Source organism: Nuphar pumila, chromosome 3 (assembly GCF_984573655.1).
Source record: "Nuphar pumila chromosome 3, dmNupPumi1.hap1.1, whole genome shotgun sequence".
Lineage (NCBI taxonomy): Eukaryota > Viridiplantae > Streptophyta > Magnoliopsida > Nymphaeales > Nymphaeaceae > Nuphar > Nuphar pumila.
In genome coordinates, this window is record NC_143251.1 from 111,452,457 (window position 1) to 111,519,838 (window position 67,382).

Here is a 67,382-nt window from a genome sequence, read left to right on the forward strand (position 1 = left end):
AGGCTCTTTGTTTGCCTAGGTTTCACTTTCTTCTTGTCTAACTTGCAGTCATCACACCGTAAGTTTGATGGGGGGTGTTAAAATGTAACTCCAAATTTCATTACATGTATATATATATATAGAGGGAGAGAGATACATATACATACATACCATGTATGTATGTATATGTCTCTCTCTATATATAAATATATATATATATATATATATATATATATCTTTTTTATTATAATACCCAAAAAGGGTATTTCTGTAATTTTCCCTTTTACGCATATTCCCTTTGGAATTATGCTTGTAATTTTCTCTTAACTTTTTCTTTTTCTTTTATTATTTTTATCTTTTATTTTTTGTTTTTTGAACCACATTGGGGGCCTCCCTATAGAGTCGTTGGGGGCTCCCAACGACTCCTTTGGGAGCCCCCATGTTGGCTCCTCTTGTGTGGATGTGTATATATAGGGGTGCTCCCCCTTTGTAAAAATAAGCTTGAGAGTCTCAAGCATTTCCTTTTTGATTAATGCATTCATCGCATGCCTTTGTGCATGTTTGATTATTTTATGCTTGTATGCGTATTTGTTCAAGTGTTGTTTGAGTGCATTTGAGCACATCTTTTATAAAGTATTAGTGCTTGGATGTGGATTGTCTCTTCGTGAACATTTTTACAGTCTTCAAGTGTCTTCATTGAGAGTCCATCTTTATGACACATCAGAGAAATTTACAAATATAAGTTTTTGAATGTCTTCATTGGTGATCATCCCCAAACACCTTCATCGGCTATCTCCATTTTCATGATATGATATATCAAAGATATTTTTTTCTCAATTCATCGCATCTTTAAGAACCTGCAGAGAGAACAAAACACAGATTCCGACTACACAAAAAAATATAAACTAACTAAATAGTTATATAGTTTAAAAAAAAACTAGTATCTATATTTTGAATAAGAATAACACTCAAGTAGAACGAAGTAATAATTTTAAGATTTTTAGAAACAATAGTAGCAATTCAAGCAAGATAAGAGGATCATACCTTAGATATAAAATTTATAAAAACAATTTTAGACAAGCATAAGCCCATAATCAACATATTTTTCAAGAAAACATAAATATTGATCACAAAAGAATTTAATCACTTAAAGAACATTTAAATTATCAAGAAGAGATAAAACAATCACATATTAATAATACACCAAATTTTTAGAAAAACACTTTAAATAGAACATATCATCAATTTATACTAAAAGCAACATGCATATAAAGTATAACACTTCAAAAAAGAACCCTCAAGAAAAGAGGAGTTCATTAAATTTATGCATACAACAATGTTGACGAGATAATCATTTAGAAACATATATATATTCGCAATATATTTAATGCACATAATAATGAATGAGAGCAATCTCATAAATCACAACCCATTAAAATTCACTCACACATCCTGGAATGAGTTTAAGTACAAAGGACCAAATAACAATTTTAAAACATATATATGTTATTAATAAAATGCATGAAATTTTATTAATAAGCATTTTTCCATACAAGGAAAAACTAGTAAAAGTTTAAAAATTTCATGGAAAGATTTTAAAAAATCTCACATAACAAAGGAAATAATACATGCAAATCAACACCAATTTGCGAAAGATATGAAGAGATTTAAAAATCCCATAAATATTAAGAAATGATCTTTTGCAAATCTCAACAATAGTTCGACCAGCATAAGAAATCACCTCACTAGACCTCCAAACCTCAAAAATCAAGTGTAGCAATGACTAGAATAAGAGTGTGGACATAATGTCACTAAAGGACTAAAGACACACACGAAGATACATATAAACATCTTTTGTCTACATATAATGACACTCAAAACAAATGTATCAACGACTAGAACAAGAGCATACATTCTATCTTACCAGAGTTTCTGTAGGGAGAGGCATTAAAGAATGCAGTTTATATATTGAACAATGTACCATCTAAAGCAGTAACCAAGACCCCATATGAATTGTCGACAGACAAAAGGCCTAGTATGAATCATTTTCGTATTTGGGGATGTTCAGCTGAGGCTAGGCCCTACAGACCACATGAAATAAAACTAGATTCTACAACGGTTAGCTGCTACTTTGTTGGGTATTCTAAAAGATCTAGGGGCTATAAGTTTTATGACCCTGTGAATAAGTTCTTTTTTTAAAGAAAAATGCTTATTTCTTTAAAGATGCTGAGTTGGGGAGAGTAATAAAGTAAAAGACATTGCTTTTAAAGAAGAGTTTTTTTCTCTTTCTACAATTGTGGTTGACAATGATTAGATTTTTATTCCTGACATTGTTCCCATAAATCCAGATCAAGGCAATGTTTTAGATCTCCCTATCCAAAATCAAGTTTTTACTCTTGGAGTACAAACTTAACAACCTCAAGAAATACCTCAAGAACAAGTGTCACTAAGAAAATCCACTAGAGAGAAAAGAAGGGTAATTTAAAATGATTATATTGTCTTTCTACAAGAACATGAGGGTGATACTGACCTAAGGGAAGATGATTCAATCAACTTTCATCAAGTCACACAAAGTTTTAACTCTCAAAAGTGGATTGATGCAATTTATGAGGATATTAAATCTATGAGGGACAATGACATGTGAGATCTTATCTCATTACCTAAATGTATGAAACTCATTGGTTGCAAATGGATATTTAAAACCAAAAAAGATTCAAAGGATAATGTGAAAAAATATAAGGCCCATCTTGTTGCAAAAGGGTTTACTCAAAGGGAAAGCATTGATTACACAAAAACTCTCTTCGGTTTTTACGAAAGACTCTTTTAGGATTATGATGGCACTTGTGACTCTTTATGATTTGGAGTTGTATCATATGGATGTAAAGACTGCATTTCTTAATGATGACATTAATGAAACAGTATATAGTTCAACCAGAATATTTTATCTTAGGTGATGTCAAGAAAATGATTTGCAAATTAAAGAAATTCATTTATGAACTTAAGCAGGCTTCCTGTCAGTGGTATCATAAATTCATCAAGTTATCCTCTCATTTGGTTTTGAGATGAACATGCTTGATGAATGCATATACCATAAGTTCAATGAGAGTAAATATATTTTCCTGGTTTTATAAGTTAATGACATATTGCTTGTCGATAATGATATAGGTATACTGCACAAAACCAATAGATTTCTGACAAAGAAATTTGAAATGAACCATCTCGGTGACACCTTTTTTGTATTAGGGATCAAAATACATCGTGACTGTTCTCGGGGTATTATTGGATTATCACAAAAAAACTATATCGAAAGAATTCTAGATAGATTTGGCATGAAGGATTGCAAACCAGGTGATACTCATGTTGCTAAGGGAGACAAGTTTAGTCTCGCTCAGTGCCTCAAACAACAATCTGAAATTAAGGATATGGAACATATTCCTTATGCATCTGTTGTAGGGAGTCTTATGTATGTTCAAGTGTATATGCATTCAGATTTAGCGTACATTATTAGGATATTAATCAGATATCTTAGTAACCCAGGTATGAATCATTAGAAAATAATCAAACGGGTTATGCAGTATTTGCATAGAACAAAAGGTTAACGCTCACTTACAGAAAGTCAGATCAGTTGGAGATCATTGAGTACTCTGATTCTGACTTTGCTTGATGCCAAGACAGTCGCAGATCCACATCAGGTTATATTTTTCTGTTGACTGGGGAAGCTATTTCCTGGAGGAGTGCCAAGCAGATACTCATTGTTTCTTCCACCATGGCAGCAAAATTCGTAGCCTATTATGAGACATCCAATCATGAAACTAAAACTTTAACTTTATTGTGAAGTGGTAAAAGAAACTTTATTATATCATAAAACGTTCAAATACAAACTTTCACTAAACCTGCATATAGTAAAATGATAAAACACTCATTCGAGCAGTATGCTCGTAAAAGACCTTGGGTGTCAAACCTAAGCGGATCCGCAATCATGAAGTTTGTTCCAATATGTTTTATAGATATCTGACCATTTTGCACTATTTCTTTAACAACAAGGAACTTAATGTTAATATGCTTTGACTTCGATGAACTCATGTTGTTATTGAAATATAGTATGTACTCATATGTTGTGATCTCACTAAAGTTTAAGGAAGAATCAGTTGAAAATATGCATGTTTGGATCATATTATATGTAATTTTCATGCTTCACATCCATACTTGATCCATGTCATTTGGTTATGTCAATATACGTGATCATTGATGGGTTTAATTACATTATTTGTAATGAAGATCGCTTTGATTATATGTTGACATGATCAATGAACCGAATTGGTAAAGATATCAATTGATATGACAATATTTTTTACCTTATAAGGTTATAATGTGTGATTATAAGGTTACATATGTGGCTCAAGTGAGAGATTGTTGAAAAAAATTGTGTGGGCCTACATATGATAAGTCACACGTTATATGATGTTTATGGTTTAGGCTCTCTTTATGTGATCTAATTCGGTTGGGCCATGTGATATCTCGTATGGTGTGGTGTTATTATGTGAAGAGACCTCTTATGTCTTTTTCTGTCAATTTTTAAATTTATAATGGGCTGAATTGGAAATAGACTCTCACGTGGTTACAATTAGATTATGGTCCCCAAACCTTAGATAGTGGTCCTCTCTTCAGACTCTCCATCGTCAACAAGAGAAATCAGTCCATCTCTCATAAGATTTAGAGAGAGGCAAGGGCCACATATGCAGGTTTTGGAAGATCATACCTGTCAAATATCTGTCGAAGCACCAATGAATTTAGGTACGCTTCTGTATTAAGATTTGGTTTCAGTCTTGCTTGCAACGATTTAGCGTGAACATGTTTGATGATCCTTTTAGTTTTTCGGTGAATTTAAAATCCAACTGGCAGCCGTCATCATCAAGCCTTTTAATTACTTTTAGAAGACTGAGCATAAAACATATTCGAAACAAACAAGGTTCCTAGAATTTGAACACATTGTAGTGCGCATGGATGCAACAGGCATATATTTGTAGACATGCATAGATTTTGAAATTTATGTTAGTCTTGTGACAAAATGTGCTGATATTTTCAAAATATGACAACAATGTGATATCTGGAGTGTGTGTGTGTAAGGAAAAGTAATTCCATAATCTTTCACAAAATTCATGGTCCACTGCAACTCTTGAACTTTTATCATTGTGCAATCATTTTGCAGTACTGACGCCTTTGCAACATGCTGTAAAACTATTGATGACATTCGGCACTAACTTATAAAAGACAAAATGAAAAGAAGCCAGAAGCCAAAGACAATGAAAAAGCGAATAGATTCTCACAATAAGAGATGCTATTAAAGCGTGGTTCCCTACAACATATTTAAAGGTGGAAGCCAATAGAAAATGTCAAAATAAACAAAATCAAAGAAAAACTGTTATATCAAAACAGCTACGTGATACCTTAAACTATTTGGATTTTCTGATAAAAAAAGAGGGATGATAGCAGTTTAAAACATTTCTCACTGCTTCAGAATAAATATGTTTTTAATTCCGAAATTTCTGAACATTTAGCTTTTGAGGTTTCATCCATGGAACATGACGAAGTTTGAAATGAAAGAGATTCACACACTCCACAATTTCAAGCGAATTAAAATAGATTCTTAAGTGCTCTACTATTTTCATGTGAATAAAAAACATTTTAGCAAAGCTAGAAGAGATGAGACATTTTGACAATTTAAAGACGTGCAACTAGAGAGAGGGCACAATAGAGATGCATTATCACATAAAGATTCCAAACTTCTACAATTTAGGGCATGTTTGGTTGCTTCTCATGTGATTTGGGATCACGAGATTTCAAATCACATATTCCACCTTGTGATTTGAAGTCACATGAGATCCACTCTAAATGTGATTTCAAATCAATTCAGTTTCTCTTTTTCATTTTCTGATGTTTGTTAGTTGTGCAAATGAGATTCATTCTCTAATTTGCATGAGATTCTGAATCTAAGCAAAAACAAGATTCAGTTTGTACTATGCTATTTTACGTGGCAGGTAAATAACCACAATGCAAGATTGACTGGCATAATATTCCAATGGATTTGGATATAGTTGGATATCTTATCTAAATCTGGCATACTATGCAAGAGTCAGATCCTTAGAACAAGATTGAAATGTGCATTCAGACCTGATTTAAATTTCTTAAAGTTTATTTTTAGATTTGGATTGGACTTCTATGTCACATCTATGCCGGATTAATAGTATTCTGGGCTGGTTGGATTCAGAGTGGAAAATTTATCTGATTGCACTTTGTAGATGCAAAAAGTCCTTACTTTTAATCTTTTCTACTGGATCTAATTTTAATACATGTATTTGAGATTCAGACAGCCTGTATCCAGTCCATTTGTATTAAACAAAAGTGTAGCACTGCTTGAAAGATGGCTGACCAGAACTAGAAGAGAAACCGAAAGTTGGATCTACCCTCCAAGTTTAGCAGTTGTAACCATTAGATCAAATTCCCTAGATTGAATTTCCAAGTGGTGGATAGTGGGCATTCATTAAGTAATTTAAATCACTTCCAATATGAGTAGCACAATAACCAATATCGGAGATATTTTGGAAAAAATCACTATTTTTTATGGTATTTTTAGAACCTGATATAATCCAGAAAAATTGTGACATTTTAAAAATACCACGTATTTTGAAAAATGATGACTATCATGAAATCATTGCGTTATTCATGCAATATTAACATTTTTATATATATTTCTATTTAAATGAATTTCAATTTATTTTTATAAAATTTCTTATAAATTTTTAAAATGTAAACATACAATTTTTTGTTGAGATTTTCTAGGGGAAAAACATTTTTTTTAAAATATTGTGAGATTATCCCTTGCCAATAAAATCCAGAAACCTGGATTCGTGAGTCGTGACTATGATGATTAGCACAAGCCTGCAATTGGTGAAGTCCTATAGATTGATGGAAGCAACAATAAGATAAACTGGGTGCCTAATAAGAAGAGAAAGAAGAAAGAAAAGCACCCTCCCCACAATGTGCAAGAGAGACTTAGAATGAGGAAGAAATTTAGCATATTAAATCTTGCTGGCCTTTCCGGCAGGAACATCCACAATAGAGCCAGTGCGCTTTGACAAGATTAGGGGTGGCAATTTCTGACACGACCCGCCAACCCGACCCGCCAACCCGCCTCTTAGGCGGGTTCGGGTTGGGCTTAAGCCAACCCGTTTAATAAACGGGTCGACCCGCGTAACCCGTTTATTAAACAGGTCGGGTTCGGGTTGGGGGTATGCCAACCCGCCAACCCGGCTGACCCGTTTAATAAACGGGTTAGGCGGGTGGGTCAACCCGCCAACCCGTCTGCCAACCCGCCAACCCGACCCGCCAACCCGCCAACCCGACCCGTCAACCCGACCCGCCAACCTGCCTACCTGCCAACCCGATCCGTCGACCCGCGAACCTGAAAACCCGTTTACCCGACCCAACCCATTTATTAAATGGGTTGGCGGGTCGTGTCGGGTTACCCGTTTATTAAACGGGTCGGGTTCGGGTTGAGGTATGCTGACACGCCAACCCGCCAAACCGACCCGATTGCCACCCCTAGACAAGATCTCCTTTAATAACGGTATCACTACCAAAGACAATAATACCTACATTCTCATTCTCAAGATTCAACGCTATTCCTTTCACACCAATGGCAAATTCAACCATTTCCCCACTTGAATCTCGTTCGATCCATAAACACATGCAATCCCATATATCTACAATGCATTGCCACCAGAAATCTAGATATTGGGATCGGACTTGTTGATCGATTCATGACCTCTTGGGTGCAGCCAATATATATTCGAACTCCTTGAGACCCACGAAACATTAATTTTTTTTTTCTTCTAATATCATTCTATGACATCCATACAAGCTTCTCTAACAAGGTAGATAGAATTCTATCATCAATTTGTGACAATTTTGGATGGGCCTGTATTTGAATGAGCGTGTGGAGAATGCAAAAACAACACAGTTTGGCACAGGTTTGCACCTGGACAGTGACTGTAAGTACAGCAGGCATAGCCAGCACGGCTAGGTCTATGATCCCAGGGATGGTTTCTCCATTCCTCAGAGAAAAAAAAAACATGGTTTGGCATGCGGAGGCCTCATATGATAAACTACTGAAAGTCCCGTCAAAAAAATGAAACATATGCTCACAGAGTGACAGAAGCACTGAAGTTTGGCTGTTAAGTTCAACATTGATTACTACGATTACGCGAATGTAGTTCAGGGATCTCAGAAAGAGAATGACCGCGTTTCTTTTTTATATTCAGATGAGTGAATTCAGGATAATGGCTCTGATGGAGGATGGAGAACCAAAGACCATGTGTGCGCTCATGCACACACACACACACACACACACACACACACACACACACACACACACACACACACACACACACGTGCGCACGTGTAAATGCACATATGCATGTAATCTTACACACACATCATACTGTATGAGAAAAAGAAATTGAGATCAGAAGCATATGAGCTTGCACATTCAATGAGTGAATTCAAGTTGGCAACAATCTAGTCAAGAGAACAAACTTTTAGAGAGGGCCAGATCCCTCTCTCATGAACAAACTGGGCCAACTACAAGGTGGAGAAGTTGAGATTAGAGAACATACGCACTTAAATGAGTAAAAAATTGCTGTCATCTGTAGAATCCATCTATAGGTAGAGCTAGATATACAGACCAAAGTTCACATATACTGTTTGTAATTATTTGATTCAGCGTAATTGGTTCCGTATTTTGTTTTATTTTTCATTTGAAATCTGGTCAGGGCCTGCCCAACAAAAGCTTGCTAATTAAAAAAAAAAAAGACTGAATACCTTGTTATAAACTTTCTATCAGATGAAGGCCCTGTTTCGATCTGTTTTTATTTATTGCTTACAAAAATAAATTAAAGCACATTTTATAAAGAAGATACTTGCCCTTAATTTTAATTGAGTGAATGCTTGGATCAGCAACTATTTAAATTTTAATGAACAAGAAAAGAAGATTAGTTAGTAGTGGTGATGATGGATGGTGGCAGCGGCGGTGGTGGTGGTATAAATGGTGATGGTGGACAGTAGTGGTGCTGTGGTGGTAGTGGTAATGATGGTGATGACATAGTGATGGTGGCAATGGTGAGGGTGGTGGACCAGTGGCGGTGGTAGTGGTGATAACGGTGATTGTGGTAGTAGCAATTGTGATGATGGTAATGGTGGTGATGACAATGGTGATGGTGCTAGTGGTGACAGTGGTGGTGGTCATAATTGCAATAGTGATGATGGTAGTGGTGGTGGTGGTAGCAATGATGGTAGCAGTGGTGATGAGGGGTGGAATGGAAGAAAATAAGTAATTACAAATATATAAGTAGGTCCCCTTATTTTTGAAAAGGGGTAAAATTTATAAAATGTCGTTAGCAAAAAAGCAAATGATCTAAACACCAAAACTTGCTATTTAAAATAAGTACAAATAGCAAGGAACAGTTTAGAAGAGATGGAGGTAATTGAATTTATGAAAAATTGCGTGGAACAGTGACATGGAGCTTGAATGAAACATGGATTCATTAACATTTGGACCATATTGTTTGTCATTTCAGATTTTGAAAAATGATGTGACGTTCAGATATTGATCACCTTGTGGAGCTTCTGTGAGACGTGGGGGAGATCTGATGTTAAATTTGTTTCTTTTGACATTATCCATCTAATAGTAGTTTATATTAAACATACCTAGATTTCAAATTTAAGTTTTAAGTTGAACATTGATTTATTTTTTATTTTTCCTATGATATCACGGTGGGTTTGTATAATAGGAGTTTGGTATATGTTTGATGCTATTCCATATGCTGGTGTGTAGTATGTGTCGTGAAAAGTTTCCCATTTTTCATGTTTTAATCTTGGAGAGTTCCTGAAATAGATTAAGTACCCTCCTAGGGATGCGCAGAAGATAAAAATTGATATGCATTAGAGAAACTGATGGCAAACAGACATCCATCATGAAAATTAGGATCTGCTGTTGATTTTGATGGCCCCCCTCGTGGTTAAAGAATTGAAAAATTCCTACACTGTTTAGGATCAAAAGTGAATAGAAACGTGATTCAGATAGGATGATCTCATGTGTAGGATAGCCACACACACATGCATGCATAAGGATTTTCCTCTTGTACAACATACAAACATAAATATTTTTTCTATTGCATCATGAACATTGTCTTCTCATCTCATGATACAAAGAAATGTAAGAAATCTGCCCAGAGAAAGGTAAACATGTAATCATATAACATAGTAACCAGAATATCCTGATCTGTGATCAGCAAGGATACCAGAGATTTGATAAAATCTTCTGAAAGAAAGAAACAATGTCCACACTTAAGTAGAAGATCATACCAAATCTCTATTCAACAACAGCTCAACAAAAACATAAAACAACAAACAGTAGATACCAGGTACCAGTAAATGCTGGAAACTGGGAGCCAGAAGCAAGTTATTCTTTGCCTAGACAAAAGAAAAATAAAAGATAAATATACAGGATTCGACTACTCCTGGGGGCATGACTAATCCAGAGTCATGGGTTGCATCATGCAGCATCTAAAACGTGCTTTCCTGACGGTCGTTAAGATTTCCCGCTGCGCATTTTCAAGCATCCTGACAACCTCAGTGAACGGTGGACGCACATCAGGATTCACATCCCAGCATCGAGTCATGATTTCGCTAAGCACTGGAAGGCAATCATGGGGAATGGCTGGCCTCACCCCTTTGTTAACAACAGCGAATGCTGCCTGAACTGCCGTCATGTTCTGAAAGGGAAGAGATCCTGTTATGAGCTCCCACAAGACTATACCAAAGCTGTAGACATCAACTTTCTGAGTGTAAGGCCTGTGCTGGATCATCTCTCTGAAAACATTCAGAACATTCCTTTTTTAATTCAAAAACACATTATTAGCAGAAAGATGACAAATATGACAGCAAACAATGAAAACAATGCACTCAAACTGAAAACAAGGTCATTAATTAATAATATATTTAAAAAAAGTACCAGGATAAAGAATTGGGAGGCAGTCTTAATTCTACGCATGGAAAATATATTATGAATTATTACTAGAACCCAGTAAGTCAAACCTCCATTACAAGGATAATTTCAAACAAGTGAATGCAATGAAGATCATCTTTTTGTTTGCTTTTTTACATACAGAAGCTTGAACTTGAAAAGCAGTTTAGACTCAAATCAACCTGTCCTCAATATATTGCAAGCTCACCCAGTTCTTGATTCCAAGAGGTTGTGTTGATTCAGACTCCAGAGTTCCCACGTCACTCAAGCTATCATAGTTTTGACTTGTGCCAAAAAGGTAAGCCGTTTTGATGACTGGGAGACGGTGGTCATCTCAAATATCAGCCATTTGTTGCAATCGACACCATCCCTATCACTGAGAATAATATGATAATAGCCAACTTTGAAAGCCACACATTTCTAAAATGGTTAGTATGTCAACAGGCTCATAATGTCCTAGAGAAACAGCTACACAGCCAAAGGGTTAACCTACAATCTAATCCAAAATTCCAATTCCACAGCCCCATATAGCAACCATCCACAAAGTCATCTAGGCCTATGGAAAAGAATGGACAGCCAACCTTCGCATCAGGGATATTAAAGTGGCCAACTATGATACCGATCAGGAATGGTAGAAACAGTAAACTGGGGAGCTCCACTACAGACCCCTTTTGTCAATTTAAATAGTATATAAAGACATCGGAACCCAACTATGAACTAAAAGTGTGTTCTGGAAGCTCAAGCACAGTTAGATCACCTCGAACAAGCCAGTCATAAGTGACTTCATGCAGTATCCGAACCTCATGGTTAGGTACTACAGAGGGCTTGAGCAGATAAATTCTTACTGATTGCATGAGGGTGACCCACTCACGGACAACATAAAGAACAAACAAATGAAAAGAACAAAGTCATGTTACTAAACAGTTATAGTGGAAGGCACAGTCCCATGATGATCATGTTCCCATACCACATTCTCCAAGAACAAAATATTACTTTATTATAAATAAACCTGGGAAAAACTTCAATCATGAGTTGGAAATTCATATTAACCACTTTGGCAATTGGCAATTGGCAATTAATTGTGTTAATCCTAGTAACTTCTTCACTGTTCTTTTTCCTAGAAAAAAAGAATGTAATAACATAAATATGACACACTATAGAATTATTGGCTTTTCACAAAATGAAGGATCACTTTGAAGCAACATAATAGATGCAGGACCACAAGGGCTCCCACATCTGGTAGGGGTGACTCGTGAATGTCACCAAGTTGACGGGACATCACAAGCTCGAAACTCATGGGTGGCGTCTCTTGCCGCAAGGTCGAAGCTGGGTGTAGGACCTTAAGGGTTTTACCAACCAGAGTGAAATGAAATGGGGATCTTCGAAACACGAGCTTAGATTAACAAGAGCAAGTGTCAAGAATGACACTAAAGCATAACCCTTAAAAAGGGTATAACTGGAAACAAAATAAAAATAAAAATGTATTCTTTATTGATATGTAAAAATAAAAATGTATTCTTTATTGCTTAAGAAGCATTGGAGAGAAATACAAGAGGGGCTGCACCCCTTTATATACACAGCTGAAAGAGGACTCAATAGAGCTGTTGGGCACAGTCCAACAGCTCTATTAAGAGCTGTTGGACTGTGTCAGTCCAACAGCTCTATTGCTAGTCAAGTCTGGACAGGACTTGACTAGCAACAGTCATTCTAGTTCAAACTGAACTAGATGACATAAACACAAAAAATAAAAATAAAGAAAAAAAATTACAGAAATGAAAGAAATGAAAAATGTATTTATATATATATATATATATAATAATATAATATTATTATATATACATATATGTACAGTTTTACATTTTAACACTCCCCCTCAAACTTACGGTACAATGAGCGAAAGTTTGTCTAAGAGAAAGTGAAATCGGGGAGCAGCAAGAGGCTTTGTAAAGAAGTCTGCTAACTGATATTCTGAAGTGACATATGGCAGATCAATTATCCCGTGTAGATATTCCTCTCTGACGTAGTGACAATCCATTTCGATGTGTTTGGTGCGTTCGTGGAATGTTCTGTTACTGGCAATATAGATCGCACTTTTTGTTGTCACAACACATTTGTGAAGCCTTTGTTGCTTCAACTCCCATGTCAGCAAGCAGTCGTCGGAGCCAAACTACTTCAATGGTCGTGGTTGCCATGGCTCTGTATTCAGCTTCGGTGGATGAGAGAGATAACTTCTGCTGCTTTTTACACCTCCACGAGATTAATGATTCCCCTAAAAAGACACAAAAGCCAGTGGTTGAGTGTCTGTTATTGGATCACCTCCCCAATCAGCATCAGTATATGCAATTAAATCAAGAGAAGAGGAGGAAGATAAGAAAAGTCCTCGTGAAAGAGAGGACTTGATGTATCTGATAATACGCATGACTGCTCCCATATGAACAGAAGTAGGAGCATGTTGAAATTGACTTGCTGTATGAACAACATGTGCTATATCTGGTCTGGTAATGGATAGATAGGAAAGTGCCCCGACAAGCTGTCTGTAAGGAGTAGGGTCTATAAGAAGTTCTCCATCATCAATCTTCATTTTAACATTAATAACTTCTGGAGTGTCGACTTTCTTATCATCAGTAATACCAGACCTGAAAACAATATCAAAAGCAAATTTAGTCTGAGATAATAAATATCCTCTAGGAGAATAAGCAACTTCAATGCCTAAAAAATATCTCAACAAACCCAAATCAGTCATTTCAAAATGAGATTTAAGAAGTGTTTTGATTGTTTCAACTCTCTGTTTATCGCTTCCGGTGATGATCATATCATCCACATAGAGAAGAAGCACAATGATCCCTGCATCAGAATTCTTAATAAACAAAGCAGTGTCAGTTAAACAGAATTGAAAACCAATATCAATCATAACACGACTAAACCTATCATACCAAGCTTTTGGTGCTTGTTTAAGTCCATAAAGAGCTTTTTCTAAGCGAAGGACTTTACCCTTAGGAATACTTAGACCAGGAGGGGGTTCCATATATACTTCTTCAACTAGCTTTCCATTTAAAAAAGCATTTTTGACATCCATTTGAAAAATAGACCATTTTTTGATAGAAGCTAAGGCAATTAAGGTTCGGACAGTAGTCATACGAGCCACCGGAGCAAAGATTTCTTCATAATCAATCCCATATTCTTGGGCATAACCTTTGGCTACTAAACGGACTTTATATCTTTCAAGAGTACCATCACTCTTGGTTTTAATTTTATAAACCCATCGACATCCTATAGTTTTCTTCCCTGGAGGAAGATCTTGAATATTCCATGTAGAAGCCTTTTCAAGTGCATCTAATTCAGCTTTCATGGCTTCTATCCATTTGATATCATTTTTTGCTTGAAAATATGTGGATGGTTCTTCATATGAGTGAATTAATGCAATAACTGCCCTATATGTGGGTGAGAAAGACTCGTATGATACAAACTTTCCTGGAGGCCTTGAGATTCGGGTTGATTGTCTAGTTGGAATGTTAGAATATTTCTCAAGTGCACATGGAGGATTAGACTCTTGTCGCCTGGAATATTGAATACTAGTATCTCTATGAACTTCTTCATTTTCAACATTAAGATCAATAATTCTTTGATCATCATCAAAGTTACAGTCAAGGTCATATTCATCAGATGTTGATGTTAGATCTAGCAAAAATGAGTACTCAGTGACATCTTTTAATTTTCTAAAATCAAAGAAGCTCTCCTTTTCAAGAAAGGAAACATTTCTAGACACATATAGTTTATTATTTTTGAAGTCAAAACATCTATAACCTTTCTGGTTTTCAGCATATCCTAAAAAGGCACAGAGAATCGCACGAGGGAAAAGTTTATCATTTTTGTCAGTAAATATGAAACATTTGCACCCAAATATTCTTAGTCTAGAGTAGTCTGGAGAAATGTTCATAAGTTTTTTAATGGGAGTGATATTTTGTAACGAAGAAGATGGCATCCTATTAATGAGATAGGTGGCAGTTAAGGCAGCTTCTGCCCAAAAGTCTTTCGGGACTTGATTTGCTATTAATAAAGTCCTAGTGGTTTCTATAATATGGCGATGTTTTCGTTCTGCCAGTCCATTTTGTTGAGGTGTATAAGGACAAGATCTTTGATGTGTGATGCTATGCAATTTAAGATAATTTTGAAAATCTGTGGATAAAAACTCTCCCCCTGAATCTGTGCGAAAAATAGTAATATCATTTTGAAACTTGTTTTTAACCATATTATGAAAAGTTTGAAAGTATGAAAATACTTCAGACTTATGTTTGAGAAAGTACATCCACGTATGTCGGGTGAAATCATCGACAAAAATAACATAGTAAACAAATCCTCCTTTAGAAATTACTGGTGCAGGACCCCAAACATCCGAGTGTATTAATTCAAGTGGTCTTGAAGAGAAAAAGGTTCTGTTTTGAAATGGTAATCTTTTCATTTTGCCGAGAATACAATCTTTACAATCAAATGATTCAGAGTTACAAAATTTCCCTAGATTTGGAAAATGTTGGATTTTGGCTATACGTGGGTGACCAAGTCTCTTATGCCACAGTTCCAACTCTATTTTTTGAATATTATAACAAAAAGCTTTCTTCGGCATTTCCAAAAAATCCATGTAATAGAGTCCTCCTTCTCTATGGCCTTCCCCAATCAGCTTGCCTGACTGGCGATCCTGTACCCAACAACCATGAGAAGAAAAAGAAATATTACACCCATAATCAGAAATTTGAGATACAGATAAAAGATTTAAATTTAATTTGGGAACATGTCTAATTTCTGGAATAAAAAATTTTTTGTTTTAGAAATTTTTTCAAAATTTCCTATTCCTTCTATTTCAAGAGAAGTCCCATCAGCAGTAAAGACCTTTGACACACTTGTTTTATTTTTAACACATTTGGATAGACTTTGATTATTTGGGGTCATATGAAAAGATGCACCAGAGTCAAGAAGCCAAGAAATTTTACCTAGATCAAAAAAAGATGAGGTTGCTGCGCCGGTTGAAGCTTCAGATGAGGAAGAGGCACCTTTGATGAGAGGCTGAAGAATCTCCATTAGTTGGGCCAGGGAAACTGGTGCATCCTGATCTTTAGGCTCCGATCCAGCAGTTGCAGCTCTTTTTTCTCTCAGCTCCTTAAGTTTGGGACATTGTGGCCTGTAGTGTCCCGGTTCATGACAGTGATGACAAATAACTTTCTTCTTATCATAGTCACCATTTTGTCGGTTAAAGTGAGGAGGCCTATATGATCGAACATGATTCCCTGGTCTAGACACGGCTAAAACGGAATCATCTTCAATTTTTAAAGAACCTTTCCGGAGACGATTTTCTTCCATTGTTAACTCTTCAATAGTTTCAACAATAGAAGGAATTTTTCCCCGGTGAAGTAGGGCCGATTTAGTAGTTTCAAATTCCGGCCTTAATCCAGTGATAAACTGGTAAAAATGTTCAGCATCGAGTTGTTTCTGACGAAGCTCGATGTCTTCGGCACAATGCCACTTTGGTTCTAAAAGGGAAAGTTCTTCCCAAAGTTCGGACAACCCATTGTAATATTCACGAATAGTTTTGTCTCCTTGTGTCATCATTCGAACTTTTTCTTGGAGGTTGCACACGTGTGCAATATCTTTAAGGGAATACATATTCTTAAGGTATTCCCATGCCTTATCAGCATGATCAAATTTGGCAAGACTTGAGCATTTTTTAATGTCAACGCTATTGATAAGCCATGACATTATCTTCGCATGAGATATTCTCCATTCTTTCCATTTCTTCTCGTATGAGGCAATAGCCTTGATTTTCTCTTCTTCCGATAGAGGGACCTCTTTATCTCCCTCCTTTTTAGTAAGAGATAGCTTAGGTTCCGAATCGGAACCATCCACAATCCCCCATAAGCCTTTTCCCCATATATGGTGCTTCATGATTGAAGCCCATGTTACATAGTTCGTATCACTTAGTTTCATAGGCATGATGGTGACTTTATCATTGTCATCCATCGATTACAAGGAGAGAAAGAATAGGGATAGAAGAGAAGCAAGAAGGAAAATGAAAAAGAAAGGGAAAAAAAAAACAATACAACAAGATGTGAAATCCTCTCCAATGAAGTGATAAAACACTTCTCTTCAAGTGGCGAACACTTTTGCAAACGGGCACGGAAACCGAGGCAGCTTTTCCTCAAGATTTAGTACTTCTGCGGCTCTGATACCATGAAATGAAATGGGGATCTTCGAAACACGAGCTTAGATTAACAAGAGCAAGTGTCAAGAATGACACTAAAGCATAACCCTTAAAAAGGGTATAACTGGAAACAAAATAAAAATAAAAATGTATTCTTTATTGATATGAAAAACCAATTGCTTAAGAAGCATTGGAGAGAAATACAAGAGGGGCTGCACCCCTTTATATACACAGCTGAAAGAGGACTCAATAGAGCTGTTGGGCACAGTCCAACAGCTCTATTTAGAGCTGTTGGAATGTGTCAGCTGTTGGACTGTGTCAGTCCAACAGCTCTATTGCTAGTCAAGTCTGGACAGGACTTGACTAGCAACAGTCATTCTAGTTCAAACTGAACTAGATGACATAAACACAAAAAATAAAAATAAAGAAAAAAAATTACAGAAATGAAAGAAATGAAAAATGTATTTATATATATATATATATAATAATATAATATTATTATATATACATATATGTACAGTTTTACATTTTAACACAGAGGTCAGCCAATGTGCGGTTGGTGATGGGGTGAGGGGTTTTCCTTGGATTATCCAAAAAGAAAAATATAATAGATGCATCATCTTAGTTCTTACTCAAACTGGAAATAATGCATGTACTGGTGCCCCTTGGTCAGAATTCCAGATGGAGTCTACACATAGCAACTGGGCTCCTAGAATTAGCGATTAGTAGGTTATTGCTATTTTCTACGTTTACTCATTTGTATACTATGGGATTAAGTGGTTAAAGATATGCCCCACACAACTCAAGCAATGTAGCATAGAAGTTGCATGTACTCATCATCGATATACTATAAATTTGCTTGCTAATGACCTAGAAAAAGCATTTTCGTTTACCAAGCACAATGCACAAATGCGACGTCCTTCAAGAAAAGGAAAACAGGTACTCGAGGTATTAAAGAGAGATTTAGGGTGATGAAGAATCAAACAGAGAGACACCCCATGGCTCTTTTAGCTTCTCCATTAATAGAATGATACCCCTTGTGCAATATTCTTATTTGTATTTTGTAGTATTCCTAATGGAAACTGCATGCATGTGTTTGCACAGGCATGCGTGTGTAGGAATGCACACTCGCATGTGTGTGTGCATGTGTGCATATACTTGAAAACTAGTAGCCTTTAGTTTTCATGGTTACAAAATTTTAAGAACATGGAAACTTGAAAATTTTGCAATATTTGGTGTTGGCAATAAACCAGAAATTTCAAGAAATCCCATCATTTGCAGAGATTATCATGAGCAAGAAGAGGTCTTCACCCAATAGCAATGAAACAAGCTTCAGTATCATAAGCAAGAAAATCTTCACTCGGGTAGAGACACGTTATGGGGAGGGTGGGCATGTGCCCACCTTGACCACCAGTGCCTGACCCAAAGGGGGCTGGGGACCTCGTTTCCCTTCTTGAACCAAGCCATCTTATAGGGTTGGGACAGTTTCTCGGTTTTGAGGTTCAAGGTAGACACTACACTCTCGGACACCATATTCCTGCATGCTCCGATATCAATGATAATGTCACACGCGTGACGCTCACAGTTGCATCGGGTTCTAAAAATATTATTCCTCAACCATTGTGATGGGGCCGACTCCTGGGATACGGTCAATACATGACGGATGAACAACAAATTTTCGACGTTACCGTCAAACTCTACAATTTTCCTCTTGTCATCCCCCTCAATAAACGACTCACCCTCACTCTTATTATCGGATGTTGACTCCACAATACCCTCGACGAGATGGGTGTTTTTGCTTACAGTAGGACACTTAGACGCGACATGTCCTAACTCCTGACACCTAAAACAACGGATGGTAGACTCACTAGGTTTGGCTTTGGACCTGGTATTGTATGCGAGTCCGAACTGGTCAGGTCTGCTCTAGGGGTGGATTTTCAGTCCTCCTTCTTAGGAGAGCTTGCTCCCTTGGTTGGGAAACTCGACTTAGGCCGACTGAACTGTTCACCACGGGAGGTCCTATATTCCTGCCTCCTTTTCAACTTTTCCTCAACGTTCATGGCGTAACTGCTTGCCTGATTTAATGTCTCAATTGTGACACAACTAAAATCATCAGAGATAACAGGACGGAGACCAGAAATATACCTCGTGACCTACTAGCGGGCAGTCTCCTCGATCTGCACTCGTAGGGAAAGACGATGGAACTCAACAGTGTAGTCTGCCACAGTTCGGGTGCCTTGACGCAGGGTCAGGTACTCCTTGTAAGCTCGCTCGGCGTGGTCTGAAGGCACGAACTTTGACTGCATCAACCTCTGCATCTCCTCCCATGTTTGTATGTGCCCTAGTCCTTGCTGCTGCCTCGACCTCTGCAGCTCAACCCACCATGTCTGCGCTAGGCCTCTTAACCAAGTGGACGCTAGAGAGACACGACGGTGCTCAGCAACAGTGTGGTAGTCAAAGAAAAAGTGTACGGCATAGAACCAGTCCAAGAACTGCTCTGCGTTGAATCGTCCTACGAATTCCAGAAGGTCCAGCTTTACCCCGTAAGTGGAGGGGTGCTCTGGTGCTCACTGCTGACGAGTCTCCACCATTCCTGCAGGATACTCATTCCAGAAAGCGTCGTCGTCCCACACTGCTTCATCACCCTCTGCGCGGTACTGCTTGCCTGGATGCTGGTGCTGACGAACTCCCACGATGTGTGGTCGGCACTCAGGTCACGCCGGTCCCTGCTGGTTCTGTCGTGGTCTGGCCTGCCGGTGGGTGGGAGCCACCTGTGGCCGGCGTTGTGGCACCGGTATGAAAGGGGGTCCTACTAAAGGTGGACGGACTTGCCAGGTCTCGGGCTCTAGGTGGGTAGGAATGAGATAATACGGGTTTGGGTTATGATGGTGGTGTTGGTTCGGGTGTGGTATTGGGTTTTGGATCCAGGATGGGTTAATTGGTTGGTTCGGGTTCGGGTATTGAGTCTGGTTGGTATAATATTGGGATGATTCGCCCGACTGGATATGGATCGGGTCTAATCCTAAGCTACTCGTCGGACCCAGATTTGGATAGGTTGGATCGGGGGTCAAGTTGTGGGGATAAAAGGCTTGGTTTCAACTCGATCCACGATCCATATGATTATGGGTCTGGTTTTGACCCGGGTCAAAATCAAACTGGAGCTCCGTCCGGGTCTGATACAAGTTTGGGTCGACATTGGATCCATTTTGGGGTTCAAACATAATGGGTTGGGCCTGATTCGGGGCGAACCGCGAACCAAACCCAACGGGGTAGGTCGGGTAAGGGGGTTCGAAACTCGGGCCTGCTCTCGGGGACCCAAAGGATGGTCCCCGAGACTCGGGCCTGGGTCCCGTGAAAAAAAAAATTGAGGCCCGGACCCATCCACACGGGTCCCCCTGCTCCCGCCCGCTGGTTTGTTGCCATAAGGCCTCCACGCGCGGGATCAGGGGGAAGGACAAGCTCCTTCTCGAGTCGGGTCGCTGCGTTGGGGCCTGTAGCAGGGCCCAGCGTGCTGTTGGGGTCCTGCAGACCAGACCCGGTCTGCAGCAATCCCACGGGGACTCGCAGTCTGGGCTGGGGCGCACCCGAGTGCAGTGGGGTGCTAGCCAGGAGTGTCGGGTTCACCTAGAGGATGCCACCGGTTATCGGATCGGGGTGAAAAGGAGGTGCCAGGCTCGGGGCAGGGGTGCAATCATCAGAAGCCGATCAGCCTAGGTCGACTGCAACAACAGTTGTTTGACGGTCGACGTTGTCACCCGATCCTACTCCCGTATTCAGCACAGCCACCGCACGCGCCTCCCCGGTCGACTCGATGGCCACAAGCCGATTCTCAACCCCATCTAGGCGTCTTGACATGCTAGCCACATCCCTGCTAACGCGCAACATGTTCTCTTGCATTTTTGTCATCATCTCCATCATCTGCAACATTAGATCTTCGTTGTCGGCTTCCTCCCGTTCGTTTCCACTCACCGGATCGCTCCTCGCCTCTTGAACCATGTCGCTGACGGAGGAGGAAACGCTGGACTCTGATACCACTTTGATGCAGCGCTGGGGGGTAACCCTTCACGTTTGTTGACAACGGCTAACGAAGGCACGACCCTCATGGTCGTGCGATGTGCAGAACTTGAGAAGAAAGCCCACCTATAATCGGCGAGGCTTGTTTTGTTTTTATTTCAATATTAACTTCAATGAACAATGAACTGAACAATAAAATAAATAAACGTAAAGAAAAGGGGAAACAGGCAATAGAAAAAAAGGAGAAAAGTTGTTGCAAAACTCAATGTTCTCTGTCCCACGCAACCCTAGGAGAGGGTTTTTAAAGTCTGTTGGTGGACCCGGATCGCGGGTCCAGTCTTGGACCCGAGTCGTGATCAGGGTCGTCTTCACGTTGCTGCTGGATCCGTAACGTCCGGACTGTTCCTCGCCTGGAGTAGGTACGCAAGGGCACGTCCCTGTATCGCGGCATAGTACCTATGATCGGATCGGACCCATGGGTCCGATCGTCCATCCTCTGTGGTTGATCGGGCTTCCGGGCCACGCCTGGGTCACGTGGTATGGATCCCATCGGGTACTGCTCTGCATCAGTTTTGCTAGCAAGCACCTTAAAATCAATATATTAAGGGCATCCTTAGAAAAGCTGAAAAGCTATATGATATGAGCATATGATGCAAAATGCATGAGACATGATGTGATGTTATAGATATTTACACAAGCAAGAATTATATTATACTCTTTTTTGGATGATCATTTATGTTGTGCACTTATTAATTTACAAAAATTTACATATACTATAATTTTGTGTTTTTCAACTTTAAGGCATTAACTAGACATCAACTTTGCCTCCTCTTTCTTTCTTTCTTTTTCTTCATTTCAGTAAAGCAAGTGTTGCCCCTGGTAGATTCAAAACTGAGATCCTTTGGCCAAGAGTATCTCAAAACATCTGTCATATCCTATGTCACACGGACTCGGCTAGGGAGGCGCCGCACCCGAGTCGACACGCCCCGACACGAGCGCGGACACGGACATGGACACGGCCCGAACTCGATTAACGCCGAGTCGGACTCGGTCAACGAGTCGAGGCCGAGTCTGTCCTTGTTTTGGACTCAAACAATGTTGACCGAGTCCAAAAAATATCCATTTTTAGGGCAAAAAACAAAATTTTTTTATTATATATATATATATATATATTAAATATATATAACCAGACTGTGCAACTGCAACTGCACAATCACTGCATTGCACAGTCTGTGACTGTGCACAGTCACAGGCTGCATTGCACAGACTGTGCAACTGTTAACGTATACAGCAAGATATTTGGTAATCACTTGGAATGTTATCAACATCAAGACGCATGACCTTAGTCGTGTCCCCTAATGGGCTATAGCCGACTTATTATTGTTATATATATATATATATATTGTTATATATATATATATTGTTATATATATATATAGCCGAGTCCCCGTGTCCAAAATTTTTGAAATTGCGCCGCACCCGTGTCGCACCCGCACCCATGTGACATAGGTCATGTCTCATGTGTTTTATCTACATAGGCATAAGTCTTTGTAGTCAAAAGTGCCACCTAAGCGCCTAATTGGCTTAGGCATGGCCTACCGCCTAGACCTAAGCACGTAGGCAATAGGGCTTTTTTTATCCTCATTTTTCATTTCTTCATTTTTTTTCTTCCTCTATTTTTACATATATATGTATGTTTATCATTCTCATATTCATGTTTTATTTTATGTCTGAACTATTTATCGTATTGTATTTGCATGCATACTTGTTACTGGTCATGTATGCATAAATATAGTATACAATTGCATTATATATATATATATATATTTAATTCTTTGAATTTTTATAGTTCTCATATTCATGTTTTATTTTGTCTATCTCATTTTTGTTGATTAATTTTATGTTACATACATCTTTGTTATTAGTTTTTAACAATTTTGTATTTTTTTGTATTATTTTATTTCAGATATCAACTAGTCCCATGGCCCAGCACTTAGTCTCCGACTAGCCCTTTTAGGGGTCTACTGACCAGGGCTGACTAGTGCTTTTCATTACATGGCGTAAGTGCAACTGAGGAAAAAAACAGTTGTCCTCATCCCACATCTTTGCCAATCTGATATGCATGAGCCTATGAGCTGGAATAATGATCATTGAATACCTTGATTAGGAAGCCTGACAGTTCTGATTCATTAAATTTGTGTAGTAATGAAAATGATTTTATATGTAAACATTGCATAATAAAAAAATGAGATCTCTACCATTTTCAAATATATCTTTTGTCTCTAAAAAAAGTTTGAATTGGTGCATTCAAATGTACGAGGACCCGCACCCATCATGTCCAAAGGAGGCTACTTATATTATGTTATTTTTATTGATGACTTCACTAGATGTGTGAATAAAATTTCTTAGATTTAAATTGAATGTTTCCCACATTTCAAGGAATTTCATATTCTTGTTAAAAATCAATTTCAAAGTAATATTTCCATTTTTAGATCAGATTTGGAAGGTGAATTCATGTCCAAAGAGTTTCAATATTACCTAAAACAAAATAGGATTTCACATCAAAGATCTTATTCTAAGACCCCCCAACGAAATGGTCTTACGAAAAGAAAACATAGGCATATTATTGAAACTGCTAAGACTCTTTATTTTAAAAAATGTTTCTAAAAATTTTTGGGCCGAAGAAATCTTTATGTCTATATACTTGATTAATGGAATGTCATCTTTGTCTTTAAAGAATGTTTCTCCTATAGAAAAGTTGTTTAATATGATTCCCCATTTCAAAAGATTGAAAATTTTTGGATGCAAGTGTTTTGTCCTTGCACATGGAAATAATAAACTCTCCCTAAAAGCTATTGAATGTGCTTTTCTTAGATACAGTGAGAACAAAAAAAGATATAGGTGTTATGATTTTAAAAATGCTAAATTATATGTTTCCAGAAATGTTACCTTTTTGGAAGAAGAAAATGGTTTTGATAAAGAGAAACCTAAAGAGGAAGTAGATTACTCTTTCTTATTTGATCTTTTATCCAAGGAAATAAAGGAAGTGTCTATTTTGAATGATGATAATGCGGATAATAATGTCTAATGGCATGGATGGCAATGAATCACTTAAAAGCTCTAATAATGATTTTCATGTTTACACCTACCTTGTAAGTGAGGATGAACCATGTGCCTTAGAAAAAATATTCTCAAAATGTGTAATCAAATAAAAAAAAGAATAATAGAGAGCCTCTTATGGGCTTTACAAACACACAAAAGCGTGTAAACACAAGGATCACTTATGGGTCAAATACAAGCACACAAACACAACCCACAAATAGGCAAGAGAGTAAAAAATATAAATCTTATTGAGAATTATTGCTTGAGACAAGCATAAAGATACAAAGGGGAGTAATTCCCTATATATACACATAGGCAAGGCATAGAGCCACCGCGACCCTCCCCAACGGCTAGAAATAGAGCCGTTGGGGAGGTCCCAACGACTCTATTAACAAAATCCCATAATGCCCTTAGCTTTTAGCTAAAGGACATTATGTTAAATAACAAATAAAAAAAAAGATAAAAAGATTGATGTGCCCTAACAGGTAGAACCTATTAGAATGAAGAAAATGACAAAAATACCCCTAATGGGTATTACCTATATATATAGTCACTAGAGTATGAGAACTAGAAATATGGGCATTTCTAACACTTTTTTTGCAAATCCAACCATGCAGATGTTCTTGGCATGGTGAATTTGTTGGGCATCAACCATTGGATCGTGTATTTTCGATGGAAAATGTGATTTTTTAATGCTTGAATATTTATGAAGATTATGAGCCATTGATTTTAAAGCCTAAAAAATATCGTTTATGTATCAAAATCAGACCATTCAAGAGCGAGTTCTTACAAAACCAAGCATGCAGATCACATCTGTACGGTTAGATTCAAGAGAAAAGAACGGTTCATACATTAGTTGTCATATTTTCAGTTCTCGTATTCTAGTGATTATATATATATATATATATATATATATATATATAAGTCACATGGGTGCGGGTGCGGCACTTTCAAAAACCTTGGGTGCGGGGGTGCGGCAAAAACAAATTATATATATATGTGATTTGGTCGCTACCTACTTGTTCGAGCAACACTATTTATGTGAATGTGTAAAACCCACACCTTTTTTAGAGATTTTTTTTTACCCATGGCGGATCCGAATCGGACCCGGACCCGCCAGCCCGTTAGGGTTAAAACACGGAGGGGCGAGGGGTTTTTTTTAACCCTCTTCTTCCCCCCGTGCGCCACACTCCCCCCCTCCCTTTTCCCCTTCTGCTAAAAAGAGAAACCCCTTTGGGGTTTCACGTTTCACGCTCCCCCGAACCCCTTTAAAGGGAACGCAGAGGGGAGGGAGGGCTCTCACCCCTGCGCTCCTCCTTCTCTCCTCTCTCGCTCCCTGCGTGCGACGTCGGACGACACCGCCGCCCCCTCCTCTTCTAAGTATGCTCTCTCTCTGTCTTCTCTCCTTCTCTTCGTCTTCTTTTCTTCTTCATCTCTTTCCTCTTCTGTTTGCCGGAGGGCCGGCAGGAGGCCGGCGGCTCTCTGTCGTGCCCTCCCGCTCTCTCTATGCCTACCGAAGGGTCGACAGAGGATCGACTGTCGTGCCCTCCCACTCTCTCTGTGCCTACCGAAGGGTCGGCAGGGGACCCGCGGCCCCTTGTCGTGCCCTCCCGTCCTCTCTATCCACCGCCTGTATATGGCTTCGACAGGGGCAATCGCCCCTGCTATCGTTTGTTTGCCGACATGCAGAGGCACGCCCCTGATGCCGTGGGTCTTCCTAGCAAGCAGGGGCACGCCCCTGTTGTCGTTTGTCTTCCCGGCAAGCAGGGGCACGCCCCTGATGCCGCAGATTTTCCCATCAAGCAGGGTCATGCCCTTGCTGCCTTTGGTCTCTCGGTAGACAAAGCCATTTCATCGGGCAACTTTTTTATTTAAATCCAAAAAATGGACCAAAGACGCACCAGGTGCCGCACCCTCACGCCCACCCGCGTAGCATCGACGCGGGTGCGGCACCTGTCTGGCCGATTCCCCGTGACATATATATATATATATATATATATATATATATATATATATATATATATATATATATATATATATATATATATACAAACTTAACAAGATGAACCCATAGGTGAACCCAATCCATCTTTGGAAGAACCTAGCCTTAGGAAATCTCAAAGGCTTTCAAAACGACGAAATTGATTTGTATCATATGAATTATTCTCACCCAATTTTCGGGCTTGCCTAATGTCTATCCATTCTTATTATGAACCTTCTAACTATAGTGAAGCCAAAGTCCACACTCAATGGGTAAAAGCAATGAAACTTGAACTAGATGCCCTTCATAAAGTCAACACATGTAAAATAGTAAATCTAACTTTAGGAAAGAAGGTCATAAGTTGTAGGCGGGTATTTAAAGTGAAAACTATGAGTGATAGGTCTCTTGAAAGATACAAGGCTAGGTTAATTGCCAAAGGATACTCACTAGGATGACTAGTGTTAGAACCGTAATAGTCGTAGCTTCTATAAAAAAAATGGCATATCTATCAATTAGATGTAAAAAATGTCATTCTTAACGAAGAACTTAATGAAAAGGTTAACATGGATCCTCCTTCAGGGTTTGATATTGAGAAAGGCAAGGTGCTCAAACTTAAGAAAGCTTTGTATGGTCTCAAATAGGTGCCTAAGGCTTGATATGATCGTTTTAGTAAGGTAATGACATAATTATTTTGTTTCATGTAATATTGACATTGCTCTCTTTGTTAAAAATGCACGAACAAGTATAATTATTTTATTATTATATGTTGATGATAAGATTATCACTAGTAGTGATAAGAAGGGCATAGATGATATTAAAAAAAATTTAAAAGAACAATTTAATATGTCGGACCTTGGTTTCTTGAGGTATTTCTTGAAGTTGTGTACTCCTTAAGAGGATATGTAATATCTCAAATGAAATTGACATCTAAAATAATTGTTAAACAAGGTCTGATTGATGAAAATGTAGTAGATACTCCTGAGATTATCAATGCAAAAATGAGGGTCAATGATGTTACTCCTTTAGAAGATTCTACTCATTATCGTCAATTAATTGGATCCTTCACGTACTTATCCATCCCTCAACCCGACATGAATGCTATTATGAGAATTATTAGATATTTGAAGGGCACCATAACTAAAAGGCTTTTCTTATCCTCATCTTTATCTTTAAACTTAATTGCCTATACTGATTTAGATTGAAGAGGCAATCCTAATGATCGTATTTCTACTATAGGTTATTGGATTGCGACAACCAAAGTGTCATACGTTGCAAGCAACCACACCTTCCACGAGCGCACAAAGCATGTAAAGATGGATTGCCACTATGTTCGAGAAGAATTCCTTAAAGAAACCATAGAGTTCCCATACATGATATCAACATCGAAACTTGTCGACTTCATCAAATCCTTGTCGTCACCTTGTTTTTCTTTTCTCCTTGGCAAACTTTTGGTCATTCTACCGTTAGTTTGTTTCTCCTAGGCAAACTTTTGGCAAACTTAAATAATATATGTTGTTATTTTTTTTCTTTTATGTATATACATTCATATGTATATATGTGCACTCAAATGTATATATATCCCCCTTTAGAATGTATTTTAGGATCTAATGTATATTTTTTATTATTATGTTTTATGTATTTTAATGGCATTTTTGTCCTTTTCCTTCTAGCCATCGGGTTGGTCCAACGACTAGCTCAACTAGCCATTGGACTAGCCCAATGGCTAGTTGAGTCTATTCTTACCTCCTTTTCTATGTCACATGGGTGCGGGTGCGGGTGCAGCACTTTCAAAAAACTTGGGTGCGGGGGTGCGGCAAATATATATATATATATATATATATAGGATTTAAAAAAACTAGGATTTAAAAAAATTGGGTCGGACCTAGGTCGGGTCTGACCCAAACTAGATATCCCACCCCGTGCTTTTATAAAGCAACAGAGGGGTTAGGATTTTCTCATTCGAGAAAACCCTCCCCACCTTCGCCGCCTGCCCTGGTCCCTCCTCTCGTCCGACCTCCAGTCGTAGGCCGACCGATAGCCTCCTCCCCTGTGCTCGTCCCTCTCCCTCTCTGTTACCCTCTCCTACCCCTCGGTTTCCCTCCCTCTCGAGCTCCCTCAGTCACCGGAACCCCGACGAGCCCCACCGCTTGTTTCTCCCTCTCTCTCACGACGTTTTTTCGACAATTGATCCCCCTCCCGCGGGCACCCTGTTCGCCGGCGACTTGAGCGCCCTCCGTGGCCTTCTCAAGTAAACCCCCCTCCCCCCGAGTCTTCTTCTCTCTTCTCCTTCTCCCTCGACCCTCCTGTTCTCAGGTCGGTGGACCAGAGCCACCATCGTGGTGGCTCTGGGTCTGCCAGGGAGAGCGGTGCTGAGCACCTCCCCTCCCTCGACCCTCATTTTTTTTGTTCAAAAAATGTACACAAATGACCTTGGGTGCGTTGACCGCACCCAGGGTCCCGTTGACCGCATCGGGTGCCGCACCTATGTCGTGTCGACGTGGGTGAGGCACCCAGTTAGCCGAGTCCTTGTGACTTAGCTCCTTTTGTGTATATATATAGGGGACTATCCCCCTCTTGTATCATATGCTTCTCTTTAGCATTTAAATTAATAAAAATATTTTATTTTATTTTTTTGTGTTTCATGCCCCTTTAGTGGGTTGTAAGTGTGCTGCTTATTGTGATTTTGTTGAAAAGACATCATCATTTCACGCCTGGGTCTGGATATCAAGATCCAGACCCAATTCGTTTTATTTATTAAAACACGTGCTCATTAATGGCATGCTATAATTTTAGTACATTATGTAATGGGTATTTTCGTACCCTAATGATTCATTAATGACATGTTATAATTTTAGTATATTATGTAATGGGTATTTTCGTACCCTAATGATTGAATCTGTGTATACTTAATGTGAAGCAAAAACCGCAAACCTTATTGGGGTTTCTTCTGCAGCCATCAGAGCTTCTCTCTCCTCTCTTGTCGTTTTCTCACATGGTATCGGAGCATTGATCCTCTCCAACGTCTTCTTCCAAGGTATTCTCGATTTCTTATTCTTTCTGAATCTCTTGAATCTGTCAGCCAACGTATTCTTGCTTGCTATTTCTTACTCGTCAACGTATTCTTTTTCCCTATTTCTAAAATCTGCATCTAAATCTTTGCATTTTTCGAAAAGAAAAACACGTTACACCCAAATAACGTGTTTCTGTCTCGGGTCTGCCAAAAAAAAAAGGGGGGGGGGGGGGGGGAGGGAAGGGGGCGGTCAGGCAGCCGAGTTCTCTGAAACTTCGTATTGGTTCTGACTTTTATTTCTGAAATTCTATTTTGCTTTCGCCTTCAATCGCCTATGGATTCTTTTTCTTCTTCTCAATCTGGCCTTTCTTCCAATTTTCTTAGCCAACTTGTATCTGAAAAACTAAACTCCAATTTTCTCACCTGGAAAAGACAAATCATCCCATTCATAAGAAGTCAGGATCTTTCTGGACATCTAGATGGCTCTGTTTCTGTTCCTCAAGAGTTCATATCACAAGATAGCAAGACTGGGGAGGGTGACACTTCCATTACTTTTGTCAGAAATCCAGAATATATATCTTGCATGAAGCGAGATCAGGCTTTGGTTGCCTGCATTACTTCTACCCTGTCACAGGAGGTGCTTATGGCAATCCCAGATGACTGCACAACTATGCAGTTATGGCATCGTCTTGTTCAGACGTATTCTCAAGTTTCTCAGGTTAGAGTTTTATTTTTAAAGAAAGTATTTCAAATGCTAAGAAAGGACTCCATGATTATCAAGGAGTACTTAAACAAAATGAAAATTAACACATATCAGTTGGCCATCGTGTGTTGCGCGGTCAGTGAGAAAGATATGGTGCAACAAACTTTGAGCGGGTTGGAACCCGATTATCATATGATGGTTACTTTCTTGTTGTGTTTGTTAGACTTACCTACATTTGAAGATCTTCGTGCTAAGCTCTTACAATATGAGATGACTTTGAAAGGATTCTCCGAAAATAATTGCAATCCCATTGGAGCCCACGACATTCTTGCCACAGGAGTTACCTATGGTCGAGGACGTGGCAGGTATGAATCTCGATAAAGGGGAGGTCAAGAGAGGAATGGACACGGAGCTCGTGGAATATTACCTACTCTCAGTATGCCTCCTAATCTGCAAAGGCAAAGGACAATACCTACCTGCTTTCTCTGTAATAAAAGAGAGCACATCAAGGCAAATTGTTGGTTTAACCCACAAAATAGAGGAAAGCAATTAGAGATAAGAAAGGGAACAAATACATTGAAGAATAGTGAAGTCAAAGAATTGTTATTATCTGCCTTGTCTAAATTAAATATCAAACAGAATGATCAAGACACTTGGTATGTTGATTCTGGTACAGTCACTCATGTCATTGGTGATGCTGGTAAGCTTCCAAATCTTGTTCCTTATGTTGGTAGAAATAGTATAGTCACTGGAGGTGGGTCTCACCATCATATTTCGCACATTGGAAATTTTGTAATTGCTATGTCAAACTCTTCTCTTGCTCTTTCAAATGTCATTCATGCTTCTAATATCAAGAAAAATATTGTTTGTCTCTAAGCTTGTAGATGACATTAATGCTTCAGTCGAGTTTACTCCTTTTTCTGTTTGTGTTAAGGACCTTCACACGAGAGAAACGTTCGCTGAAGGAAAACAACAAGAAAATATGTATGTGTTCCAAGAGAATCCTTCCTCTCGTGTTCAGCCTGTTGACTCCATCTTGAAGCTCACATCATCATATTCAGTTCCCCCCTGACAGTGTTTTTAATCTTTCTGAATGTATTGAGCCAAATCTTTGGCATGGTCGTTTGGGTCATTGCAGTAGTCGTTTTATTGATAAGCTTGTTTCAAGTAGTCTTATTCCCAAGTCAAGTCTAAATTTAAGTGTCGACAATAAAAAATGTTCTAGTTGTCTTCGGTGTAAGAGTCATGTTCTTTCTTTTCATTCCATTAATAAAAGAGCTTCAATACCATTTGAGATTATATGTTCTGATGTTTGGGGTCCGACTCCAATTTCATACATGTCTCGCACTAGATATTATCTCATCCTTGTTGATAGCTATTCTCGATATACATGGATCTTCTTTATGAAAAGTAAATCTGAAACCTTCAAGTTATTTCGAAACTTTCATTCCTTTGTTCAAAATCAATTCTCTGAGAATATCATTTGTTTCCAATGTGATGGAGGGGATGAATTCTTTTTAAACGACTTTATTAGTTTCCTCTAGACAAATGGGATAAGTAGGCAGGTGTCTTGCCCTCATACACCTCAACAGAATGGGATTGTTGAACGAAAGCATCGACATATTGTCGAGAGTGCAATGAGCATGATGCATGATAGTAATCTTCCAGTTACCTTCTGGACAGAGGTCTTTCATACAACAGTCTATGTCATAAATCGATTGCCCATGAACATCTTGGAAAACAAATCACCCTATTTCTCTTTGCATGGTGTGCATCCAAGTTATCATGATTTGCGTGTATTCGGGTGTGTATGTTATGTTCATGTTGACAGTTCAATGTGGCACAAGTTTCAGGATAAGGCCTTAAAGTGCAGATTCGTTGAGTACGCTGATGAATACAAAGGCTACAGATGCTATGATCCCGTGAGTAAGCGCATCAAAATATCCAAAAATGTTGTGTTTGACGAATCAAATTTTGGTCATAATGCTACCACTTCTCCTGAAATTAAAGTTTATCACCCTTGGTTGAACTCAGATCTCTTTTCTAGTATTGATGATGCTTGTTCCTTTGAATGTAATAAAAGAGATGAGGAAAATGTATCTACTGCTGAGCAAAGAACTCAGAAAAGTGTGATTTCTGAGCTACTATCGGCCCCCGAAAGGTATAAAGGCATTGTTTACTCTCAACGTGAGAAGGAGATACCTCTCAACTCTAATTAGGAGCAGAATTCTCCTTCTGTTTCCACTCAATCACCTGTTCACAGAAGGTCTACCCGATCTCGACATTCAATTGATAGGTGGGTTAGTTATGAGAACTTCAAGATGGATTTTCAACTCTTTTTAGCCTCTTTGGGCAAGGAAGATCAACCCACAACATTTTATCAAGCAATAAATTCTAAGAGATGGATTGAAGCTATGAACGAAGAAATGAAGGCTCTTCATGAATATGGCAATTGGGATATTGTTCTCAGACCACACAATCAAAATGTGGTTGGGTCAAAGTGGGTGTATAAGATAAAGTATAAGCCAGGGTTAGGCTGGTTGCCAAGGGCTTCACACAGGAGCAAGGACAAGACTATGATGAGACTTTCAGTCCGATCATAAAAATGGGTACTATTCGCATCATACTATCATTGGTTGTTGAGCACCAGTGGACTCTCAGCCAACTGGATGTGAAAAATGTGTTTCTACATGAAACTCTAAAGAAGGAAGTATACAAGGAGCAGCCCACTGGGTATGCAGGAGGAAACTATAAAGAATATGTGTGCAAGTTAAAGAGAGCTATATATGGTCTGAAGCAGACATCTCGATCTTGGTTTGACAGTTTTTCGCTTGAAGTAGAAAAATATGGTTTTATTCAGTCTGTACTTGACCATTCTCTTTTAATATTCAAATGCAAAGATATAGTTACCCTGTTATTGATATATATTGATGACATTATCATTATGGGTAACTCTAATGAACATATTGAACAAGTTAAAGAACTTCTGAACCATAGATTCAAGATGAAGGATCTTGGTAAACTGTGATACTTTCTTGGAGTAGAAGTTGACAGGACTCCTGAAGGCATGACACTTACTCAACATAAGTATACCGTTGATGTTCTTAACAAGACAGGTATGACAGATTGCAAGCCTCTAAGCACACCCAGTGTACTTCATCAGAAACTCAGTTCCCAAGATGGAGATATGTATGAGGACCCTACAGGATATCGCAGGGTACTAGGAATGCTTCAGTATCTTACCTTCACTCGGCTTGACATTGCCCATTTTGTCAATCAGGTATCTCAGTTCATGCATCAACCGCATATGGAGAATATGGAAGTTGTTAAACGCATTCTTCGATACTTGAAGGGAACTATTGAAGATGGTCTTCTGTACAGAAAGAGTATGCATGGTCATCACATGCATAAACTTCTTACTTACACAGATGCAGACTGGGCAGAAGATCCAGATGAGCGTAGGTCAGTCTCAGGATACTGCGTTTTTATTGTCCTAAATCTTGTCTCCTGGAGCAGTAGGAAACAAAAGCAGTAGGAAACAAAAGGCCATAGCCAGGTCAAGCAAAGAAACTGAATATAGATCGATGGCAGCTGCTACAGCCGAAGTAACATGGATCAGACACCTGTTGACGAAAGTAGGAGAATCGATTTTTAAAAGCACTCTCTTGTGTGACAATCAAAGTGCTATCAATATGTCATTCAATCCTATCTACCACAAATTGTGCCAAGCATATTGAAATTGATCAACATTTTGTAAGACAGAAGGTCGAAGAAAAGGAAATTGAACTAGAATACGTTCGAACTGCTGATCAAGTTGCTGACTTGTTTACAAAAGGACTTATCAAGGACAGATTTTGGATGTTGCAAGTTGTTCATGGTTCAAAACCATGTACAACTTGAGAGAGGGTGAAAAGACGTCATCATTTCACGACTGGGTCTAGATCTCAGGATCCAAACCCAATTCGTTTTATTTATTAAAACACATGCTCATTAATGGCATGTTGTAATTTTAGTATATTATGTAATGGGTATTTTCGTACCCTAATGACTGAATCTGTGTATACTTAATGTGAAGCAAAAACTGCAGACCCTATTGGAGTTTCTTCTGCAGCCATCAGAGCTTCTCTCTCCTCTCTCGTCGTTTTTGCACACTTGTATCATCCCTTGGTGGCTCTTTTGTAATGCCTTAAGTGGTTGTGTTTGTGTGCTCTCTTGTATGTGTGTAGCCCTTAGTGGTTTTTACATTGTGCACTCTCTTGTAATGGCAACCATAATAGTTAAAAAATATTTATCCACCAACTGCAAGGAAAAATTTGGTATGTAGATACCAAAATATTTATAGGATTTCCGTATTCTGTGACAATCAATCAAATCAGGATTTTCCTAGACTTTTCGCTGATGGCATGCACATCCGTACATACAACTAAAATGCTAACAGTTGCAGATTCAATTAGTATAAAATATAAATAGAAATCATACTATAGATATGGTCTAAAGCATGGGAATTCAATATTCAATCAAAACAACCATATCAAAATAAGTTGTTAGCTCTTCATTACATGTGCTTTGAGACATTAACATGCTCTTTCTGAAATATGGAAGTAATCTTAAAATAGAACTAAGAAGATCTGACCACCATCACCATTGCAATCTCAAGGTCAAGTTTTTGGAGACTTGAACTCAAGATCAATTCCGCCTAATAATGAATTATTGAAAAATAACATTTTTCAAGACTTATAATCAGACAAATCAAAGGGAAGACCCACAAGACTGAAACCACAACCTCTTGAATGAGAGTGAGCTCAGGTAATCAATTTTTTTCCTGAGCTCATGAGTAACTCCGTTCATTTTCCACTCCTATGCAAAAAATAACATTATGGAATAGAAAATCATTGCAGCATGATATGATGTATGTGAGTGAATGGATTCAGGTGCATAAAGTCAATGGTTGGTAGGTAGGAGTTACGGGACAATGATGTGATGTATAATCATGTCAAGAGTCAAGATGCATGTCAGATGACAAATATGCATGCATCATGCAAGTTGTGTTACCAATAAAGTCCATATGCATAAAGGACATAATAACGCGCATGTGCTTGAAGGTGCAACAACCCTGAGAACATGGATTAAGTTTCACGTTTTCCCGAGTTAATTCTCATCAAACTAAATTATTCAACTAATTAGCAACAAGCAAATACAAAACTGATATGTTAAGCGTTTGAGGGCTAGAAATATTAACATTTAAAGGGTACATGCAATGCCAATCTTTCTATATCTAGGAAAATAATTGCACCCAAGGAAAAACTTGTAAACTTTTTTCAATTTTGGAAAAGAAAAATTAATTTTTTTAATTTGTATATGTAATAATGGATGATTTGTCCCATTTAATGCATCTAAAACAACAGCAAGCATTCTATAAAGTAGATTTTGTTACTCGAGTTTGCCTAAATGCCCTTGTGAATGATTACCATTTTTGTTAAAAAAGTTTGCATATTTACTAAGGACGATCATCGGGATCATTTTTTACTGTTTTGAATGGGCCTCACAAACAGTAAAATGAGACAGCGTTGTTTGGTGTTTTTTGCGGGAAAGAAATCCCCCAAAACACAGTAAGAAGTCAGACCTCAAGGGTCCAACTTTTTATCATTGGTGGATAAAACATCGGTGTTTTCAAACGCATGCTAATTGGCATAGACCTTTCGTCTTAAACCCATACAAGCGCAATAAAGTTGGTGGTAAATAAGCAGCTTTAAAGGAAGTTTTAAGAATTTCGGTTGCAAATTCAATGAAATATTGCAAAAGGAGTCTTTAGCAGTAAAAAACAGTGTTCTAAGTATCTTATTGTATCGTACGACGATACAATATGTTTCGTATCGTTACTTTTGGGTTTTGTGATACGATACAGATTTGTATCGCGATACGAGTGTGTATCGTACATGTATCGGGTGTATTGTAAAATACACCCTTGTATCATGTCGTATCGTACGATACACCTTCGATACTTTAAAAAGGCCAAAAGTCAGTTTTTCATTTTGGGTTTTAAATATCTTTTCAGGGTCGACTTCTCCATTTGTCTAGAGGCCATTAGAAGTGCATTTCCACCATTTTTTCACCCAAAGAAATGGGTTAAGGTAAAAAAAGTGCATTTTCACTCAAGAAAATAGGTTAAGGTAAAAAATATTTATTATGAGTAAAATTACAAAGCTACTCTCCAAAAAAAAATTGCCTAGGAGGCGTTGCCCCCTACAACCCCCTACCGCGAAAATTAAAGATTTATATAAAGGTAGAAATCAAGCTCCACACTCCTCCAACAAAGATGGCATAAGATGATCCGGCATGGCGATGTTTGATGATGTCTTGTGCAACTCATAAAGACATAAATGCTTCATATGTGATTTTATGGTTGTATTTCGTACAATTCATCATTGTTTCATGTGATGTGATTTTTTTTAGAATTTTTACTATTTTTTCTAATGTTTCTTGAATTTCTAGAAAATTTGGAAAAAATTTATTAAAAATTTACGATACGATATAATACGGTCTTAATTTAGGCCCGACCGATACGGATAACGATACGATACTTACAACCTTGGTAAAAAGTTTAAGATGAAGCTTTCCAATGTGTCTGTGGTGTTAATAGACCTTCATAGCATGAGCATCCTAGGTATTGTGTACATGTCCACCTGCAACATGATGTTAGTAGCCCTTGCATGCTATGGACATTTGTGCTTAAGCAGATCATGCCTTTTACATATTAGTCCAACATGGTGCCACCTAAAAATCAAATATTCAATCTCCCACAATAAAAAATCCACTTGTCACCCATTAAATGATTAATCATGGCTCACACTAAGGATTTTTATTGCTCAAGAAAAAATTAATCTGGCAACTCGAGTAAAGAATGTTTGAATTAGTCTCTATGCCATGTCAAAAGCATGCCAATTTCTTGACAATTATAGCAGATGACACTTGCATGAATGTTCCATTTTCATGTATAGTTATGCACCTACTAAGTACAACCATGTTAAGAGACCTTAATCATAAGGCTAGAGGATAACACGAAACAAGAGAAACAATGGTAGAATAGTATGATACAAATACCAGCTTGTCTTGAACAGAGTTACCGGAGGCATCTTAAGTAGATGGAAGTGCGCTTCCTAGAAGCTCAGTTCATAAGCAGGATAATCAATGCTTCCAGAGCTTGGTGGGAATCTCAATTCTTCCATGCTTCTCATACGCTTTCCTGCATGCTGTGTATATGCTTCTCTCACACTTTTTTCCATATATTTCATATGCTTTTTCTCATGCTTTCCACTCACTTCCCATGCGCTTTCTCTAAACGGGTAATCATCCATTTTAGATTTTGACAAAAAATAAATTTTTATGTTAAGAACTGTGAAATTTCACAGTCATTATTATTTTAGTTTTTATTTGCTTTCTGCTTGATTCTGATTTCACTTCCCATTCTATTCCCATATCACTTCCTTTTCATTCTCGGTTCACTTTCAAATTGATTTCTCACTTCTTGTTTCCTATAAATTAAAATGTTTAGCTTCTCAATTCCACTTCCGGTATCATTTCCCGCTTTCGCTTCCTGGTATGGCAACCTTGGTCTTGAATATCATTATTCCTGCTTTAACTTTCAACATATAATAGGACCAAATGCTTCCAACAAGTTTTTTTCCCCAATCTTCACAAATTCTCAATATCTCCAACATTAATGTTGCAAAGATCTTTCTCAATGTCTTATCTTTAAGAGATTTGTGACTAAACCTTCTCTATTAGTGGGGATTTACTTCATGGGAACTTAACTGCCTGTACACTGCATGCACACCTTATTACTTGGAAAGAACTGTTTTTTATTGGTTGATATTCTTTGCACCATAAGTATAATACAACCATTTTTTTTCTCAAGCATCCAAAAAATCCACCCCTTATGTTGTCCTTCTTAGTGATTCATGATTGTATATTCCTTTTTAGTGGTGATTTATGATAAACTCAGAAAGTAACTTCTTAGGAAATTTAACGTCACAGGACTTCATGCATGCAGATCTTATTACCTGGAAATGAAACTATATTGGTTGGTTAATCTTCTTTGCAGTATGCAGTGATATAAATATCTACCATCTGTTGTAATCATATAAGTTTCATGGAGTCGGTTATTTTTCAAGAGAATAAAAGAAAAAGTACGGACTAGTTGTTAGCATTTCCTACCATCTCGGCATTATTTTTTTCCTTCTTACTTTTATTGATCACTCATCTTTACCATTTTTGTAATTTGTTCTAACCATTAGTTATAGCCAGTATAATTAAAGAAAAGAAACTTTTCAACTCCCGTATCATTTCTCCATTGCCAAAAAAGCACAACTTGGCATCTAGAGGTCCTTATTTTATTTATTAGATAGGCATGAATTTATTTAAATTATGCTAACTTAAAAGCAATATAAAAAGAAACAGTACACCAAATGTCACCTCACTATGCTATGCCAAACTCCAGTGTCCTATCTTTCACTGGAGATGTTATATGAAATGTGGCACATCCATTAACTCCAAAAGTTTATATCTTAAGAAGAAAATTTAGCAAAATAACGTCAAATGAATTAATATCAATACAACCAAAATCAACAACTTTTTTAAGCTCTAAAACTTGATTCATAAAGGAAATCATTGTCATAGATATCACCAATATTTTAAAAACATAACAATATTTGTTGTTATACTATACAAAACAAGTTAAAATGTAAAATATCAGGATACTTTTTATATTATCATGGCAAATTTCAGAGTGCTTTCTATTTTATTTACTTTCTATCAGTCTCACATATCAGAATTGGCTATATCTCAATGAGGCAGTTTCTTGGGATATTATAAGACTATAAAAAAAGTCCTGAAGAAATCCTGGCATTTAAAAATGCAGACATATAGAATAACAAAAAAAAAGGAGACTGTACCAGGTCAGAGGCATCTCTGACTGTACATGGATGCCGTTCATCCATTAGATGAACAGCGGCCCAAACACCACCATTTTTCCTTGTTTCTCAACCATTCATTTTTTTGTGCTTTAGATGCCACCATCTGCAAGAAGAATGGCTCTGAAAATTTTGTGGGACCCACCTAAGAGGTAAACTATCCACCCATGGTGTTTGGGTTGTCGTTCATCAAATGGATGAATGGCATCCAAGGCACCTCTGACCTAATCCCGTCTCCACAAAAAATAAGAAAGGAATATATTTAAGGAATGTTTTAAAAGAAAAGGTAAAAGAGTTTTGAAAATATAAGCAAAATAAGGATTAAGAAAAGAATCTTATTTAAAATAAAAAATAAAAAAGTTAAAAGTGTTGAAAATATTGTGATAATATCACATCACCGTAGGAAAATTACATTTTACCTTTCAACTTGATTTCTTAATATGAAAAGATAATCTCACTTCAACATATTGATAAGATCTACAATTTTCTCTATGGTTTAAATATGATTGTTGTCTAATTTTTATTCTTTATTTTGCAATTTTTTTTTTACTTTTTCTTTATGCGTTTGCAAAAGAAAAAATCAAAACCTACTTGCTTCTTTCTTTTTATATCATTTTATTATAAGTTTAATCTTTCCCAAAAACCGAGAATTCCAAAGCTTGAGGAAAACATGTAATACCATGAGAAATTTCCTTGTCCAGATCATAGTCACTGATATCGCTGATATTTTGAAAATATGGTGATATTATCAATTTTTCAAGGTCAGCTGATATTTTCCTGAGATTTTCAAAATATCGCCAAAACCTAAAATATTGCAATATTTTCTTGAGATATTACTGAGATCTTCGAAAAAAACATCTTTTTCATATATTTTAAGTATCTTTTTTTGTTTATTTTATATTTTAAAACCTTTTCTAATTGTTTCTTTATATTTTTGCAAGAAAAATACTATAAAACCTATTATTTCTTTTCTTTTTATTATTCATAGCTTCAGAGATTTTCCTGAGAAAAAAAAAAATTGAAAATGTCTTTGAGAAAAACCCTTGCTGGGAAATTACCTTGAAGACTCCTGGTGACTATGGGGAAAACCCATAAACCCTATCATGTACTAACCTAAGGAAAATCCAAAAAATAAAAAGTGAAACTCATAAATAATAAAAGGAAGAAGCAAAGAAAAAACTCAATATGAAATAAAAAAGTGTATGGACAATCGGGTATAATATTTTTTTCTGTTTCTCTAAAATCAGAATGTTGTAATGCTCAACATTGTAGGTTCAAGACTTAGTAATGTCTGTACATCACTTATTCTAATGCTGTCATTTGGAAGATAGATCAAGACACACACACACACACACACACACACACACACACACACACATAGAGAGAGAGAGAGAGAGCTATCCTAAGTTTTCTAGCTTGTTTTCCCCTTATGTTTTGGTTATAGGCTAAAACTGTCAGACAGACCCAATGGCATGTCATAGTTTGAAGACAAAATTTGTGTTCTTTCTATCACAACTATTCATTGTGGGATGCAAAACTCCATCTTTCTAAGCGAAAACACCATCCTTAAAGTCATAAAATCAGGTAGGCCAGAAATCCAATTTTCACCTTTTTGCCAACAAAGATAGATAACAACTACTTAACGCCAAACAAAATGTACTTACAAGAAGCTTGAGTTGGTTCAACAAAGGGGCATGAAAAAGCAAAGAATGGAGAAAACAGTGTACTTTAATTAATAAATTACCATGGCACTGACCAACATCCTAATTGCATGGCCTAAGAATGCAATAAATTGGCTTAGAGTCAAGATAAATAAGCAGCTGCTATGATATTGGTGATCTAACATAGCGTCCAACATTTAAAATGTACTTAGGGAACATGTAATGCCAACATCCAAGCTATCAGAAAACAAACAACATCAATTTTCCACTTACGGTGCCATCCATCGGTATGTCCCAGTCTCAGGAGTCATCCCATCAGTCTGGACCTCAATTCTCGCAACCCCAAAATCTGCAATTTTGATTGATCTGCCGGTAGCTATCAAGAGGTTGTCTGACTTGAGATCCCGGTGTATAAATCCCAAGCCATGCACATATGCCATTCCCCTGGCTACATCCAGTGCCTGCTGAACTGCTATCTTCAAAGGCACAGACCTGTTCTGCCTCTTCATCAAGAACTGCCTGACTGACCCTCCCTTCGCATACTCAGTCACGATACACCAAACCATCGGTTTTCTACATGCCCCAATAAATCTCACGATATTTGGGTGCCTTAGAGTCGCCAACATCATTACCTCCTGAGTGAACTGCTGCTCCATCAACTGTGCTTTCTCCTGGCTATTCCCTGGCCTCTCCAATATCTTAATTGCCACATCTTCACCATTATAGGTACCCCTGTAAAGCTTCCCAAATGCTCCTTGAGCGAAGGCGGTACCCATACTAAGCTTACTCAAATCAATTGTCCATTCGTCGTACTGATCCAGCCCTTGAGTAGGGTACCGACTGTCCATCAGCGCGCGTGCCAATGCGTCCTCTGCAAGTGTGTGGGAGACCATACCAGGCCTAAGAACACTGTGACCAACCGACCCATTCGTGCCGGTAATGCTCGGGTAAGTTGCAATCATGTTCGTCGTTAGCGGGGTGTTCGAGCCAACACTGCTGTCGGTCATGGACATCGATAGCGAACCACCAGCATTGATCATATGCAAACTGCCCATGCTATCCACTGACATATGTGAACCCTCTTCCAGCCGCAGGTAGTCGAAGAAATTGTCATTGTTTCCAATACCCCCAAATTTAGAACCCTCCACCATTTTCTTCTATGTATTCCTTCTTTTCCGCAAACTAGCAAATTAAAGAACGCGTTTTTTCAGCATCTGATACCTTTTATAGACACCCAACAGGGAAACCCTACCCACCAAAACAACAAATAAAGAAAAGACCGCAAATAACTCATCAGTAGAGTAATGAAGTGCTCTCTCAAGCAGCATGAACTAGATTCCAAACTCTGAAACAAAGAAATGTCACAGTTCTCTCAGGAAAATGAGAAGCAAAATTCAAGTAGATACAGAAAAAACTACCAAAGAAGAAGAAAAAATGTAATAATTACTGAGAATAAAAGAAGAGAAATTCATCAACCAAGCCGAAATTTTTACCGATATCAGAATCTTTCCTCCTCCCGCTTTCCCCTCAAAGATCATGATCGCCACGCTTCATCTTCATCAATCTCTTAACCCCAACCTAAAATTCCAAGAAACCCACGACCAGAATCAAGAGGAATCAAAACCCCAAACAACCACCAAAATTTTCTACCCAAATGGCGCAAAAGAAGGAAGAAAAAACAACGAAATAAGGATAGGAAAACGCTCGACTTACAGAGAGAAGACGGGAAAAAGAATTCCTCGTCGATCGGCGGAAGAGGGCGGCGATTTGAAAGAAGAAGGAGGAGGGAGGTGGGGGAGTTATGGATTTTTAGGGATTTAGGGTTTTCCCCCTCCACTCGCCTTCCTCGATGTGTGGGACTCTCTCTCTCTCTCTCTCTCTCTCTCTCGTCTTGGGGCTGGTAAACACGGAGACGGGGAAGACCAGTAACAAGTCATGGTCTTTCATTATTTTTAAGCCTCTTTTTCTCTCTCTCATTTATTATTAATGAATGACTTTATACATTTTAAATTCATTGTCTATTTCAAATTTTCACTTTTATACCTAATATGTTAATTTGCATTTTTACTGAAATCTCTCTCTCTCTCATATGTTGTATTTACTATTTAGCTCCCTCTTTTCACTTTTTTAGTCTACAGTATACCTTTTTGGTATTTACTTCCCCTTTTTATTTCTAACATTTATCTGCTCAGATCAATTCTCTCTCTCTCTCTCACCTTTTCAGTTTTTTATATTTTTTATTGTTATTTTTTAGCATTTAAATATTATTTAAGTAAAATTCCATTGAGGTGCCAACTTTTTGCCCCTCATCCCTCTAAGGTGCCTCATGTTACTGATTTTCTTCATATGGGTCTCAGGTATTTTACTCATTTAAAGGTATTATTGTTACTGATTTTCTTCATATGGGTCTCAGGTATTTTACTCATTTAAAGGTATTATTGTCATTTAATTCAATTTAACTTAGATTTAATTTGAGCTGATGGTTACAAAAGACATCTTCAAGCTCTAGCATATAACATAGCATATTGTTTCATAAAACCGGTACGATTTTCCTGATGTACAATAAGAGTATTAGTTTTTATAAAAAATAAAAACTTTTAAAAAAATTTGATAAATGTGAGCTCTTCTTTTCTTAATTAGTTACTTTGTGTCAGGGACCTAGCTGCGTTCTAACAGCGCTCTACTTGCCGTACTTACTGTCATTGTTTTTTATAGCATAAAACTCAGTGGGCTTACTCTTTGCCCTAAAAATCTATAGAAGAGAGGTATCATCAAGTTTATTAGAGGGCAATTGTTTGCCCTACTGGTCAATCTTTAGCATTTTATTATAATATGTCCTTGGACATGTTACTCTATATTCATATTATATGAAGATGAAGGTGTGGAGGAGCTTGGGTTATAAGCTTATAATGTGAGGTATTAATCAGAGTGTTGAGGGGACTTTGTTGACTGATGTTGGATGAGATGTTGATTTCTCCACACCCTCAATGTGAACGTGGTTTATTCCTTTACCAAAATTTCTGAGACTGGATCATGTGTTGTGTGGACTATTGGTCGGTGGTTAGGTATTGAGGCCTTGAACTGCTTTTTGCTTGGGCCATTATTATGTACATGGATTTACACATCCTTATCATCATCATGGCCATCATCAACATGATTATGGTGGTGGCTGCAATTGATAAGTTTTTGATTGACCATCATGGGCATGATGATGGCCCACAACGCGAGTCGGGCTCGTTCAAACAAAGACATGTTCAAGCTCGGCGCTCGAGCCAAGTTGATTTTTCGAGCTAGCTCAGTTGGTTGTGCAACTTTAATTATGGGATTTGGATAGGAAGAGAGAGTTTTCACTAGACCCTGGTCATTGGCCATGCCTAAAGGACACGAGACACAAGGCATGTCATCTTTCATCCATGGAGTCGGATTGGATCAAAACAACTTGCATTAATGAAATCCCAAGATGGGTATGGAGAGAGGGATGACTGGATCCCATTTGTGTTCCCATGGTACGACCTGCATATCCCACCACCATGGGAGAGCTAAAAGGTAAATAAATATGATGCTAATTTTTTTATATTATGCCAAAGTAATTGTGAGAAAGATAAATTTAAAACGAAGCATGTGACATGACATGGGAAGGAACTAACTTTTTTTCTTAATGAAAATCGGGATACTTCCATTTCAGTCCCATGTCGTCTCCTCTTATATACTTTTTTTCTTAATTAAAATTACCCAAAAACAGCACCGTCCTAGTGTTCTTTTAGTTGTGTCCATGTGACATGACATGGGAAGGAACTAACTTTTGCTATTTAAAAGGAGCTATAAATATGAGGCTAAGTGGCTAACATAGGTTGGTCCTCTCTCTCTCTCTCTTCATAGTTGCGTGTCCCGTGTTGTCCTAGCTGTGTCCATGTGACATGGGAGGGAACCAATTTTTGCCATCTAAAAGGACTAAAGGAGCTATGAATGTGCTACTGACATAGGTTGGTCATCTCTCTCTCTCTCATTGTAGCGTGTCCCATATTCTCCAAGTTGTGTCCATGTGACATGGGAGGGAACCAAATTTTGCTATCTAAAAGGACTAAAGGACCTATGAATGTGCAACTAACATAGGCTATGGGCTGTTCCACACTCTCTCTCTCTCTCTTCATTGTAGCGTGTCCAGTATTCTCTTAGTTGTGTCCATGTGACATGGGAGGGAACCAATTTTTGCCATCTAAAAGGACTAAAGGAGCTATGAATGTGCTACTAACATAGGTTGGTCCCCCTCTCTCTCTCTCTCTCTCTCTCTCTCTCTCATTGTTCAACAAGGGCTTTTCTTTTCTACTCAACCATTGCTTTGGCAAAGGAATATTCCTAGTTCATCTTTAGAACCAAAGACTCTGTACCACCACCGAGTGGCATCCCATGTGGTAAGCTGGGTCATGTGTTAAGCTGAAGGCCCAATTTCGAACCCCTCTGCCACATGGGGCTTAAGAGATATCTCGTAGGGGTCTGCCTAACCTTAGCTTGTCTTTATAAAACAAAAAATAAAGACCAGATACCAATACATTGAATGTTTGAAGAGAGAGATGCAATCGGTCTTCCTTTTGCTGCTGCTAAGGGTAGGGATTAGGTGAGAAGGGGCACATGGGAGGGAAAGGTAAACCCCCACCTAACTGCCTTATATTATTGGTCAAGTGACTGTCCCAACTCAGTAGAAGATTGTGGGGTAGGTCTCTTGTTTCTTTGTACTTTTTCTCCTTTCTTTTATTCTTTTTTCCTATTTTTGGAGCGTGAGGCACTGCTGCCCCCCTCACATGGAGCTTGCTTCTAGTTGCAACCCTAGACCAGAGTCCCGGACATCATGCTCTCACCTTTTGGAGTTTCAATCTTTGAATGCTTGACTTTACCAGATTCTAAAATCTCAATGGCAGAATTAAGGCTGTCAATAGATCAGATCTGTGTCAATTGCACCCTATATATATATATATAATATATAATATATATATATAGTAAGTAGAATATGAAAACTAAAAATATAATAACTAATGTGTGAACCGCGATTTTCATGATTTTTTTTATTATTTTCTCTTGAATCTAATCGTAGTGATGTGATCTACATGCTTGGTTTTATAAAACCCTTTGTTGAATCATCCGATTTTGATGCATAAACAAGATTTTTTTAATGCTTTAAAATCAATGACTCATAATCTTCATTTTCAAGCATTCAAAAATCGTATTTTTCATCAAAAATACACTATCCAATGGAAATGCCCACATTTCTAGTTCTCTATTGACTATATATATATAAACACCACCTTATAAGTTAGTGAAACCCGCAGGAGGAGGTCTTTTGACCATATCTAACAGCATGAATGTTTGCTATTCCGCATGGCCCATTTGTTAGTGAAGACCCTTGCTTTATGTTTTTTTTATAAAAATTACAATTTTATAATGTTTAAGATTTAAAAGTTTGAGTCATTGATTTTTCAGTTAAAAAAAAACATTCTTACATGTCAGAATGAAATGATTTAGAAGCTGGTTTTCACTAATTGGACTATGTATAGCACCAAATTTTAGTTGTCTTTTGAAAACTCTCCAGCCCTCTCTAAATGGGCTGGACAAAGAGAATTTCCTCTTTGGAGGATTCTCTTTCTTTTTAAAATTTTCAAAACTCTATATTTTGACTTTTTCAAAGTTTTCAAAATTTTCAAAAGTTCCTTCTTAAAACTTTCCAAGGCTCTTTTGGTATGTACAAGGACTCTATTTAGAAGTCCTTCTCAACCCAAAAATACAAATTTCAAAATTAATAAAAATTAAGTAATTATTAAATATTAATTAATTAATAATTATCTAAAAGCTTCCAAAAATAGCTAAATTAACTTAGAAGACTTATTAACCTTATTTAACTCCAATTTAAAGCTTTTAGATAAATTTAAAGCTCAAAAATCGTTGGGCATGGATTTAGATTTGAATCTGCATCCAAGATCCAAATCCATCTTCAAAAATCCAAATGAGTTTTGGACTGGACCGAATCTATATTAATGTGGGTCTTTGATAGTGTTCAGGTCCATATTAATTTGAATCAAAACCATTAGATCCAGCCCGATCCAAATACGGGTCATGTTCGACAAACTGCTCCTTTTTTGAAAAAACATGATTTTTGGGTCAACTGAAACTCGAATTCAAAAAAGTAAAATATTGTTGTGCTCGGCATTCTGAGACACATCCAACGGTATATTATATGAATACAAATTCTGAATTTTACCAAAAAATAACTCACATTTTGCTCAAATTTTGCTTGAATTTAAAAGTAAAAAATAAAACCCTTTTTTACATTTTAAATGACTCATTTAGACCTAGCTAGTAAGACATGGGCCAAGCCCTGACTCAAAAGCATTGGTCTAAAATCGAGCTTCAAACAATTTTTCTCCCAGACAGTCAAATTTTTGAAAAAAATAAAAATGACTAAGTAAGAAAATATGTGGTATTACACCATGTGCATCGCACACACAAGCACCTCGCGTGCATCAACCAAGCCCTTGGCTTGTAACAATAGGTCAAATCATATGACCAAGCATAAACATATTATTTTCATTCACATGTAATAAAATTCATATGCAATAATCATATAAACCTAAAAGTCTCTACATGTTCACAATATATGATTATGCATATGGAAGCAGTTATCTTAAAAATCTAATTAATTATTTTTCTTGTTATTCAAGCCTATCTAGTACAAAAGAGGGTATAGACATTTAGAAACAACCATAGGAATATTTATTATTCAATTTTTTTTTATTGCCCTCCTATGGCTTAACTGGGTATTTCCCGAGCGATTCAACTCTGTAGTGTAGCGGTTGGAAAAACGGACCCATGGTTCCAGGTCTTGGCCTACACCAAACCAAAATTGCTGACAAATAATCGAGCATGCATCCCTAACTCTGCAAAGATGTGGTACTACCACCTAAGACTCACTGGCAGACATATCCCCTAACCTCCATGGGACAGGGATAAGAGATGCCTTCATCCCTCAAAACACATGTTCCACGAGGCTTGTATCACCCTTCCCTTTCTTGGGAGGACACGAGATTAGAACGGATCCAGCCATCTCAGAGAGCCCAGCATTGCTGGCACCTCAAATGGATTCATGGTCCGGAGTTATCTTCATCATTAAGTCATAGGTCAGATCCAAACATTATATACTCACAAGATAACCCTCTCATGCACTCATGCATGAATTCACAATTCTATGTCATTTGCATAACTCAAATTTACATGCTCTCATGAATGATGTAAAAATCTATGTCACTTGCACAATTCAAATTTACATACTCTCATGCATGATATCAAAATCTATGCCACTTGTATAATTCAAATTTACATATTTTAGTGCATGATATCAAAATTTATGTCACTTGCATAATTCAAATTTATATGCTCTCATGCATGATATCAAAATCTATGTCACTTGCATAATTCAAATTTACATTCTCTCATGAATGTTCATAACAAATTTGTATTTACTTTCATGCATGACCCTATCATGTCATGATTTACTATGCATGCTCACTTGCATGATTCAATTTTTAACATGATTGCATGCATGGTTTAATCTCAATCATGCTTAACATCAAATGCAATCACATGAACTATTATGGATGCATTGGTAACTCGATATTTTTATGTGCAAAACCATCAAATCATATTTGTACCCATTACAAGGATATTTAAAAAGATGAAATCGCATTCATAAACACGACACATTCATTTTACGCATGTTTTCATGATACAATTTCACATGGAAGTTATAATCAATCAATTCAAAAGTACTTCATGCAAGCATAAATACAATCACATCAAATATGACAATACATTCTAGTATTCATACCACAATAATGTCAAATATGTACCTGCAACAAACACACTCCAATATCCCGCTAACTACAACCATGACTAGCATGGTCTCCGAACTACAAAAATAAGAGCACTTTTATTCTCATATATTCAAATCTTGCTCAGCATGATCTCCAAACTCTAGCAGAACAGACCTACATATCCACAATTAAGTGAGTGTGTGAGCAGGAGTGTGTTGCATTTAAGAAAGTAATTAACCTGTGGTGCGCTTATACCACTTACTTACTATGGGTATTTACCCGATTTGCATGCTTTTGCATTTACATTTTACTTATTTCTTTTTGCATGACATTTTTAGCTGCATGCGATGCTTAGCACTAAGCATCGCACAATAGCTCCTACACACACCTGCCAAGCATAATTATATAGGCAATACAAAATAATTTAAACAATTTCTAACATTGTGCCTGTGATGTGAATTCAGTGTACGCACAAACAAATTTTGAGACTCTATCATACAACATGAATAACATCCTACAAATTTTAGTTTAGGAATCCTACATTTTCGACGTGATAAAGGTAAAGGGAAACTCGAGACTCTGGAAGTCCAGTGCAATCATCGCACACTACAATCTAATCGTCCCTCTCACAGGAAGAGAGTGCTATTGTGTTGCACAAACAACAATAACTTTTATCTAATATGCTTTCACACACAAGCGATAAAAAAAAATTAAAACAAAATTCAGTAAAGCAATTTTTTGAAAACCTTGAAGCGACACACTAATAAGTCCAACATAAGCTTGGACAGCATACCACGACCTGCACACTACCCTATGCATTACCCCAGTGATGGCACAAACATCGAGGTATTCAGTCTCAATAATATATATATATATATATACACACACACACACACTCATTGGAACTGAAACCAAACCAAGGAAACAAAAAGAGGTAACGACATAAACAAAATTCGGCTAGAATAATACGTAAACAATACATAATCCATGGTTTAAATTAAAAAAGATGCAAATAGGCATTATTTTAAGCAAAACAATTCAGCCCTAAACAATTTTAAACTTGCGACCCAAATATGATTCATGTCCCAACTAGAATGTGAATCACCCTATTCGATTAACATGGGAAAACCCTATTTTTTGGAACATCAAACAAAATATAAAGATTAACTTAGAATAAAATTGGGATCAAGATTTCAGGAAAATGAAGAGAAGTAAGGTACGCTGGTCACGAAGTCGAAAATACCAAACATGTGAAAAATTTTCAAAGACAATTATAATCTATATAAGTGATGCTACTATTTTTGAAAAAATGTTGAAAACTCGCAAAGAGAGTCGATACATTATATCAATTTCCTGGTCACGCATGATGGGTTTAGTAAAATGGACGATTCTTTTATGGCAGTCGTCGAGTTGGGATAAGCAGAAATCCAGACCGTAACATAGTGTTGCAGAAAATGAAAAAAACAAAAAGGGAAACGAAAATCATGATTTTAAGGGGGCTGAGCTGACGAACCCCACAACCGAATGAGCCATCATGCGGGCTCCAGCCCAACCGAGAAGAAAAATAAACTACAATAAACAAAGCAACCAAACAACAATAAAAAATAAGAAGAGATGGGGAACACGGGGATATCCTTTGGTGTTGGGTGTCGTGCAGAGGTGGCAGAGGAATGACAACAACTGGTGGCTCAGACTGGTTGGTCTCCGATCGGTGCCCGAACAAGGAGAATAAAGGAGGAGGGAAAGGGGGGAAGAGGGAGACATGGGAAATAAGAAGGAAGGAAAAGAGGAGGGAGGAAGAGATGGTGTCGGCCGACGGAGGTCGGCGATGGCCTGGCTTCGTTCGATCTCTGGTCGAGGAAAGGAAAAGAGGAGAAGAGGACTCGGGGAGGGGCGACTTCGAAAAATGAAAGGGGGAGAAAAAAGGGGTTAAGCAAGGTTTATGGTTTTGCGTGATTTTATGGGGGTGAACATCGAGTCCGGATCGGACCCAGTTCGGGCTCGATCTGAGGAACCAAATAAAAAATAAAATTTTTTAATAAAATAACAATAATAATAATAACTAAAGAATTTCTATAAGAAAATAGGAAAAGTAAATAAAAATAAAATAAAATAATACTAAAAAATAAACTATTTGGTTTTAAAATTAATACTTCATTCAATAAAAATATTTTCCAAGATTAATCTTATGACTAAAATACCCCTTTTTTACAAAAATATTTTGAGAACCATGAAAATGTATCTTGTTAAGTTCGAAGCACCTCAAAAATGCCCAAATGAGTTGGTGATTTATTAAAATGATTAAATTAAATATTTCAATAGTATCTTGTTTACGTAAACTATTAAAATGACCATTTTACCCTTCTTTGCTAGAAAGGTAAAATTAAGTGTGTAAAACACACACAAAACACAATAAAAGCTAAAAATATATTTTCCACCCAAATAAAGCAAACCCTTTATTTATTTTCTCTTAAAAATTTATGGGTTTTACATCCTACCCCCCTTAAAAAAAAATTATCCTCAAAAATTTCACTCGGATACAAATAACTGAGGGTACTTCTCTCTTATTCCCGCTTTAGGTTTCCAAGTGCACTCCTCGATACCATGATGCTGCCAAAGAACCTTGACAAAGGGGATGGTCCTAGTCTGTAGAACCTGTTTCTTCCTGTCAACAATGCGAATAGGCCTCTCGACAATAGATAGATCCTCCTGAATATCCACATTCTTGTACTGAATGACGTGGGCGGGGTCGTGAACATACTTCCTGAGCATGGACACGTGAAAAACATCATGGATCTGCTAATACTACGGTGGTAACTCCATGCGATAGGCTGCCTTGCCAATCCTTTCTAAAACTGAGAAAGAACCAACATACCTTGGACTGAGTTTGCCCTTCTTGCCAAAATGAAAAATGCTCTTCGTAGGAGAGATATTGACGAACACAAGGTCATCAACCTTGAAAGTAAGCTCTCTACGATGATGATCCACGTAGCTATTTTGACGACTTTGTGATGTGCGCAAACGATCATGAATAATCCATACCTGATCTGTATATTGCTGAACTACCATAGGTGACTCCACACTGCGGTTGCCGACATCATCTCAGTAAACAGGCGATCTATGTGGCCTCCCATAGAGTGCCTCATAGGGTGCCATGTCAATACTCGCATGATAACTATTTTTATATACAAACTCAGCGAGAATCACATGACTATCCCAATCGCCTCTCCAATCTAAAGTGCATGTCTGAAGCATATCCTTGAGGGACTGAATGGTCCTCTCAGGCTGACCATCAGTCTGAGGGTGAAACAAAGTGCTAAACTTCAACCTCGTACCCAAAGCTTGCTGAAACTGACCCAAAAAATGTGAAGTAAAATGAGTACCGCGATAAGATATAATAAAAAAGGGCACGCCATGCAAATGAACTACCTCTTTAATATATAGATCTGCAAGAATCTGAGGAGTCCGAGTCATACAAATAGGCAAGAAATGTGCTGACTTGGTTAATCTATCAACGATTACCCAAATAACATCATGCTGTCGACGAGTGATGATGCATTAATTATGCAAAAATATAATATATTTTTATTAAATAAATGCATCATTTATAGGTTTATAACCCACACTTAGATGCATATATATGTCATTGAGCTACGGTTCAAATTTCATTTGAATCAAATTTAAAACAAGAGAGATATCACATTTTTAGTGAAACGGGTCAGACCTCGGGGCGAAATTGGGCAAAACGGATCCAATTGGGCCATCTATGCCTTGGATCTGCGCCAAAACTCCCCAATCTAACCCACTCAAACCCCATTTACATTTTTTTATAAAATAATTGCTAAAAAACACTTCATAAGAGGCGCCCAACAAATAGTTTGTTTTTAATCCTTTTTGTGGAAAATAACCAAAAATCGGGTTTCTCCCTTTAAGAACGAGTTTGAAAAAAAAAACCTAGGTGTCTTTGCCTTGGGGATTGCGCCCTCTCCACCCGACTCTCACTCCACCACCATCTTCCTCACCCACAAAGTTGCCCCATCTCTTCCTTCCTCCTTTTTGGGCGAGCTTGACTTAGCCAAAATCGCCATTGAAGCACCATCTTCGACCTCCTCCATTCTTCTTCTCCCACATCTACCTTTCTTCTCCCCTTGCTGCACTAATGGCCCATGCTTCACATTTTGCAGGTACAGCAGGTCATGGAGGGATCTGCTCCTAACTGGAATGTCGTCTGCTCCATTAGGATCGACCACCCTCTCTAGTTGGTCGTCTCCTCCTTCCCACTGCTCGATTCCCCTCCCGCTTGCGTGCTCCCATGAACTGCAGCAAAGAGGCCATAGTAGCAGCACCATCGAGGCTGATGACACATCTTTTGTGCATAGTCCACCTCTTCCTCTATCCCTCCATTCCTCGGATTGCCGGAATAGATCACCGGTATGCTTCCCATCCTCCTCTTCTAGTTAAAACCCAATTAGCGTATATGTTTGATTTAATTTTCCATTGTCTATGTTTTTAGATTGTTGCAGCCATAGTGTAAACCTGTTGATGCTTGAACCAACATCTAGATTCCATATTTAGTTTAATTTGTTGCATTTTTGGGGGTTTTGAACCAAGTAGAATTGTTTTCCCCCTTTTTTTTATGCTAAACCGGCTAGATTAATTCAAGCTGGCTGTAATGTTTCAGTTCAGAATATTAGTTTAATAACTTAGTGTAATTTAATTGAGCTGATGTGCACGTTCAATTAGTTTTTGATGTTGTATTATAATTAGAAAATGTTTTAAATCCATTTTGCTCTTAGGTACACGTTAATGACCAAAATCGGGTAGAGTGATTCTACCCGATTTCCATGCTTTGTGATTTAGGTAAATTAGAAGAGGTTTGTTTAATTTTTTGTGTTAACAGCAGTTAGGTGGGTTTAATGGTTAATTAGGGGAGTAATTAGGTTGCTTTGGTAGATATAGAGCCCATTTGGGCGATTTTGGCGTTTTGATTAAATTATAGCTTCTTAGTTAGGTTGTGCATAGTGTTGGCCGTAGGATCAGTTAATCATTGGTTGCTAGCGAGTAAATTAGGTTAGTTAATGTTAGTGATTTGGTAATTAATTCAGAAGTGTATGTTAGTTTCATTTAAGATTGATAGTTACATACATATTAGTCTTTTGTGTTAGCATAAATTTGTATTTCTCGCAAATAATGTAGATGGTTAACTTAAATTTTATTTTCTTATTATAATTAGATGTAGTTCCTGTTAGTTAGTTAGCATTAGGATGTGAATGATTGTAATTACATATGTTTTAAGCAATAGTGCATAAGTTGGTTTTTGATGAATGAATAGTGCATTGAAGTAGAAACCCAAAGTTTGCAGTGATTTTCGCTTGTTACCTTATGCATAATATTCTGAGTTTTCTTGAAATTACTATTCTAGTCTGTTCATTAGAGTGTTACATGTTTGCAAACCAAAAATCAACTCCTTTTGAGTTGATTTGGTTTGCCTTTCAAGCGTTATACAAAATTAGTTTTTTCGCGATTTTAGATTCCGGGTCAAACGGTTCTAGAATTTTGATCGAACTTGAAAGGCTTGTATCCGGAGTTTCCGGATGAGTTTTTCAATTCCGTAAAATCCGACAGACTCTTGAGTCTGTCAGAAAGAGAACAAAAGAGAAATACTTAGAATCAGACTTAGTCTGCTTCTTCATACTTCCTGTTTGCGAAAACCTATTTGAACCCGATTTTGCACTGTTCAGCGACAAAATAGTCATTCGCTTACTTAGTTGATTTTTGGTAGTTTTTCGTGTTTTCTAGCAGATAGTTAGTGAATTAACAGTAGTTAGACTAGTTAGAGAGTATTTATTTTGTTAGTTTAGTTAGAAATTATAGTTTTAGTTTTCTTCATTTTTAATTATAGTTTAATACAGTGGTTAGTTTAAAAATAGTGTAGAGGTAACTTAGAATTAATGATTGACTCCATGCTGACTCTTTATTTTCATTGTTGTAGGTTGATAAGTTAGAAACAGATCTACAGGTGTATTTACAATGCGAAGTGCAGATGCACGTGTGGTGAAAAGACAGAATTACCCCTGGCGATCTGGAGAAGACTTAGCAAGCTGTTTCAGTTCATTTTCATTTTTAGAGTGTCATTTAATTAGAATTGTAATATTAAGGTAGTTGTAAACATCTGTGATGTTAATAAATTGAAGTTTTAGATTTAATTCGAATGTATCCCGTTCCCTGTGGATTCGACCCGTACTCGCCACTTTCGTGGAAAGTCGGTTTATTATTACTTGGGTGATTTTCCAAATGATTTCAATGATAAAATAAAGGTTTTAAAATAAGCACTTACAAATACACACCAACGAGTCTTGGGTAGTCCCACAACAAAATCCATAGTGATCACTTCCCATTTTTACTGTGGAATTTCTGTAGGTTGGCCTCTAATGCTTGATTTTGACTTGCTAGCAAGTCAAACACTTTGAAACATAAGTTGCAACATCTTTCTTCATGACATTCCACCAATACCTCTTTTGAAGGTCCTTAAACATCTTGGTCTTGCCAAAGTGAATGGTATATCAGGATTTGTGAGCCTCGTCAAGGAGCTCATGCCTCAAATCAAAGCTTGTTGGGTACCCAAATACAATTTCTCATACGGATACCTCCATCCTCTCCAAGGTGGAAAGCGGAGTCGCTCACTAGGGTAAGGGCCTTCAATTTCTCAAATTGAGGGTCCTTCAATTGCATTGTGACAATCGTGTCAAAGATATCTGATTGCATGACAAGGCTAAAAAGCTTAATCGCACCCTAGCTCACAACAAAGGGCCTCCATGCAATAAAATCCTCTAGTAGCTTTCATACACTACTAAGGCAACTGAATAGAACACCACTAGTCTTCTGCTAAGCGCATCGGCTACCATATTTGCCTTACCTGGATGATAAGACAAAGAAAAACCATAATCCTTAATGAATTTCAACCATTTATGCTGCCACATATTTAACTCTTTATGCAAAAACAAATACTTCAAGCTCTTGTGATCCGTGAACACTTTGAACTGCTCGCCATACAAATAATGTCATCATATCTTCAATGCGAAGACTACCACAGCCAACTCGAGGTCATCCATTGGGCAATTGCGCTCATGAACCTTCAACTGACGTGATACATACACTATAACCTTACCATTCTGCATTAGGACACAACCTAAACCCATGCCAGATGTATCCGAGAAAACCACAAAACTACCACTACCTGATGGCAAAGACAAAACAAAAACTAAAGTGAGCTTCTGCTTAAACATCTAAAAGCTCTCTTCGCACTTATCTGACCACTCGAACTTGACTCCCATCCTCAGAAGTTTTGTCAACGGCAAAACAATATGAGAGAAATCCTGAATAAATCATCGATAGTAACCAGCCATACCAAGGAAACTCCTAATATCTTGAACATTCTGCAGTTGTTGCCAATCTAACACTGCCTTAACTTTGGCAGGGTCCACGGCCATGCCATCTGCGGAAATCACATGGCCAAGAAAAGAGACTTGCCTGAGCCAAAACTTGCATTTGAAGAGCTTAGCATAGAGGTGATGCTCCCTAAGAATCTCTAAAACAACACGTAGATGCTCTTGATGTTGAACCTCATTCTCTGAATAGATCAAGATGTCGTCGATAAACATGATCACAAAAGAATTTAGGAAAGGTTGAAAAATGTGATTCATCATATCCATAAATGCGACTGGAAAATTTGTGAGTCCAAATGGCATCACCACGAACACATAATGCCCATAACGAGTGTGAAACATAGTCTTGGATATATCCTCTGCCTTAATTCGCAGTTGATGATACCCAGATCTCAAATCAATCTTTGAGATGACCTACGCAAAAGCATAATCAACACATATATTACAACACGATCACATAAACAAGCAACACTACACTCATACACACATAGTTATAAAGTGATCTTTACCCTTGCCTTTTGCAACTGATTGAAGAGGTCTTCGATACAGAGTAATGGATTGTTCTTAATAGTTACCTAGTTAACCATTCGATAATCGATGCATAACCTCATAGATCCATCCTTCTTCTTTACGAAGAGAATGGGCGCTCCCCAAGGTGACATGCTCAGTGAAAGAAATCCGCGCTTTAAAAGCTCTTGGAGTTTATTATTCAGCTCCTCCAACTAAGCTAGCGTCATACAATACAAATCCTTGGAGACTGGAGCAGTCACCGACAAAAGCTCAATGCCAAACTCAACGTCGCAAAGAGGAGGAAGTCCCAATAATTCATCCAAAAAAATATCATAATAGTCACGCACTACCTCCAACTCCTCCAAAGATGCGACCTTAGGCTCCTCAGAAGTCAAACACACAAGAAAAGCAATATCTCCTCTATTCACATACCTTTTATCCTTTAGAGATGAAACAACATGATGTCCCAAAGAAGGTCTACACACACGATAAGAAATCTCAGAACAATCAGGTCATGATAAGACCATTGTGCCTTCATGACAATGGATAATGTCATAGTGCTCGTAGAGCCAATCTATGCCCAGAATAACATCAAATGTTGTCATGTCAAGTACAACCAGATTGACATGTAGATTTTGCCCACCCAACTCAACTGACAAATGAGGTAAATAATAAGCGCATATACAATTATCGCCTACAGGATTACTAACATCAAGCACATGCTTTAAAGGTTCTACAGACAACTGTAACTGACTAGCAAAATGAGCGGCAATAAAAGAATGTGTAGTTCCACTATCAAATAATACCAAAGCAGCTCGACCCACAATCAAAATACTATCTTGGATCAAATCACTGTCCTGCTGGGCACTCCCAGCTGCTATATAGACACGGCATGCTGCCTTCTGCTGCTCTCTCTGATGTTGAGGTTGCTTTCTTTTAGCTACCTACTCAGCTGCTCTCTTCTCATAGAAATTCTGAATGAAATGTCAACCCTTGTCATAGTAATGGCAAGTGGTTGAAGTTGTGGGGCATGACCTGCCTACATGAATATGAGAGCACCTACCACACCTCTCGTCACTAACAGGTTGCCTTTGAGTCTGCTGACGGTGCTACTGCTGTCCTCTAACTCTCTCAAATGGCTTCTTTGCAGGTGGTGTGAATCTCGGCTTACCATGAAATTTTCTCTTTTGATGAAACTGTCCACCTCGATCCAGACTGTTGCCCCATTGCTCTGTTCTGGACCTTCGAATTGGCTACCCAATCCTTCTAAAGCACAGTAGCCACCTTAATGGCCTTAGCGAGGGTCTCAGGTCCTTTGATAAGTACCTTGGATCGAAGTGCAGAATTCAAACCTCGTGTAAACTTTGATGCTCTTTCCTCGTCAGTGACGTACACGTGAGGGAAAAAATGCTCTAACTCTCTAAATTTGGAGATGTAATCCAGTAAGGACATAGCTCCCTGCTGGATCTTCATAAATTCCTGCATCTTCTTAGCCTTCTCGGGCTTTGAGAAGTAGGCTTCGAAAAATACATCTATGAACTACACCCGATTGACGAGTCCGCTTTTGAACTTCACTTGGTGGTCTGTCTCCCACCACTGCAATGCTTGTTCCTTCAATCGATAGGTGGCAAAATACACCTTTTGATCCTCGGAAACACGAAGAACCTGAAAAATCCTTTCTATTTCTCTAATCCAGTTCTCAACTGCAATATGGTCTACTCTGCCTCTGAACTCTAGAGAATCCAGGTCCATAAACTTCTTATATCTGACATCTCCATCTGTGCTTTGATGACGATCTGCCAAATTTTGTAAATTGGCCACCATGGCATCCATAGTTGTTGATTGCTTTTGTACCACCCCAACTACGGAGGCAAGAGTGTCCATGAGGTCATTAACTCGCCCTGCCCAAGCCATATGGGCAGACAAACAACCACACACAACAAAATAATGAGTCCTAGCATATTTTTAGGTTTTTCCACATACATTACATATTTTTATGACATATATAACAACATAATTTGCAAGTGCATCTCAACAACAATTATATAACAGATATCATACCTGCAAAGGAGGTCTTGCTCGCGACTTGAGGTCATTCTTACCTAGGCTTTGATACCAACTATAACGTCCCTAAAAAAATCCAACCTTTTAAAAACTTTTCCAAACCCTAAATTTTGAGAAAAATTTAAAACTTTTTATTTACATAAACAATTCACATGGTTTTCAAAAGTAATATGCTAACAAGTTCGTCTATAGCCATATTCTAACCATTCCAAACACTAGACAACCCACCTGAGTGCAAGCGCGGGTGTATATTAGCCTCCTAGTATCAGATCTAATACATAATCATCCATAGACACAACTTAATTGAAACTATTACTTTAAAGGTTTCTCTCATGTGAAAAAAATGCGGAAGACAAAATGTATCAAGATTTAAGATAATTGAGGAGTTACATCGAAATTTAAAGTTCTAAACCATATGCAAGACATAATAGGAATGAAATGACAGAATTTAAAAATGTTCTCATTCCAAAAAGATTACACTTATTTGAATATAAGGATTCAGACAAAAAGTAAAATTTACATAAGTTTTTAACTCTCTCAAATTTTTTGCCTGATCCCTCCAGGAATCGTACTAGGTAAGAGTGGAGCCTTCAGCCACGCAGCAAACCCGTGCTTCGCTTCAATCCTCCACAAGGTTATCTATAAATATTGTAGGGCACAAACCACATGCCTCTAGGAAGCCAAAACTAAACTTGAAGTATGCAATTCAAGTTGAAATGATGCAATCAAGTAAATTTCCATCATTTTAGAAATGAGAGTCAGGGAATTCACATCATAATAAGAGCATGATATTTAATCACATAGACCAACATTCATTGCATGGCATTCATAATTACATCACTTGCATGCATGAAAACTCAAATGCATTCTCATTTTAATTCATGGTATTTAATTTCATAATCATATATATACATGATAACCATTTGCATAAATGAATGAAACTAACAGTTTATAGCATATTCCAAAGTGAAGTAAAAGTGCAATTTATCATGCAATACCATTATTCACTTTTTATATGCCCAAAATAAAATATGCTCATGTCCAACTTTTGACTAAGGCATGCATTATTTTAAATACATATTCACATGTCATTTATCAGAATATTTATGAACTTCGTAATTCAAATATCAAAATGGAACAGGTCTTATCTTGACCCTTCCCGTGTGCCTCACACACACAAGCACCTCACGTGCATCAACCATACCCTTGGCTTGTAACAACAAGTCAAATCATATGACCAAGCATAAACATGTCATTTTTATTCACATGTAACAAAAATCATATGCAATAATCCTGCAAACTTAATAGTCTTTACATGTTCACAATATATGATTATGCATATGGAAGCAGTTATTCTAAAAATCTAACTAATTGTTTCTCTTGTTATTCAAACCCATCTGGTACAAAAGAGGATATAGACATCCAGAAATAATCATAAGAGTATTCATTCTTCTATGTATTTTTTTATTACCCTTTTATGTTTTAACTGGGTCTTTTTCGAGCGATTCAACCCTGCAGTGCAGTGGTAGGGAGAACAGACCCATGGTCCCATGTCTTGGCCTACACTAAACCAAAATCGCCGGCAAAAAATTGGGCATGAATCCATAACTCTGCAAAGTTGTGGTACTGCCACCTAGGACTCACTAGTAGACCTGTCCCCTAACCTCCGTGGGATGGAAACAAGAGGCGCCTTTAGCCCTCAAAACACATCTCCCACAAGGCTTGTACTGCCCTTCCCTCTCTGGGGAGGATACGAGATTAGAATGGATTTAACCATCTCAGAGAGCCCAGCCTTGTTGACGCCTCAAATGGACCCATGGTTCGGGGTTATCTTTATCATTAAGTCATAGGTTAGAGCTAAGCATTACATACTCACAAGTTAACCCTCTCATGCCCTCATGCATGAATTCACAAGTCTATGCCATTTACATAACTCAAATTTACATGTTCTCATGCATGATATAAAAATCTATGCCACTTGCATAATTCAAATTTACATGCTCTTATGCATGATATCAAAATCTATGCCACTTGCATAATTCAAATTTATATGCTCTCATGAATGATATCAAAATCTATGCCACTTGCATAATTTAAATTTACATGCTCACATGAATGTTCATAACAAATTTGTATTTACTTTCATGCATGACCCTATCATGTCATGATTTATTATACATGCTCACCTAAATGATTCAATTTTTAACATGATTGTATGCATGGTTTAATCGCAATCATGCTTAACATCAAATGCAATCACATAAACTATTATGCATTGATAACACAATATTTTCATGTACAAAACTATCACATCATATTTGTACCTATTACAAGGATATTTAAAAAGATGAAATCATATTTATAAATACGACACATTCATTTTAAGCATGTTTTCATGATACAATTTTAGATGGAAGACATAATCAATTCAAAAGTATTTCATGCATGTATGGATACAGTCACGTCAAACATGACAATATATTTCATTATTTATACTACAAAAATGTCAAACATGTACATGCAACAAATACACTTTAATATCCCGCTAACTACAACCATGACTAGCATGGTCTCCGAACTACAAAAATAAGAACACTTCTCTTCCCATACATTCAAATCATGCTCAACATGATCTCCAAACTCCAACAGAACAATCTTGGATATCTACAACTAAGTGAGTGTGTGAGAAAGAGAGTGTTGCATTCAAGAAAGTAATTAACCTATGGTGCACTTGCACCACTTACTTACTATGGGTATTTACCCGATTTGCATGCTTTTGCATTTGCAGTTTACTTGTTTCTTTTTGCATGGCATTTTTAACCGGATGCGATGCTTAGTACTAAGCATCGCGCAATAGCTCTGCTATACACCTACCAAGCATAATTACACATGCAATACAAAATAATTTAAATAATTTCTAACATTGTGCTCATGGTGCAAATTGAGTGTACATACAAAAAAAATTGAGACTTTATCATACAACGTGAATAACATCCTACAAATTTTCGTTTAGGAATCCTACATTTTTGATGCGATAAAAGGTAAAGGGAGACTTGGGACTCTGGAAGTCCAGTGCAATCGTTGCACACTACGATCTAATCGTCCCTCTCACACGAAGAGAGTGCTATCGTGCTGCACAAACAACAATAACTTTTATCTAAATACGCTTTCACACACGAGCGATAAAAAAAATCAAAATAAAATTTGGTAAACCGATTTGTGAAAGCCCTGAAGCGGCACACTAACAAGTCCAACACAAGCTTGGAAAGCATACCACGACCCGCACACTGCTTCGTGCATCACCTCAGTGATGGCATAAACATCGAGGTATTCAGTCTCAATGAAATATATATACTCATTGAAACTGAAACCAAACCAAGGGAACAAATCAGGAACCGAAAATGCAAAGGATACCACCTGTAGCCATGCATAGTAGCCCTGCATGATTCCCAATGTTGGGAATTGGGCACACAAAAAGCAGTAACGACATGAACAAAAATCAGCTAGAATAATACGTAAACAATACATAATCCGTGGTTTAAATTAAAAAAGATGCAAATAGGCATTATTTTAAGCAAAATAATTCAGCCCTAAACGATTTTAAACTTGACACCCAAATTTGATTCATGTCCCAACCAGAATGTGAATCACTTTGTTCGATTAACATGGGAAAACCCCAATTTTCGGAACATCAAACAAAATATAAATATTAACTTATAATAAAATCGGGACCAAGATTTCAGGAAAATGAAGGAAGAGAAGTAAGGTACGCTGGTCACGAAGTCGAAAATACCAAACATAAGAAAAAATTGCAAAGACAATTAACATCTATATAAGTGATGCTACTATTTTTGAAAAAATGTCAAAAACTCGCAAAGCGAGTCGATACGTTATATCAATTTCCTGGTCACAATGGTTTTAGTAGAATGGATGATTCTTTTATGGCAGTCGTCGAGTTGGGACAAGGGAAAATCCAGACCGCAACACAGTGTTGCAAAAAATGAAAAAACTAAAAGGGAAACAAAAATCGTGATTTCAAGGGGGCTGAACAAACAAATCCCACAACTGAATGAGCCATCACGCGGGCTTCAACCAAACCAAGAAGAAAAATAAACTAAAACAAAAAAAGCAACTAGATAACAATAAAAAAGAAGAGACGGACAACACGGTGATACCCTTTCGACGTTGGGTGTCATGTAGAGGTGGTGGAGGAATGATGGCCAGTGGTGGCACAAACTGGTTGGTCTCTGATTGGCGCCCGAACAAGGAGAAGAAAGGAGGACAGAAAGGGAAGAAAGGGAAAAAGAGGAAGAGGTGCGTAGGCGAGGTGGGGGGGGTCACGATGATTTCACCTGGCTCCGGCCGACTGTGGACAAGGAAGGGGAGGAGGCGTCACATCGGTGGCAGAAGAGATGGAATGGAGGAAGAGGGAAGAGAAGAGGGAGACAAGGGAAAGAAGAAGGAAGGAAGAGAGGAGGGAGGAAGAGATGGTGTCAGCCGGCGTTGGCCCGACTCTGTCCAATCTCTGGTCGAGGAAAGGAAAAGAGGAGGAGAAGAGGACTCAGGGAGGGCGGCTGCGAAAAATGAAAGGGGGAGAAAAAGGGGTTAAGCAGGGTTTAGGGTTTCACATGATTTTACAGGGGTGAACATCGGGTCCAGATCGGACCTGGTTGAGGCCCGAATCGAGGAACAAAAAAAATCATAATAATAAAAAAATAACAATAGTAATGACTAAAGAATTTCTATAAGAAAATAGGAAAAGTAAATAAAAATAAAATAAAATAACACTAAAATTAAACTATTTGGTTTTAAAAATAATACTTCATTCAATAAAAATATTTTCCAAGATTAATCTTATAACTAAAATACCCTGTTTTACGAAAATATTTTGAGAACCATTAAAATGTATCTTGTTAAGTTTGAAACACCTCAAAAATGCGCAAATGAGTTGGTGATTTCTTAAAATGATTAAATTGAATATTTTAATAATATCTTATTTATGTAAACTATTGAAATGACCATTTTACCCTTCTTTGCTAGAAAGGTAAAACTAAGCCTGTAAAACACACAAAACACAATAAAAACTAAAAACATATTTTCCACCCAAAATAAAGCAATCCTTTTATTTATTTTCTCTTAAAAATTTACAGTTTTTTCAAAAGAGAGAGAGAGAGAGATGGCCCTCCCACTAAATGGTTAGGTCATTTTTTATAACCATAAAAATTCATATCTAGAAGTGTTTTTCATCAATTTTGACCATATGGATGTGATTTCTATGGTTAAAAACTTAGAAACTAACTTTTGTATTCAATTTTTTTGAAATGTAGATGGGATTTGATAGGAATCTAAAAATCAATTATAAAATCCATATAAAAAAAATCTCGGGCTGGATCCGTATCCGGACCCATCCCGAATCCAACAGGGGCAGGCCGGTCGGGACACCGCCTGCACTCTATTTTTTTTTAAGAAGCGTTTATCAGGTGGGTGGGTGGGGGGGGGGGGGGGGCACCCGACCCGACCGACCCCTCTTTTCAGTCTCTCTCTTCCCGACACTGACGATGCGCTACCGGCATCCACCCTGCCTCGCCAGCAATTTCCCCCTCAGGTAGCCCCTTCCCCCTCTGCATGTTGTCTTCTCCTTCTTCGTCTTCTTCAACCCATGTCTTCTTCCTCCCTGTTTCCCTCTGAACGCAGGGAAGGGGCCGAGCCTCTCTCCTTTTCTCTCTGCTTTGGTTGGGAAGACAGGGGCTCAACCCCTGTCTCTGCTTTCTTCCTACAGGCAAGGAGCGGAACCTCCTGCCTCGGTGTCTGTCGTCAGTCTGGTAGGGTGTCGAGCTCCTAATCTAAAATAAAGGGGGAAAACATCTTTTTATGCTTAGCTTCTTGTCCCTTGATTTTTTCTTCTACCTGCTCGTTGATCTTTGGATCTCTGATGGCTCCCTAAGGGTCTCAAAGTGCCTTTTTGAGAATACTTTTTGGGGACCTCAGGGGGCTCTTTAGAGGTATTTTTGAGGGCTCATCGTACGTCTAAGCACTTTCCTGTAAAAATAAACAAACAAAACACAAAAATACGATGAAAAACTATTAAAACATTAAGGATTAGTTTTATGAAAAATCACAAAAATACTAAATAAACTATGAAATAACACTACACTAAAAGACAAAATAACATAACTCATTCTATAACTAACTAAGAACTAACATGAATCAACTAACTAAAAGACAAATTAAAATAACTAATTAACTAACTAACAAGAAACAAGAAACAAAAAACAAAAAACAAGTTATGGAATTAACTAATGCAAATAACAAGAAATAAACTAAACTAATTAACTAATAAAAGAAAACATGAACTATAAAATAAACTAAATTAATTTAACTTAAATGTTATACTAACCGAATTCTAAAAAGGAATTTAGTCAACTAATTAAGCAAGCAATCAACAAAATAACTAATTAACAAAAATCGATAATTTAATGCAATAATAAAAACCAGCTAATGTAATTCAAATAATTTAGATTAACTAATTAATTAATAATTAATCTACTGACATAAACTGAACTTAATTAAATTTAATTGATGTAAAAAAATTAGATTTAACATGGAAGTAAAACTAACTAATTGTCGAAATTTAAATCTACCTAAATTGACTAATGTAATTTCTAAGAGAAAATAATAATCAACAAATAATAACTAAATTAAAATCTAAGTGCTGGGAATATAAATTCTGGAAATTTAAATGAACTAAACTAATTTCTGAACACAAGAAATAATTCTATTCTAATTTGTTGAAAGAAGAAGAAAATAAATAATAAAGAAAATGATTAACTATCTATTCTACTTTATAAAACAAGAAATCTATCTATTCTACGATCAAGAAAACTAACAAGCATCAATCAATGAAATTAAATTAATATGTTAAAATAATTAATTAAGAGATAAACAACTAACTAATTTGTTAATATCAACCAGAAAATGTCAGCTTTAATTAATCCAAAAAAGAAAAAATATAACGAAAAACACAAACTATGAAAAACATTATTTAATAAAAGTGATTCTATTAAGTCATTTCTAATTAAACTAATTAACTAGAAGCATAACAAGAAACACGAATAAAAAATAAAATCAGAAATTAGAATAAATCTATGATTATCTACTTACACACAATCTAAGAAAAATGATTATTTTATTATTTTATTATTTTCTTCTTTTCCAAAACGATAAACAATGGATATATGATTTGCTGAAATTAAATCATGCAATATGCCATGAAAATAACAAAAATCTAACTATAATGCATGATATGAAAATAAACTATGGATAAAGGGGAAGAAGAAGAAATTGGTCTTTACCTTTGTAACCAAACGAACTTCGCTCTCTCTCTGACAGAGGGGATGCGAGGAACCGATGACGACATAGTTTAGAAGAAAGAGTGGAAAGCATAAGGAGCAAGAAGAAAGCGGTAGGCAACTGATCGATCGAACAAGGAGTAGAAAGGAAGGAGAGGCAGAGAGGAGAGAGAGAGGGGCGCAAGCTACAAAAAGGAAAAATGTTTTCTCTTCCTCAAACAAGACTATTTATACTCTTTTAATTAGGTTATGAGAAATTATTTCAAAAAGAGCTCAATAAAATTTTTATATTTCCAAATAGCCTCTCTTTTAAAAAGTATTTTTTAAAAACTTAATTATTCTCCCCTAATTACTCCCAAAAAGCTCAAATTTGTTCAAATTCTAATTTTGATAAAAACATGAAAACCTTCACAAATAAGCATTTTTAATCAATTATCGTACATGATCATGCATGAAGATGTATGAATTTATGCATAAAATTATGCATGATTAGAATGTGTGTTATTTTTTTTGTAGCTTACAATGAAAGAGTAGGCGATATACTAGGCTCTATGTGATTTTATTAAGCGTGAAGGGTTGTGTCCCCAGCCACGAAGATAGAGAATAACTGTCACCAGTGCTGCGGGGTGGTAGTGAGATTGTTTCAGCTAAAAGTAAAGTTTGATATATCAGGATACAAGTGTTGGGGTTCTCTCTCGACTGGATCACCCCTCACTAGAGACATGAGAAGAGAAGTAGGACCAGGATAATAAAAAACAAATTGATTGAATATACTCATGGATCATGCCTTTAATCCGGATATTGTCTATATTGTACCGACAGAGTATTGTGAAAGATGAACAAAAGTGTATTATGCATATAGTGAAGCATGATAACATAATTTAAGAAAAAAAACATAAATAAAAGAATTATAAGTCACTCATGAATAGGGGTGGCAATTGGGTCGGGTCGGCGGGTCAGAATACCTCAACACGAACACGACCCGTTTATTAAATGGATCGGATGTGGCAAACACGAGCACAAACCATTTATTAAATGGGTAACCCGACACGACATGGTTAACCCATTTAATAAACGGGTCGGGTCGACACGACACTATTACAAGACACGGCGACCCGTTTATTAAACGGGTCGACCCGATAACATAGACACGATAACCGCACAGGCGCACACCACCACTGGAGAGGAGAGGTCTTGGGCTCTCGGCTGCGGCTGGGTAGGAAGGAGTTAGATTGGGTGAATAAAGTGTAAAGTTAGGAGTTAGGGTTAGATAAGTTTATATATATATATATATATATATATATATATATATATATATATATATATATATATATATATATATGGGTTGCAGGTTGATGGGTTCGTGTAAACGGGTTGACCCGCTTGCCTAACCCGTTTATTAAATAGGTTGGCGGGTTGGCATACCCTTAACACGAACACGATCCATTTAATAAATGGGTTAG

General features: G+C 37.5%; 2 protein-coding genes across 3 annotated transcripts; both read right to left on the reverse strand.

Annotated features, from left to right (window-relative positions):
• Nucleotides 1–10,175: 10,175 nt before the first annotated feature.
• On the reverse strand, nucleotides 10,176–42,616 carry LOC149843304 (serine/threonine-protein kinase STY13-like). 2 transcript variants are annotated; one of them, XM_089999711.1, is made up of 4 exons: nucleotides 42,406–42,616; nucleotides 42,186–42,270; nucleotides 40,966–41,940; nucleotides 10,176–10,908 (listed from the first exon to the last, which is right to left on the reverse strand). In XM_089999711.1, the coding sequence occupies exons 3-4, from the start codon at nucleotides 41,841–41,843 to the stop codon at nucleotides 10,569–10,571; spliced, it is 1,218 nt and encodes a 405-aa protein (XP_089855837.1). In that variant the 5' UTR covers nucleotides 41,844–41,940; nucleotides 42,186–42,270; nucleotides 42,406–42,616; the 3' UTR covers nucleotides 10,176–10,568. The 2 variants fall into 2 exon arrangements, with proteins under 2 accessions (XP_089855837.1, XP_089855838.1); XM_089999712.1 differs by having other exon boundaries at nucleotides 40,966–41,874; nucleotides 42,406–42,543.
• An 8,464-nt stretch (nucleotides 42,617–51,080) lies between these two features.
• LOC149843305 (uncharacterized) lies at nucleotides 51,081–51,620 on the reverse strand. The gene is made up of 2 exons (XM_090000877.1): nucleotides 51,427–51,620; nucleotides 51,081–51,315 (listed from the first exon to the last, which is right to left on the reverse strand). Exons 1-2 carry the CDS (start codon nucleotides 51,618–51,620, stop codon nucleotides 51,081–51,083), a joined length of 429 nt encoding a protein of 142 aa, XP_089857003.1.
• Between the last annotated feature and the right edge of the window lie 15,762 nt (nucleotides 51,621–67,382).

Bases quoted from the DNA above. Each gene is read 5' to 3' on its own strand.
- LOC149843304 (XM_089999711.1), bottom strand. From the start codon at position 41,843: ATGGTGGAGGGTTCTAAATTTGGGGGTATTGGAAACAATGACAATTTC. The intron at 10,909-40,965 runs GTAAGTGGAAAA...GAATGTTTTCAG, and splicing joins ACATACCGATGGATGGCACC to AGAGATGATCCAGCACAGGC.
- LOC149843305 (XM_090000877.1), bottom strand. From the start codon at position 51,620: ATGGTAGTTCAGCAATATACAGATCAGGTATGGATTATTCATGATCGT. The intron at 51,316-51,426 runs GTATGTTGGTTC...GTCCATGCTCAG, and splicing joins AAGGGCAAACTCAGTCCAAG to GAAGTATGTTCACGACCCCG.